This window comes from Marmota monax, unplaced genomic scaffold, assembly GCF_021218885.2.
Source record: "Marmota monax isolate L192 unplaced genomic scaffold, Marmota_monax_Labrador192_F-V1.1 WCK01_AAM20220418_F8-fsc00175, whole genome shotgun sequence".
Lineage (NCBI taxonomy): Eukaryota > Metazoa > Chordata > Mammalia > Rodentia > Sciuridae > Marmota > Marmota monax.
Genome location: NW_026695246.1, coordinates 343,368 through 415,456, shown reverse-complemented (window position 1 = coordinate 415,456; position 72,089 = coordinate 343,368). Strand labels below are relative to the sequence as shown.

The 72,089-nt window shown below is 35.1% G+C and overlaps 1 protein-coding gene across 3 annotated transcripts; it reads right to left on the bottom strand.

Moving 5' to 3' along the window:
- Positions 1-38,801: 38,801 nt before the first annotated feature.
- Positions 38,802-48,168, bottom strand: Slitrk3 (SLIT and NTRK like family member 3). Of its 3 annotated transcripts, none has more exons than XM_046422987.2 (2): positions 47,991-48,168; positions 38,802-42,146 (listed from the first exon to the last, which is right to left on the bottom strand). In XM_046422987.2, the coding sequence occupies exon 2, from the start codon at positions 42,126-42,128 to the stop codon at positions 39,183-39,185; it is 2,946 nt and encodes a 981-aa protein (XP_046278943.1). In that variant the 5' UTR covers positions 42,129-42,146; positions 47,991-48,168; the 3' UTR covers positions 38,802-39,182. The 3 variants fall into 3 exon arrangements, with proteins under 3 accessions (XP_046278943.1, XP_046278942.1, XP_058434261.1); XM_046422986.2 differs by lacking the exon at positions 47,991-48,168 and adding an exon at positions 47,017-47,861; XM_058578278.1 differs by lacking the exon at positions 47,991-48,168 and adding an exon at positions 43,803-43,899.
- Positions 48,169-72,089: the final 23,921 nt, after the last annotated feature.

Genomic DNA, 72,089 nt, shown 5'->3' with positions numbered 1-72,089 from the left:
AGAAACAAACATTCAATTAATCATTGATACAGGTGTCAAGAATACAAAGTAGGGCTGGGGACGTGGCTCAAGCAATGGCGCGCTCCTCACCTGGCATGCGTGCGGCCCAGGTTCGATCCTCAGCACCACATGCAAACAAGGATGTTGTGTCCCCCGAAAAACTAAAAAAATAAATGTTGAAAAAAATTCTCTCTCTCTCTCTTTCTCTCTCTCCCTCTCCTCTTTAAAAAAAAAAAGAATACAAAGTATAAAAAGTAATAGTTCCTTTAATAAATAGCAAATTTATAAAACTGGATATTCATATATTTTTTAAAAAAAGAAGAAAGAAAGAAAGAAAGAAAGAAAGAAAGAAAGAAAGAAAGAAAGAAAGAAAGAAAGAAATTGTATAGATATCTTACACCATAAACAAAATCAAGGCAAGATACATGAAAACATAAGAACTGAAATTGTAAAATTACTAGAGGAAAACATAGGGTACAAATTCCTTCACATTGGTCTTGGCAATGATTTTTTGAATATGATATAAAAAATGCAAACAAAAAACCCAAAAGTAAACAAATCGGGGTTACAGCTAATAAAACTTTCTTCCCAGAAGAGTGAAACAAAAAGGGAAGACTCACAACATTTTAAGAAAAAAAAATGATGACCATATATCCAATAAGAGTTAATACAAAAAAATAGATAGAGAATCCATATAATTCATACAGAAAAGACAAATAACCTATTTAAAATTGAGCAAAATACCCAGTAGAAATTTTTTAAAAGACATAAAAATGACCAAAAGGTATATGAGAAGGTATTTAATATCATTAACTAACGATCAGGGAAATGCAATTAATTGAGTTAACACTCACACTTGTTAGGATGACTATTATCAAAGACTAAAATACAGTAAGGATATGGAGAAAAGGGAACATTTGTGAGTTGTTTTGGGGAATTCAAATTGTACATAGCTATTATGGAAAATAGTGTAGAGATTCCCCCCAAAATTCAAAAAGATCTACCATATAATTCAGTAATTATATTTCTGTGTATAGATTCAAAAGAGAGGAAATCAATGTGCAAAAGAAACACCTGTACTCCCATGTTCACTGAAGTGTTATTAACAACAGTGCTGTTATAACAAACAAACAAACAAAAACTTTACCATTGATGGATAAATGGATAGATAAAATTTAATATTCATACTACAAAGTGGGATATTATTCAGTTTTTACAATGAAGGAAATTGCTATTTGCAACACTGTGGATGATCCAGGAGATTGTTATACCACATGAAATAAGGCTGACATAGAAAGACAAATATTGCAAAATACCACTTATATATGGTATTTAAAAATAAAATTAACTCTTGAAAATGGCAATTAACGTGAGAAACGGGTGAATTTTGGTGATATCATGTTCAATCTATAGATAAAAACATGCAGTATTTTTGCCATTAAATGAACAATTTTCCTTTAATATCAAAAGGATAATGCATCATAGAATCCCTTGTGGATACCAAAGTTCACAGATGTTTAAGTCTCATATAAAATGGCATAGTATTTGTATATATTACACATATCATCCCATATACTTTAAATCATCTATATTACTATAATAACTAGATATGCTATAAATATTGTTGTTATACTGAAATGTATTATCTAAGAAATGATAACAAGAAAAAACATATGTACATGTTAGGAACTGAAGTAACTTTTTTTAATTTGTTCTAATTAGTTACACATGACAGTAGAATGCATTTTGACATGCCATATATAAATGGAGTATAACTTCTCATTCTTCTGATTGTACATGTACTAATCATGTAATCATATATGCATATAGGGTAATAATGTCCAATTCATTATACTATCTTTCCTAACCACTTATTCCCCTCCCCTCCCTTCACTTCTAGGTTTGTTCCATAGTTTAGCTATTATGAATTTTTCTGCTGTAAACATTGATGTGGCTGTGTCACTATAGTATGCTGATTTTAAGTCCTTTGGGTGTAAACCAGGACTGGGATAGCTGGGTCAAATGGTGATTAAATTACAAGTTTTCTGAGGAATCTCCATACTGCTTTCCGTAATGGTTGCACCAATTTGCAGTCCCACCAGCAATGTATGAGAGTACCTTTTTTCCCCCACATCTAACAGAGGCAATTTTTATAAACACTTTGACTCACAAGTAAGACTGTGATGTGTAATCCGTAGACATTGAGGAGGGCTGCCTATAATGTCAGCTGTAGGTCTTATGTAGTTGCTCTTCCAAAGTCTATTCTGATTTTTGTTATGTATGGGCATTGAATTTTCTCAAAATATTTTTTGCACTCATTGATATGAGTTTTGTGTTTCTTCTTGTGCCTATTTTTATAGGGGATTATACTGATTGATCTTCAAATATTGAACCAGCTTTGAATCACTGGAACAAATTTTATTTGATGATGCTATATAGTTTTTTATGCATTTCTGAATTGTACATTCTAATGTATTTTAAACATTCGCGTGCCTTTATTCACAAGAGATGCTATTGTTTTAATTTGTGTGCCACATTTTTCTGATTTTGTATCTAGGAAATGTTACCTTCAAAAAATTAATTGGGAAGTGTTCTTTCCTCTTCACTTTCTAGAAGAGATTATAGTGAACTGGTGTTAATTATTCAAACATTTGGTGAAGTTCTCTGGTGAAACATCTGGGCCTGGATATTTTTTTTAATTTTTCAAATTATGCACACTGTTTCTTTCTTTGTTTTTGTTAATTTTTTAACTTATTGTAATTAGTTATATATGACACTAGAATGCATTTATGCACTTTAATATATCATGCATAGATGGGTATAATTTCTCATTTTTCTGATATTACATGTTGTAGAATCACATTGGTCATGCAGTCATATATGTACATAAGGTAATAATGTCTGTTTCATTCTACTACCCTTGCTATCTTCATATCTCCTCCTTTCCCCTCCATTCACTCTTCTACCTAATCTAAGGTAACACTAGTGGCCCCTGTAATTGTGAATTAGCATCCACATATCAGAGAAAACTTGTTGAGTTATTAAAATTATCTATTTCATATGGGATGTGTTGTAACAGTTTGTTTTTCACAAAAACAAGTTGGTCCCTTATTATTAATAGTTTTTGTGTCTGCAGGGTCTAGAGAAATATTAGCAATTTATGTCTTTTCTAAATTTTAGGTTGCCTTTGTAAAAGTTTTGTCAATTTTATTGATCCTTTCAAATAATCAGTTTATTCTTTCATTGATTTCTCTCTATTTCTCTGTTTTCAATTTAACCTGATTTTGCTCTTTGCTAAGTCCTTCTGCTTGCTTTGGGTTTGCATTGATATTCTTTTTCTTTGTTCTTAAGATGAGAGCTTAGATTATTGATTTGAGACTTTCTTCTTTTCTGATAACATTTGAGACTTTCTTCTTTTCTGATAACATTTAGTGCTATAGAAATCCCTCTTAGCGCTACTTTAGCTGTGTACCAAAAATGTGATAGTTGTAGAATCATTTTCATTCAGTTAATGTGCTTTTAAATTCTCTTGAGCCTTCCTCTTTGACCAGTGAATTATTTATAATTTTGGTTTCTGTGTATTATTTCCTTCTGATCTTTCTGTTATTACTTTCTGGTGTTATTCAATTGTGGTCCAAGAACACAGTTTGAATAATTTTATTTTTTCAGAAATTTACTGAGTTTGTTTCATCATCAAGAGATTATTGTCAGGGTGTATTTTTTGGTATATGTTCTGGGGTACATGAAAAAAAGTATATGTTGTTGTTTTCAGCTTTGTTGGGTGGTGCATACTTGTGATATTATGATATATATCATAATGTGTGCATGTGTGTGTGTATTTGGCCATGATGCTTATAATTCCCTCTCCAAGAAAGATCATAGAAAATCTAATATTCTCCTCCTTTCACCTACCATAAAGAAATTCTCTACTTATCTTGTCTGATACTTGGCAATAAGACCACCCTCATTCCTATACCCTAGAAGGAGGTATTTCTTTGCTGTAAAGTCTATTTTATTTGATATCCATATAACCACTCCTACTTTCATTTGACTGAGGCTTGTATGGCTCTTCCTACATCCTTTTTACATCTAATGTGCCTATAATATTAGACTTACAGTAAGCTTATAGTTAGGTCTTAGTTTATAATCCAATATGCCTACAAGGTTTTTTATGTTATTATATTTAGACTACTCATGCCATTTATGTTTAATACTTTTTTAATTGCTTGATTTTTTAAAATAAATGACAGAGAATGCATTACAATTCTTATTACACATATAGAGCACAATTTTTCATATCTCAGGTTGTATATAAAGTATGTTGACACCAATTTGTGTCTTCATACATGTACTTTTAATAATGATGTCTATCACATTCCAACATCCTTGCAAACCCCCTGCCCCCTTGCTTTCCCTTCTACCCTTGTGCCGTATCTAGAGTTCATCTATTCTTCCCACGCTCCCCCTCCCTACCTCACTATGAGTCAGCCTCCTTATATCAGAGAAAACATTTGGCATTTTTGCGGGGGCGGGGAGGATTGGCTAACTTCACTTAGCATTATCTTCTTGGAAGCCATCCATTTACCTGAAAATGCCATGATTTTATTCTCTTTTATTGCTGAGTAATATTCCATTGTGTATATATGCCACATTTTTTTATCCAATTTTTTACTGAAGGGCATCTAGGTGGTTCCACAGTTTAGCTATTGTAAATTGTGCTACTATAAACATTAATGTCGTTGTGTCCCTGTAATATGCTATTTTTAAGTCCTTTGAGTATAGACAGAGGAGAGAGATAGCTTGGTCAAATGGTGGTTCCATTTCCAGTTTTCCAAGGAATCTCCATACTGTTTTCCATATTGGTTTCATCAATTTGCGGGTCCCACCAGCGATGTATAAGTGTACTTTCTCCCCACATCCTCACCAACTCTTATTGTTGTTTGTATGCATAATAGCTGCCATTCTGACTGGAGTGAGATGATATCTTAGAGTAGTTTTGATTTGCATTTCTCTAATTACTGGAGATGATGAACATTTTTTCATATATTTGTTGATTGATTGAATATCTTCTTCTGAGAAGTGTCTGTTTAGGTCCTTGGCCCATTTATTGATTGGGTTCTCTTTTATTTTGGCATCTAGCTTTTTGAATTCTTTATATACCCTAGAGAGTAGTGTCCTATCTGATGTGTGAGGGGTAAAGATTTGCTCCCAAGATGTAGGCTCTCTATTCATCTCACGGGTAGTTTCTCTTGCTGAGAAGAAACTTTTTAGTTTGAATCCATCCCATTTATTGATTCTTGGTTTTAATTCTTGTGCTACAGGAGTCTTATTAAGGAAGTTTGGCCCTAATCCCACATGATGAAGATTAGGGCCTCCTTTTTCTTCTATTAGACAAAGAGTCTGTCTGCACCTTTTCCTCTTTTTATTCTCTTTCTGTTTTTTTTTTCTTTCTTTCTTTTTCCTCTCTGTGAGTTACATGGACTTTTCTTAGAATTCCATTTTGATTCATCTATAATGTTTTTTGGATATATCTCTTTGTATAGTTTTTGTTTGGCTGTCCCAGGTATTACATTATAAGTACAAATTTATTAATATGACAAATGAATTCTCTTATTTTTTCTTCATCTGAGAATGTTATGATTTCCCCTTTATTCCTAAGTATAGTATTCATTGAACAGAGGCTTATAGGAGATAGTTTCTTCCTGTACTGGTCCAAATCCTTTTGTCCTCTGTAGTTTCTAATAAGAAATCTTCTATCATTTGGTTGGCTTTTTCCTTAGTATACAGTGTTATTTTTTTTCTGACTTCTGTCAAAATATCTTCTTCATCTTAAATTTTCAGTTCAACTTTGATGTGATGATGTGTCCTAATATGAATTTCTTTGTGTTAATTCTGTTTGAGATTCACCCACTTCTTGAATCTGTGGATTCACTTCCCTTGTCATATTTGTGTAGTTTTTAAACTTTCGTCTTTTAAAAATATTTTTTTAAGTTAATCTTCTTTCTCTTCTCCTCCATGGAATATGAGGACACAAATGTTAGATCTTTAATTATAGTGCAAAAGACCCCCAGGTTCTGTTTCCCATTGTATTGGTGATGATGATAGTTGTGGTTTTCCAATGATAATTCATATGTATTTTTGATATTTGTCAAATTTTGTTTTTTCATCTTCCACTTTGATGACTTTTTTTGTTGCCTCAATTCTACAGTCAAGTGAAGCCAATGAAATGTTTATTTCCACTATTTTGTTTTTAAGTTTTAACATTTCCATTTTTGGTTATTTATATCTTCTATTTTTTGCTGAATATTTTATGTACTTTTTGAGCAATTATGTTTTTAAATTTCTTCCAAGAATTTAGAGTGCTGTTGAAGCATTTTTATCATGGCTACTTTAAATCTTTGCCAAATAATTCTACTATCTCTACCATCTTAGTATTAGCATCCAGTGATTGCCTTTTTTAAATTCAGTTGAAAATGATTCTGGTGCTTGGTTGTTGAGTGCTTTTCATGTCTGGAAATTTTTCTGATATTATTTCATTAAATAGATTGTTCATTGCTTTGGTTTGTAACTCTGTGCCTTCCTCTATCCCAATAATTTTTAAATTTGGTCTTTTCATGTTATCCCATACTTCTTGAATGTTCTGCTCATAGTTTCTTACCATCTCCACTGTGCAGCCAACTTTATTTTCAGGATTATATATTTTGTCTTCATTATCTGAGGTGCTGTCTTCCAACTGACCTAATCTGTTGGTGATGCTTTCTATTGAGTTTTTAATTTGGTTTATTCTTTCCTTCATTTCAAGGATTTCTTCTTGGTTTTTTTTTTTCCAGAACCTCTATCTCTTTATTGAAGTAATCTTTTGCTTTCTGTATTTGCTTTATGTAGCTCTTAATTGAAATCATCTTTCGCTGCCTGTGTTTGCTCTCTTATATCATCCTTTAATTCATAGAACATTTTAATTATGTACATCCTGAACACCTTCTCTGTCATTTCTTCTGCTGTGCAGGCCATGGATTCTAATAATGTGATATCTTGGTTTGTTTGGGGAACTTTCTTCCCTTGTTTATTCATATTGTTCGTGTGTCTTCTCTTCCAGCACTGTGGATCCAACGTGTTACAGTTTTTACCCTAAGGCTTATGGTGTCCCTGCAGGGTTCCAGTACCTCTCCTTTTAGGGGGAGAACAATATTAACAGATGCCAATACGAACAATATACAGCCTTAAACCAAACAGCTGCTATTAAGATGTTTGTGGTTTTGTCATAATATATAGAAATGTTGAGTTCAATTATTATCTACAATATAAACAGTAGGTTTGAAAAAGAGTCTCCAGTTTCTGATTGTGGACAAAGGGAGAACCAGGGGTGGTGTGTGGAATGAGATGTTAAGAAGGTAGGAGGTGAGGATATAGAGTTATTAGATTTTAGGAAGCTTGAAAGAGGACTTTAAAGAAGTTGGCTAGTAGCAGGAGGAAAGAGAGAAGGAAGTGATTTTGGTGAGACAAGTAAGTGGGAAGACAATAGTGTACAAAAAACAAATAAACATAAAAATTAAGAAAAATAAAAAATGTAAAAATAGGAGATAAAGGAATATGCAACACAACTGTTATATACTATTCAGACATCTCAGTCCTCAGTAGCCTAATTCATGAAAAGTCCTTGGTTTCACAAATGTTGGGGATAAGAGGGCAGGAGAAGAGAGAGAAAAAAAAAATCTTGAAAGAAAATACAAGGATTTTGTTGGAGTTCAGTTTCTTTTCTGCTTTCATTCTTATCCAATAGGGGGGTTGTCTGTTGTTGGCTGGAATGTCTACCTTCAGGGTGGTGAAGGTTAGTGGGAGGGTTGATCTTGGGGTTGGAGCTCCTGGAGGTGGGGTATAGTACTTGCTGGTCCCCAATGGGAGACTGCACCCCAAGGATGTTCATTGGGGCCCACTTCTGTGATATGAGCAGGTTTTATCTCCTTATATCACCTGTATACTTCACAATCCCTGGTCTCTAAGATAGTCTCTAAACTGTGTCTCACTCACCTTCTCCTTTTTACTTGCCAATAAGAAACCTTTCTCTCTGGGGGCTGTGGACCTGCCATGGAGAGCTGTTTTTTATTGGGCAGTTCAGGGCCAGGTTTGGGGAGCTACACACAGGCTGTGTAGCTGCAAGCACTGTGCCAGGTTAGTGGCTGCAGTGGATAGGGGGAAGTTGGAGACTAAAGGTACCTTAATACTACTTCTAGGCCCCAGAAGGTGTCCCAAGTTGGGAGTTGCCCCAAATAAATATGGCGACAAAGGCATCCCAAGATGGAAGTGGCTACTTTCAGAGATGGATGTCAGGTTGGATGGGGCCAGGCCCTGTCATAGGGCAGTGTGCTCAGAGATGCAACACTGTGGTGTACAGTGTTGTGTTGGCAGCTGTTTCCAGACCCTGTTCTGTGTCCCCATGTGCAAGCTACCATGTATGGGGGAATATGGCAGTGGTTGTTGTGTCCCAATATAGAGGCGAACAGGGGAGCCACACATTGGTAGATGGGGGTCCATGTGGGAGTGGTCACCAGGATTCCTGCATGAGTAGGTAGTCAGGGATCCTGCTCACCAGGTGGCCAGTGGTTCTGCATGGGCAAGCTTCTGGGTGTCCTGTGCAGGAGCAGCTATTGGGGTCCTCTAATAACTCTCAGAAAAACAGTATTCCCACTACTAGAATCCCAGGTCATGGAGTGACACGGAATGCAGCCTCCTTCTAGTCCACCATCTTGGATCCCTTGTTGAATGCTTTTCAATTAAGACCCAAACTTTGTTATTGTTATTGTTGTTTTACATATATCGTTACTATATATATATGTATAACTATATATATATATATATATATATATATATATATATATATAGTTACTAACATATATATATATATATTGTTACTAATATATATATATATATTAGTTGTCCTTGGACCTTTATTTTATTTATTTATATGTGGTGCTGAGAATTGAACCCAATGTCTCACACATGCTAGGCAAGTGCTTTACCCCTGAGATACAACCCCATACCAAGACCTGAACATTTTTATATCATATCATATCATATCATATCATATCCTTGTATTTTAATTTAATTTTTTGTTTCACTTGTTTTTTCTGGACACTGCTTGACTCATCAGGAAAGGACAGGGTATTCTTACTATAACCAGGTAGAAATAGAAGTCCAGGTTCTTTGGGAGGCCTCCACTGACACATGAAAGACAAGGTTCTTATTTCACTGGATGGGAGTGAGATTCTGACATCTGTGTGGACTCTACAGACTCTGTGCTCAGGTGACTTCATTTCTGCTTGGTGATGGTGAAAGTGCTGACTCTAGTGAGACTTTTTTGACACCATGTCATGGAGAAAAAGCAAGCCATATAGATACCACCCAGTGAGAGTTCAGTCCAGTGTCCTGTGGCCTCTACTGACACCATCCCAGTTGGTAATGTAGAGTCACATAATTACAAAATGTGGTGGTGGTGTGTGTACATGTTGTACACTTGGTGTTCACTAATGTAAGTGGCATGGAACCAGAGATCTTTTCTGTGATATATGATCATAGTACCAAGGTTATTGTATAAAATCTTTCTCTGTTTCTTTTAAAAGATGCTTTCTGTCAACCAAAATTAAGTTTTCCAGGTCCATGTACTATGAAGGCACTGAATATCTTATGTAAATTTAAGATGAATGGAATCTTACTTTATTGAGAAAAAGAGTATGTGCACTAAACTGAATTTTAGTGGAACTTAAAACAGAAACTTCATTAATCCATAGCTCTTGTCACAAAGTACTCAGATTCCTAAGATAGGAAGACCATAAAAAAATGACAAGAGAATTAAGAAACCTTGGAAATCAAGTCATGTAGCAGATATTTGTGGGTAAAAAAAAAAAAATCCCTTAAGCTCTCTAAGCCTTATTTTTTTTTTTTTATTTAAAGAATGATGGGATAGGATGAGTTAATCCCACGGATCTTGCAACATAATTTTATAATGTCATTATGTAATTGTACACATAAGAAGAAATTAACAGTCACTTCCCATTGAGCTCAGTGAAATGAAAATATATTAATATTTAGTTGGGTAAAATAATGTGATTTAAAAATGATTTAACACTAACTAGTGAAAATCTTTGAGGATATATATGTTCACTGAACTTGAGTTATATTTAAAATACAAATTTTGAAAAGTGATGTGATCTTTTGAAACTAATCAAAACTTACTTGCTCAACATAATTCTATCTTTCCAACTGTTTATTATTAACTAGTGAACCATTGTGGATCCAGTGAATAATGGTGAATGAAGAATTAAAATAAGACTCTGTTGGTAGGACAAATTCCAAAGATAATCTTCACGTGAAGGAAAAAACCCTCCAGTATCAATAAGATAAGGTCCATCTTAAATTACATGAAACTAGGTATTAGGTTACTTAGTTGGACTTAATTTTGTCACTCACTTCTAGTGTGACCTCAGATAATTTGCATTTCCTCCATTTTTCAGTAGTAAAATGAGTCATTTCAACAAGTCTATCTCAAATACTCATTCCAGTTTTAAAGCTTTACAATTTTATGATTCAGGTCTACTTATTGTGATTTAGTTATTTGTGTTAAAATACCAAGGGTCAAAATTTATCACTGAAAGAATCTGTTACTCCCATTTATCTCTGACATTCCCAGTTGGGATACCATGCAACTTTACCTTGATGCCCTTTATTGCACCTACACATGAAATGCCAAGCATTCACAAATCACATGCACAATCACCTCTTTGCCTTACTATCTGTTAAATCTGCTCATTTTCTGAGACATGAAATTCAGAATATTGATCTTTAACACTCATGGTCTCATCTTTCCTTCTCCCCCAGTTCCACTGACTTCACATTTCCCCTCTTTATGATATCAAGTTCTAAGAATTCAAAGTACTACAGAAAGTCACCAAATGGTTGAGTGAATCTCCCAAAAAGTAAAGTCACAATCTTAGAGAAACTCTAAACTCTACCAATGAGTTCCTTTATTTATCTTAGTCAAATGTCCATTCACTACTAGATCTATAAATGTGATCCCATTTTTAATAATTAATTTTTAAAAAATCATTCTTCCCAATCAGGTTGCACTTAAATTTCCATACTACCAAATTGCTTGAGCATATTTTATTGCATTTAGTGCTTTAATGCTTCAGTTTCTTATATGTTGGCATTAAGTCATTGCATTGAATTTCTGTTCCTGTCCCTTCCCTGAAATTGAAATCTGAAAGGTCAGACACAATTTCTCATATATGCCAAATTGAATATTCACTTTCCCTGTCCTGACAAACCATTAACAACCACTAGGTACTTCTCATTTTCAGAATTTCCACCCAACCATTAAGTTGAGGTCTCCAGAATTCTATAAATTCCTTTCCTTTTTAATTTTTCTTATTGTTCTTAAATTAACTGAGATATGTAATTAAATAAGAAACTTGAATACCTGTCTTTGTCACTGCTAAATTCTTAATTCTAACCAGTTTTCTCAGAAATGTTTATTTCAGTTGCTTACTTGACTTCTCAACCAGATGTCCAATAGTCTCTTAAAATTCAAGGTATGCAAGCTGAGCCTCTCTTTCAAATCAGCTTCTTCCATAATAACTTTTGCTATAGTAGTCATCCACCTAGTTATTCTTTACTTTTCTCTCTATTCGCCACACAGGATTCTCAAAAAATCCCTTTGAATACATTATCTTAATATTTCAAATGCTACTATATAATTACTATTGTCATGTATAACAAAAAGCACACACACAAAAAATAAATGTAAATGGCAAACAGTACCCTAAAAGGATGTGACCTTAGAGATAACAACAATAGTCATAATGGACCTAGTAAGACAAATGAGGTTAAAGGAGGTACTGTTAAAAACTCAGTGCTGGGGCTGGGGTTGTGGCTCAGCGGTAGAGCACTTGTCTAGCACATGTGAGGTCCTGGGTTTGATCTTCAGCACTACATAAAAATAAATAAAAATAAAGGTATTGTGTCCAACTACAACTAAAAAATAAATATATATAAAAAACATTGCTGCAGAGGGAAAAGGTGAATTAAGTACAATACATTTTATGCCACTTTTCAGAATTAGTTTATCAGTTGCATTTAGAAAAAAATGGTAAAGATAATGAATATTGACTTTTCTCCTTAAGGCATCTTGCTACACATCACAAGTTGAGGAAGCAAGTAGAAAGACATGGAATTAACATGTCCTTAAACAGATGAATCAAGGTGCCCTTAAACAAACAAACAAACAAAAATGTGGTATATATACACAATGGAATATTACTCAGCCTTAAAGAAGAATAAAATTATGGCATTTGCTGCTAAATAGATGGAACTAGAGAATATTATGCTGAGTGAAATAAGGCAATCCTAAAGATCCAAATGCCCAATGTTTTCTCTGATATGCAGATGCTAATTCAGTGAGTGAAAGGAGGGGAGGGGTTTAGGGATAGGAAGGACAGTAGAATAAATCAGTCATTATTACCCTATGTGCATACATGATTACATGAGTGGTATGACTCTACATCATGTACAACCAGAAGAACAAGAAGTCATACTCCATTTATGTATGATGTGTCAAAATGCATTCTATTGTCATGTATAACTAATTAGAACAAACTTTTTATAAAAAAATACACATATGATACAATTGATGCCAAAATGTAAGAGAAATTTTCAACCCAGGTAAGTTAAAAAGTGGTATATAGAAAGATCGTAGAATCCTGACTGTGATGGAATGATATTTACAGGTAATCTTGAAGTGGAAAATAATTTTTATAAAATAATGATTTCTAAATCTTATTTTGTTTATATATGTGGAAAGCTTTCCATTTTATTTTATTTGTTCTTTTTAGTTTACATGACTGTAGAACCTATTTTGACATATTATAGAAACATGGAATATATCTTATTCTAATTAAGATCCCAGTCCTGTGGATGTACATGAAGTTGAGATTCACTGTGGTGTATTCATATATGTAATAGGAAAATTATAGAAGATTCATTGTACTGTTTTTCCTATTCCTGTCCCTCCTCCCTTTCCTTCATTCCTCTTTGTCTAAACCACTGAACAACCCTCCCTTTCCTCCTTGTTGAGTGGTAACATCCACCTATCAGAGAAAACATTTGACCTTTGGTTTTTGAGTATTGGCTTATTTTATTTAGCATGATAGTCTCCAGATCCATCCCTTTGCTAGCAAATGTCTTAAAGTCATTCTTCTTTATTGACTGAGTAATACTCCATTGAGCATATAAACCACATTGTCTTTACCTATTCATCTCTTGAAGGGCACCTAAGTTTGTTCCCTAGTTTAGCTATTGTGAATTATGCTACTATAAACATTGATGTGGCTGTGTCACTGTAGTATGCCGATTTTAAGTCCTTTGGGTATAAACCAAGGAATGGGATAGCTGGGTCAAATGGTAGTTCCATTCCAAGTTTTCTGAGGTATTTCCTTCCATTCTGCTCACCAGAGTGGATGCACCAATTTGCAGTCTCACCAGCAAAGTATGAGTGTCCCCTTTTCCCCTAATATTCACCAACATTTATTGTTACATGTATTCTTGATAACTGCCATTTTGACTGGACTAGGGTGAAATCTCTGCAGTTTTAATTTAGAGGTTATATCTTAAATATAATTTATCTCACACAGAACATTTTTAGGATACTGAAAAATATTTGAAATTAACATTTGTGGTGATCAGGACTAAGATGAGGCAAATGAGGCAAATGAGTAAATGGTGCAAAATTCAAGGAAATGCTCACATTCAGGCTTACACAACTCCAGGGTCATCATTGGCAGTAGACAGTGAATATCTCTTTAAATCATGTGCCTCAGACACCATGCTTGGCTCATCCTAATCCTGGTCTACTGTTTGCAAAATCTATTAATATTCTGTAAAAACCTTAACACAGGTAATACAACCTAGCAATTGTAAACTTCTGCCAAGGCCAAACAGTGTTATATGTTCATAGATTCTAAGACCATGCTATTTTCTCATCAAATTGTATACAATAAAAATTTAAATTTAATTTAAAATATTAGCTAGCCGACCACATGTGGTGGTGTACAACAGAAATCCTAGTGACTCAGGAGGGTGAGGCAGAAGGTTCGCAAGTTCAAAGAGAGTGTCAGCAAGTTAGCAAGGCCCTAAGCAATTTAGTGAGTTCCTGTCTCAAAAATGAAAAATAAAAAAGAGCTGGGGATGTGGCCAAGTGGTTAAGCAACCCTGGGCTCAATCCTTGGTACAAAAGAAAAAAATAGAGACATTAGAGAGTCAGTATGGTCTGTACATACTCATTTGCTCCAAAAGTGTATATGATGGGAAGGAGGAAGAAAGAATAACTTTACAGTAGACAAACTTGACAAACACAACATCAGCCAGAAGGGATCAATGTCAACATCAACAATCATGAATCAAGTTATGGCATGCACACTTGATATCTGAGATAAATAAGACATGTTCTCTTCTGTGATCTTCTTCCCAAAAAATCCATTTGAAAACTACATTCAACCTTGCGGGTATAGACAAATTCTACTATTTCTCTAATTAATTAAAATAATAACACTGATTGTTGAAATATATACAAGACTTAATGACTATAGTGGTTCCAGTACTATTGTAACACATTACACATATCTCCTAATGTGATTAAATTGATTCGTTTAATATTCACAAATTGCCTATGAGGTTGGTTTTACCATGATCTCTGTTACAATTCCCTGCCCAGTGTACCACAGAAGATGTTGGAACAGGTTTGCAACTCAGAGCATACAACTTCAGAGACTTTGTGCCTTAAAACTATGCCAAACTGTTTGGCAGACCAGTTGAATTTTATGAGCTTACAGTAAAAATGACAATGTTACATTTATGTATATATGCTTTTTCATGTGAAAAGATATATATTGTATGTAAATGAGAATTATAGACTGAACTAATACAGTATGGACTGCAAGGTGAAATGTAATTTTTTACTCTTCTGCTCAGTACTTTTTATACAATTCTCAGTCAGATTTCCAAAAAGGATATGTACCTTCTCTGTTTTATGGCATACAATATTATTCCATAGAAGATAGTTACTGTGGGTGTGAATTGTACTTTCACTGATAATAGGTCAGAGTTAAGGAACATGTTACCTTGAGGCTAGGTGCCAATTTTTATATTACAAATGCTTCCTTCTTATTTAATACACTTGAATTTCTTTTTTTTACGTACCAGAAAACAAGCATCTATTATGCTATCAAAGTTAATTTTTCTATTTCTTTTTTTAATCTCAGCAGATGCCACTAGAAAGCAAGAGAGTCACTATGGTACTATTTGTGAACTTAAATGGCTTTTAATTAATTTTAATGCTAATTTTTTAATGAATTGACATTTTATGACTACTTGACACTAAAAGTTATGTTTATTTCTATTCCCTGAAACTGAAACAAGTGCATTAAAATCAGGTAATATTTTCAAGGAGAGTGGATTTATTCTATCTCATTCAACACAGATGAATCTGGGATGGTAGGACACGAATTTACAAATCATTAATCTTCCATCAACTTAGATTTAAAATCTTGTAACTTAAGACATATAGAAAACACAGTATAGTTCAGCTTGAAGATTTTGTTTTATTTGCTCTGAAGTCTTTTTTTTTTTTTAGGAAAGACCTGGATGTGTTAAGAATAGCACAATACAAGCAGTAATGAAAGGGAATATTTTCTTTAAAAAAAAAATGGATAACTGTTATTGTTTGGATCTGGAATCTCCTCCAAAGACATTCATGCAGGTTGTACTATTGGGAAATGGTGGTGGAAACTTTAGAAGGTGAACCTAGGTGAAAAAGGTTGATTACTGGGAATCTGCCTTTGAAGGGGTTTTTTTGTCCCTTGTCCTCTCCTCTCCTCCGCTCTCCTCTCTCTTCTCCCTCCCCCCACTTTCCCAGCAGTGATGAGGGGAGCAGTTCCACTTCATCACACCTTTCCAAGTAATATTCTGCCTCACCACAGGTCCATAGCGATGGAGCCAGCCAACCCTGCACAGAAACCTCTGAAATTAAGGACCGAACCCCCCTCTCCAAAAATTTTTCCTCTTTAAAGTTGATTTTCACAGGTATTTTGTTCAACTGATAAAAAGCTGACTAATACCCAATTCTAAAGTCCTATCTCATCTTAACTGCCGCTTTTGACACTATCAGTCATACCACCTTATCCAGACCAAATTGTAAGCACCTTTCTGTTTTCTACTTTCAATCTGTTCCAATTTCCCTTCAATCACCTGTGGAAAACTGCTTTTCCTGCTGTAGCAAAGCTCAATTGTCCTACTCATGTATTGTTCTAACTCTTAGCTCAGTATAAGTCTGTGGAATCTTATCCAGCTGAAACAAAATATGTTAGCTCCCCAGAAAATTCAGAAAAAAAAAATTCTATTGCAGTCCCCTCTAAAGCCTTTGCCCTTGCTCTTTTGCCCAGAACCATTTCTTCACTCTTTTGTTGTAGTTGACATTCTTGGCAAAAGTACTCACTAGGTGGATGTATGGATCATAATATTGAGACAGAGGCAGCCCACTTATTACAATATCAGAATCAACTGAAGCAACAGGGAAAAAAATAAGTCAAGCTTTTACTATGGGAGAACCCCCATTTATCCTTCTGTGGCCTAGAATGGCCTGCATGAACTGACAAAATTTATTAAAAACCTTAGCGCTAACTCCTGTTTTAAAAGCCAGCCACTCTAGATATTTACATAAAATTATATGGTTAATGCTATGTGCATTCTTTATGGATCCTTCATTTAGGGATCATTGCAACACTAAAATTTCTTCCAAATTATTTATAAATTTTCTCAAGTTTACATCTTCTAAATGAAGCTCCAAAGGAAACATCTTGAGGTGAAAGTTACTTGTTCCATCTTTCATGTGACCTGACAGAATACTGATTTTATGATCATATAGGCTCATATTCTTTGTGGTAGTAAAATTAACAATACATAGGTTTTATAGTCAATGGAGGTAAATAATCTTATCATAATGTAAATTATACTATATGCTCTTTTGCAGTATTCCTACCTCTGTGGGCCCTGAAAGTTCTGAACACATGTTGATAAAAATGTGATAGAGACAGGAAGACAGAAATTTGGCAGATTGTTTTCTTTTAGGAAACTCTTTGGTTTTCTAAGACTGGTACATACAAGCCTACATAGTCTTAAAATCTTTTCTATCTCATTTTTTGAACTTTCTTCTCAATTCTGACCCCTTGTTCAAGCATAAATCATTAAGCTATTGTTTAATGAACTATGAAATGTGTATGTTCCATGGCAATACATAGCCTAGACTTCCAAAAAATGAGGCCAAGTGATCCAGGTGATATATTCATAGGTTTAACATACCAGCTCAATCAAAATAAATAAAATTTATACTTTCACAGATGAACTGTCCTCCTAAAGAATACAAATTCAGGAAAAATCACTTTTATAAATCTTCCACTCTTTATCTATGCTAGACAGTAGTGGTAAGTGATAAAGCACAACTTAAGGTATTTTCCCACCAGCATTTCTGCCCTTAAAATATATATATATATATATGTATATATATATATATATATATATATATATGCACATATATATGAGACATATATAATAGCAAATATATAATACTTATAAAATTATAATATATACTTTTTTCTCATCAACTGAGAGGAGAAATTCATCCAGTATGTTAGATTTTGAAAGTTATTCATAATTTCATCTCACCCTCTCTGTCTCATAGCATATTTCATAAATGGCTATAGTTTGTTAAGAAAAGAAAGTGCTTTAAGAAGACAAACATTGAAACTCTGTTCTTCTAAGCTAAACAATTTATTGAAAAGTCCTTATAAATCTTGATTTTAAGGATTGTGGGTTTTGCCCATTGCTAAAGTACTTACTAGGCATATGGTATTCTATTTTAGCCAAGTTACTATTATGAAGATTAATAGTATACATAGGTTTTAGTCAGAACAAAATTGTGGGTTTTTTCCCTTAAATAGAGCATTAGTAGGTATAAATATTAAGAAGCATATTTTTGCTTTACCATATACCTTTGAAAAACCTTTTAAGTAATAGGAATAGAATTTGTGAGACCAAAGTCTGAATGTGACCTTCCTTCTGAACAAAATATCAAAAATATTTTTTATAAAGAAGACAAGAACGTTTATTATTTGTTGCTATCATTCTGAAATGAGAGAAGGGGCATCAGCGTGTTTTCATGAGGATGCATAATATCTGTTCCTTCTAATTATGCCAGAGATTTTCCTATGAAATAATAATTCATTCTTGCTTAGGATTTGTTTGTGGATAAATGGATTGGCCTTTTATGATCTTGTCTTTAAACATTCATTGTCTTTAAACATTAAAAACAAGGCCAGATTTTGCAAAAGTTTCAATGTAACCTAGAATATCAAATTTAACCAATTTAAATTTAAAATGTGATCATTTGATATTGAAAAAGCTTTTAGAATACAAATGTCTACACTAAGGTTAGAAGGTATAATCTAGATCATAAGAAGTATGCAAAGCAGTTTCTCTTCACACTAGTTGCTAATTTATCTGAGACTTGTGAGACAACATTCACACACAAGTTGTAAGGAGTGCATTTGTTCCTTATGAAGAGCAATTAGATAGAGCAGAAGCCTTGGATTCATGAAAGCTGAATCCCAGGAAAGCCACCTAGACCCTCTAAGGTCAAGAAAGATGCCCCAGGTTGATTATGTTTTATCTGTGCATGCCTTACTTATATAGCATCTGAAAAACCAAGGAATACAGCCCATCATGGGATTTATAACATGATTCACTGAGCTAAGTGTTGAGGGACATTTTGTTTCTAAGTGTGAACTGGAATAGAGCTAAAGTGTTCTGGTTAGTGCTTCAGTATCTCAGGATGCAGTCCCAGAACATTCTAATTATCCTTGAACACTATACAAGTGAGTAAGAGGAAAAATTTGGATCAGTCCAAGGCCTCCTGGAAGAATAGTCTTGCAAGGTAACATAATGATCAACAAATGTAAAATTATTAATCAAAATATATGATTTTAACAAAAAAAGTACTAATGCAAACCTTGAGAAAACTTAGGATATTTTCTATGAGAAATTGGTATTTTACAGTTCTTTATATGGTAGCTATATTTTTTCTCAAACCCATGTTAGTACCCATTTGTGGAATGTATTTCATTATTACCATAACTATTGTTCAGAATTTAGAAGATCATTATATATTAAGTGAATGAAGAGCTAATTCCAGCTTCAATTAAGATAAAGACAGGCTGTTTTGAGTATTTGCTTTCTCCAGATCTCTGTATATTAGTCTGAGACCTGTGCTGTATCTTCATTACATTTTTGGGTGTGGTGCTGGGGACTGAATCTAGGGCCTTGTGCATGTGAGGCAAGCATTCTACCAATTGCACTATATCCCCAGCCCTTCATAACACCTTAATCAAGCACACCTTAATAGTTGGTAACTCTTAGATGTATTGATGTTGGGTTGACATTTCTTTAATCAGTAGATTTGTCTCTTGGTCTGTTGAAATACACCCTCTGACCTGAATCTTCACAAAATGAAACCCCTCATTCATTATTTGTAGCGGTTTCAGAGAGTGAGACATTATCACACTTTCAAGGTCACTTTATGTGGTCAATTGATGTTCTCAAAATCATCTTTTATTTTTGTTGTCATTTGTTTGTTTTTATTCAATTGTATTTTCAGCCTTTTGTTTTCTGTCAAATATATTAACTTCAGCCGGGAGCAGAGGCACATGCCTATAATCCCAGTGCCTCGGGAGGCTGAGGCAGGAGGATCTTGAGTTCAAAGCAAGCCTCAGCAAAGGCAAGGCACTAAGCAACTCAGTGAGACCCTGTCTCTAAATAAAATACATAATAGGGCTGGGGATGTGGCTCAGTGGTAGAGTGCCTTGAGTTCAATCCCAGGTACCCCACCACCAAAAATATATATATATATAATATATATATATATATATAACTTGCAAAGTTTATATATATATATATAGCTTGCAAAGTTTATATATAAATAAACTTTGCAAGCACACACACATACACACACACACCCCCCCCAAATCTCCAGGTATAATGTTTGTAGTTCACTCATTCTTTTAAATGATGTTTTAATCAGTTCATCAGTATAGGTTAAACCAATTAAACTCAAAACTGATATTTGTCTTAGGTATGTGACTGTTCTGAAAACTGACTTAAAACTTGTTCCCATGAGTTAATGATAACACTTGATATTCCATAGTGCTGAAGATGGCATCTTGCCACCTACTAAGAATCTTGTATATTACTAAAAAATATTCAGTATTTCAAAAGTTACTACTATAATTCACTGCAAATGCCAATCACTTACTGCATTAGTCAGCTTTTTATTGCTGTGACAAATACCTGAGAAACACAACTCAAAAGAGTAAAGATTTATTTTGGCTCATGGTTTCCGAGCTTTTAGTTTATGGTTGGCTGGCTCCATTTCTTTGTTCCTGAGGTGAGGCAGAATATCATGGCAGAAATATGGCAGAGGAAGACTTATCAGCTCATGGCAGCCAGGAAGTAGAGAAATAGAAGAAGGAAAGATTCTAAATAGGAAATAGTCCCCAGGGACATGCCTCCAAGAACCTATTTCCTTTAAGCAGATCCCACACCCAGTCTTCATCATTTTCCAGTAGCCTATAGAGCTAGCAATGGATTAGTCCACTAATAAATAAGGTTAGACCCTTCATGATTCAACCCCTCCCAAAGACACACCTCTCCACTTTGGAAATTAAATCTTTAACACATGAATCTTTGAATGACCCTCTGAATCTAAGCCATAATAACGCTTGCCTAGAATATATGTGCAAGAAGGTATGAGAACTGAACTCTCTTTTTATTTCTATCACAATGCTTCTTCTCTGTCCTCTTGAGCAGTTTCTCTTTCTGAAACCTTAAACTTTTCATATATATATATATATATATATATATATATGTGTGTGTGTGTGTGTGTGTGTGTGTGTGCACGCACATGTGTGTGTATACGTGTGTGTGTATATCCCATAATTACTGCTCAGAAACTAGAAACTTTTGAAGTAGCTAAGCATCATTACTCAATTACACACACTAGTAAATCCACACCCACAAACCAGTTTCTTTTGGTGAGAGAGACTTTGATCAAGACTTCACATTGATATGAAATAATATGCTTAGACAAAAATTTTACTAAGGATATTTACTGTTCATATTCCTAAATCACTTTCTAATTGTCTTTACCAAGTTTTATAAATTGAATTTTACCAAAATAAGTTTTCAAAAGGCTAAATAAATTGCCCAGTTTCAAACAAATTAATTTCATCCTTTCTGTATTCTAAATCTTATTTGCTAACAGAATTTCTCATCTGAAAACAGTAACAGTATAGGTTCTTTTTGTTATTGTTGTTTTTAATCAGGAAATCTCCCTTGTTATAATAATAAATGCATCTGGGCAGGGTGGCACACACTAATAATTCCAGCTACTTAGGAGGTTAGGGCAGGAGGATCATAAGTTTGAGGCCAGTTTGGGCAATTTCGAAAACCTGTCCCAAAATTAAAAAAAAAAAAAAAAAAAAAAGTAATGGGTTGGTAGAGCATGTGGGAGGCCTAGACTTAATTCTAAGTACTTGTTTAGAAAAGCCTGCCTGAGATTATGCTAAGTGAAGCTAGCCAATCCCTAAAAAACAAATGCCAAATGTCTTCTTTGATATAAGGAGAGTAACTAAGAACAGAGTAGGGAGGAAGAGCATGAGAAGAAAAGTAACATTAAACAGGGATGAGAGGTGGGAGGGAAAGGGAGAGAGAAAGGAAATTGCATGGAAATGGAAGGAGACCCTCAGGGTTATACAAAATTACATACAAGAGGAAGTGAGGGGAAAGGGAAAAATAATACAAGGGAGAGAAATGAATGACAGTAGAGGGGGTAGAGAGAGAAGAGGGGAGGGGAGGGGAGGGGAGGAGGGATAGTAGAGGATAGGAAAGGCAGCAGAATACAACAGACACTAGTATGGCAATATGTAAATCAATGGATGTGTAACTGATGTGATTCTGCAATCTGTATACAGGGTAAAAATGGGAGTTCATAACCCACTTGAATCAAAGTGTGAAATATGATATATCAAGAACTATGTAATGTTTTGAACAACCAACAATAAAAAAAAAAAAAAGAAAAGCCTGCCTGACACAATTTCAGTCTTGTTCATGTCAGATTTCACTTGCTTCGTACTCCCCTTACCTCTTCTTTAGGACATTGTTATTACAGTTGCCAGGTATTATTTTGTGTCATGAGCTGAAGTAAACACTGCGTATGTGTAAATTTCCATTTAATTCTCATAAGTCCGTGTCATTATTACCATTGTTTTACAGAAAAGAAAACTAATGGTTAAGTATGTTTAGTCACTTGCCCAAGTTGCACAGCTAGTAAGAACAGTGCTGGGATTCATCTCTTAATCAACACACTACATACTGTCCTGCCTCCCTAGAGAGGTCAAACAGTTTTTAAGTTGGCCATCTTGTCTGGACTTAGAGGAGATGCCAAAGGTCTCCCTGCATCCCCCTTTCTTAAAAGGCTTGCTCCACAGGGTGTTTACTGGGAGGTTGTGGAACCTGTAGGAGGTAGGGCCTAGTGGGATATCCTTAGGACTCTGATCACATGTCCTAGAAGAGAACTCTAGGACCCTGGCCACTCCTCAATCTCTTTTTTCCTTCCTATTAATGAAGTGAGCAGTTCTGCTCTACTGTAGGCTCCTGTTATGATGCGCTAGCTATCTCACCAGAAACCCAAAGCAATTGGACCAAAAAAGCATGGATTAAAATCTGCAAAACTGTGAGTTAAAAGAACTCTTTCCTCTTTATAAATGAGGTGTTTTTTATAGTGTTGGAAAACTGATAAACACAGTAATATTTGAGATTTGCTATGATGTGATATTTATGTCAAAATCTTGGTATCTCTAATATATGCTGTGCTTTAGTTTCAGGCTCAACAACCACGGTGTATAACGGCTGGTACCCACTCCCATGAATGACAGTGAATATGGAAGACAATTTTCTCAGACTCCTCTTGAGTTTTACAGAACCTCTTCCTCTCATTTTAATTGCTTTGTCTATTGAATTTACTGGAATATAAATTCCTACTTATGTCAGACTGTGCTCATGCCTTTTATTTTAAAGGTATAATTCATCCTTGAGTGGTTGCCTTGATAAATGATTTGCAGGAGTTACTTGGGTGGTGGCTATCATACAGGTTGTTTCTGTCTATATTACAGATTTTGGAATTTCTAAAAAGGACCATGAGGAGTCTTGAATGGTTTTTCGACAGGAAATAAACTTATCAGAATTTCAATTTAAAGGTATCACTTTGGCTTCTGTGGGAAAGGTGTTTATGAGGGTCAGTTCAAGAGTAAATGTGGAGACTGGGGTTGTAGCTCAGTGGTAGAGCACTTGCCTAGCACATGTGAGACACTGGTTTTGATTCCAAGCACCACATAAAAAAATAAAATTAAAATAAGACAAATAAAATGAAGGCATGCTGTCCATCTACAACTAGAAAAAAAAGGGAAAAAAAACAAGGGAGATAATTAAATTACAGCAGATGGGATAAAGAGAGAAGATGGGAGGGGAGGGGAGGAGGGATAGTAGAGGATAGGAAAGGTAGAAGAATACAACAGTCACTAATATGGCATTATGTAAAAATGTGGATGTGTAACCGATGTGATTCTGCAATCTGTATATGGGGTAAAAATGAGAGTTCATAACACACTTGAATCTAAAGTATGAAATATGATATGTCAAGAGCTATGTAATGTTTTGAACAACCAATAAAAATAAATAAATAAATAAAAAGAGTAAATGTGGGAATAAATGTGGTTATGATTAACTGTTGTGGTTCAGAAAGAAATTACTGTGATGACTTAAATAATGGATTCTTAGGGATGGAGAAAAACAATTCCAGAAATAGATGTAGGATATAGAATCAATAGGATATCTTTCTCCTGCCATAGATCTCTAACTCTATAACTAAATCACTGTGACCAAATATGGTTATATAAGACACTCCTCAGCAGAAATAACTGAATTGGTTACTCTGAAGATGGCGGACTTTCCAGTATGAAGTGACTGCATTATACCCAAGTTTTACTATAAGAGTTTACATCTTCTCTTTCTACTTTCTAAGCAGTAGCATATGACTAACTTCTACACATTTACTCCAGAGGTGAATAATTATCTTTTGAAATTAACAGAATATGTGCAGAATGCTGAGAGTAGTGCTAGCAATGTAGAAAATTCTGGAAGAACCTGATTCCCTACCATCCAACTACTGTAATCTTAGCCATTCTGTCACAGCAATGTAATCAGGGTCTTTTCTAAGAATCAGAAAGGGATGCATATATATAATAATTATGAACCAACCAAGAGAAAAAAACAATAACAATATGATCAAGCACAAAGAGCTAGAATTTATTTCTATAAAATATGCTATGATGAATATTATAAACCATGATGATATGAGGTACTTTTACCTTGCAAAAGGGGTGCTTAGAACTCAATGAGACCCTGTCTCTAAATAAAACACAAAAAAGGCTGGGGATGTGGCTCAGTGCTCAAGTGCCCCTGAGTTGAATCCCCAGTATCCTTCCAAAAAAAGGAGTGCTTAGTAATTTTAGATGTGGTTTTTGAACATACCAACATCTTTCTAAATCCAGAATTCTTTTAAGAAATTGCAATAGTCTGAATAATTATAATTGTATCACTAAGTGATTCTCCATCTAAGTACTTTTAAGTGCATAATTGTGGTTAATCCTTAAAAAAATTTCCAGACCTTGCTATTCTGCACACTTAGGAGTTGATTTGGGGTTGAGGCACACTGAAATAAAAATGAGCTATGAACCAGGAGCTGAAGCATGAGGTCTGGTATGTTCTTCAGCATTTCAGAAGGTCTTTTCTCAGGGATGATTTTGGTTGTTTCACTAGAAAACAGAAGAGATAAACATGGGGAGAACTACTGGTGCAGAAACAGGACTTGTAGTAAATAAGGGGGAAAATATTGGTGCAGAAATAGGATTTGTATAACTAGGAATCACAGACTGCAATGCTAAACTCATTCAAAATCATGCTTTTAGAATTACTTTGGAACAAGCCTACAGAAGTTTAACCAGAGATTTTCTAAAGATATATTTTAAAAGCACACACATGAAAACACAATGTATCCTATATGCCTGAATCTAATTATAGCTCAGTGTTATGGTCTAGATATTAGGTGTCCCGTAAAAGCTCATGTATGAAACAATGCAGGAAGGTTTAAAGGAGAGATGATTGGGTTATCAGAGCCTTAACCCAATCAGTGAATTAATCTTCTGGTGAGATTAACTGAGGTTAACTGAAGGTGGGTAGGGTGTGACTGGAGGAGGTGGGTAATTGGGGGTGTGCCTTTGGGGTATATATTTTATATTTGTTGAGTGCTCCCTCTGCTATCTGATCTGATGGAGGGAGATGATGTTCTGCCTCACCACAAGGCCCCCAAAATGGAGCCAGCTGTCTATGGACCAAGACATCTGAAACTTTGATCCCCCAAATAAATTTTCCTCCTCTACAATTGTTCTGGGCAAATCTTTTAGTCACAAAAGTGAAAAAGCTGACTTAACAGTCAGTCAAAGGATATTTATAGAATAATTGGTGAAATGTGAATAAATTTATAAGTGATAGTTTTGTATCCAGGTTAACTTCAGGATGTTGATAAACGTCCCATGTTATGTAAAATGCTAATATTGGAGGGACATTGGTAATGAGTGTATCCAAATTCCCTATAGTTCTTGCAACAATTTTTGTAAATCCTTTCCAAATTAAACTTTAACTTATTAAAACATTCATTGTTGGAGTTTTTCCCCTATTTTTATTCTAGCAATATTTAGATTATGAAAAAAAGTAGATTATTCACTCAGCACTAGGTATCTGTGTCTGCACAGGAAAACAGAGTTGAACATTATTTCAGATGACACCAGAAGAACTAAGTAACCCTGTGAATGAGGAAGGAGTGGGGATGTTTTAAATACCCACACTCCTATTCATCACTTACTTCCATTGGCATTCCAATCCCCAAGGGCTGCTGTTACAAGACAACATCTACTAATGTGATTCATGTCTGGATTCTGCTGTGCTATTTCTGAATAAAAATATTCATTTTCTTAATAAAATGCTCTTGTTTATGATTGCCTTGAATTGTAATCATTATTGTTCACTTCTTAGCACATGGACATTTATCAGAGGAATAAAATATAAGCAGATCAAGTAGATTAAAAATATATGTAAGACCCCATAAAAGATATCACATTTAATGTAAGACCATAATCTGAACAGTATATGAAGTTAGTACACACACCAACAATGTATTGAAAACTCTGTGTAATAGGACTTTTGTCTGCAAAATGAAATAATTCTAGATAAGTTATGTCATACCCAATAATGCCAGAACTAGGAAAATATGAACAGGATATGACATTTTTCATAATTTGAAGTAGTGCTTGCTCATTTGTTTGATTTACATCTAATTGACATGCAACCTACCTTCAATGTCACAAATGGCAGAAGGATACAATTTTTAATGTATATAATTACTTCCTGTTTTCACATCAAACTAACATTGAAGTTGCCCTATTTTTACTCTTCAATAGTTAAAGAAGATGATGGATCTGCCATAATACATAACTAGAATAGCTGATCATTGACATAAAGACTAGATACATGCTAACACCTGTAAAATCAGGTAATTGAAGTTTGGGTCATTTGGTTAGTCATAACACTGAGAAAAAAATCCCAGAGAATTATAAATATATGCTGCACCTTCTTATCTTGCAGATGCCCAACATTTTTAGTTGGTCAACCTCTCATTTCTGGTACTTTAGTCTTCTCATTCTGACTTGAAGGGGTGTGTTTTAATGGATCCAAGAAGTAAAACACATCATAATTGAAACATTGCAGCAGCTCTAGGACTTTTTAGAGTAAACATATACTAAAAATATTTCTATCAAAATCAAAAGTGACTCTAAAATTTGTCATTTTTTTCCCTCAAGGTATCACTCTGAAGAACACTATGGTTAGGAATGAACTGCATATTGGAAATCATGTTGCTCAAGAATTCTTGACACTTGAATTTCATTATTATCCTGGGAAATTTTTTCCACAGATAAGGAACTTGATATTACAAAATTTTATAATATTCCCTCTCCTGGGATAATTTTTAAACTCCTTAGCGTATATTTTAGCCCTTTTCATAATGGTCTCAATTAGCCTTACTGTCACATTTTTTTTCTTCCAACTCATATGTCTGCCATTTTCTTAATATTCTATGTTCTTTTATATGCCTGTATCTTACCCAAGTTGTATAGAGCCCTCTCAGCTGGGCATCTTAATCTGAAGCCCATTGTATTATAATGTAGCTACATAGAACCCAAACTCAGGATAGAGAAGAATGAGAATGTGATAAGCATATCCTTCTAGACTCCAAACAAGGCCTGGCATCTCCAGCCTGCCCTTCTCTTGAATACATCTCTGAAACAATTCCACTGAGAAAAAGCATGGAACCAAACAAGAATGCCTGTCTGGGATCCTCTTTGCAACCTGGAACAATATTGAAATTACTTCCTGATGGTAATGATAGTGGTATTAATGATAAACACCATCTCATAACACCTATCATTTATTGAATACTTAGAGGATGGCAGACATTGACCTATATGCCTCATAAAATTGTACATTCAAAAGGGAATGACATCAGAACTGTTTTTGGCAGAAGAGTTCCCACTTTCTGAATGTGGAACTTCATTATCTGCTTTCCAAACCAGCAATAACTGGGTTATAAACACATCCTTCTGAAATTTAGTCTTATTCTATTTTCTAGAGTATAGTACAGTACAATATAGTATAGTATAGTATAGTATAGTGTAGAACTGGAACCATTAAAAACCTTTTGAGGATTTCAAGCTATAGTATCATAGACTACTAATTTTAGTATTATGAAAAGGCCGGGAGTTCAGCTCAGTCAGTCATAGAGCACTTGCCTATCATATCTAAGACTCTGCATTCAATCCCTAGTACTGGAAAAAAAAGAAAAAACTATTAGGACAAAAAAAAAGCTCCAATATCATCAATCCCATTTTCACAAGGGATTAATGATATTAATGATATTAAAGAGTTTAGGAGTGAGACATATTATCTGTGGTTTTCTATAGGATTCTCTTTAGACATAGATATTTCATGAAGCCATAGTCACTTTAGTACAGAAGCATGGACAAAAGGATGAATTTACAGGGTATAGGAACTATCTTCTTCCGGTTAGCCATCACTTCCCCTGGGAATAACAGAAAGGATAAGAAATCTAAATCCATATTGTAATCTCTTAAAAAATTCATAGTTTCGTTTTGTTTCTTATATTATTCATTTGTTTTTGGCACTGTGGTCTTTTAAGATGAGTATACTCTGTATGAAATAATATTTACCCAGAACAGAATCTGCATCCTCCAGTGATACCTCCAGTATTTCAAACAATGCTGATCATGTTGCAATTTCAGAACTATAATAATCAAAAACATTGTAATATTTTAGTATGCAGTGCAAACACGTTATATTTCTTAGATATCAGCTTTCTATAATGTGCCAAAACTTACTGTTTGTGAGCATTTTTAAGGCATGGAAAAGCTTTTCCTGGAACCTATTAATCATCATCATTTCTGCACTCTATATTTTTTATTTTTATAAAAAATACCATGTTTCATAAAAAGATTATTTAGAAAAATTTAAGTTGATATGTTTACTCACTTTTACAGTAGATTACGATATAAAACTTACTTCATGTCTTATGTTCTTAGCCTTTGTAAGTTATATATTAACCTTTTTACACTTTGTCGTATTGTTTTTATTAGTGGAAATAGTAAGAAAAAATGTGGGATATTGTTACACATTATCTACGTGTATAAATATTTTAATCTTAAATCCCAATATATTAAATTGTTACAAAGACTATATTTTTAGATTTTAATTTTATATAACCCTACTTTTTAAATGAATAATTTATTATCTATACATCCCTTAGACTTAGCTTTTTTCAATAGAATACTGGATTCTATTGATTAGCAAGGTACACCTTATCGTATTTTTTCTTTAACTGGACTACATACCATTTATTTGCTTTGACAATAGTTTGGAATTTTGCAATCCATTTTACACAAGTTCTAAAATAATCAAATTATATTATGAATGTATTTAAAGATATAAATATATAGTGTAGGATCATTTTTCCTAATAGGATTTGGACTTAAGCACATGTATATGTCAAGGACAATGTAAAATGCCAACAACAATTTTAACACAAAGTTGAACACCTCAGACAACTAAAGTGTAGGACTACAGTTCCAAGCTTCCAGAAATGAAAATTGCACTCTATAGTTTCATATAGATGTCTACTGAAAATATCTGAAGTTTATGTTTTTAAAAGTATGTCTTTGTTCTCATATCTTCCTTAAATATTTTTTGGGCAAAATTTGTCATTAGTTAAATTCTGGTTTATTATATTCTTTAAAAAAACAGAAAAAAAATATGATCATAATAGCATTTCAAGATTGAAACTTAAATAAGAACACAGATAAGTTTTCTCCTCTTTTTAAGGTCTCACATTACTTAAGTGAAAATGTGATTAAATGTGTGTTAAAGTTTAGATCTTTCAAGTGAGAAATATATTTCATATATCGATTCATATAATCATTTATGTAGTTCTGTTATAACCATTTGTACTTCACCTTTGCCCACAATAGGGTCAGAAACTGAAATACAGAGTTAGTCATGGGCTGGGGTAGTGGCTCAGTGGTAGAGTGCTCGCCTGCTATGTGCAAGACACTGGGTTCAATCCTCAGCACCACATAAAAATAAATAAAATAAAGGTTAAAAAAAAGTGTGTTTTTTTTTTAAAAAGAGTTAGTCGTGCCTTATCTTTACAAGTGTGAATTCTTATACATTATGGATGATATAGAATAGGATAAAAATGTACTTAAATTGCTCATCTCTCTAAAGGAAGCTGATATATATGCCCCTTTTTGTTTTAATACTGTTGGTTGCATTAGCATTCTAGAAGAATTTTCAGTGAAGTGGTAAATCTGTTAAGCAATTATAACAAAGCAGACATCAATAGACCCTACTAAATTATTGCCCTTATTTGTAAACATTTCTGCAATGGAAGAAAATCGTCACTTGCACCACATCTGCATATGGCTGGCTCTGTTCCTTTCTAGCTTTGTTTGGTAATGAATTTTATAGCTCCTCTTTTTCTTTCATTTTTCTTTTTCTTTTTTCCCTGGATTCTCCCCCAGAGACATTCTAATAGTATACAATTGTCTCCATCTTACATACTTTAGGTCAGTATATATATTATTAATATTGGAAATTAAAGAAAAGTAAAAGCAGTTACTACATTTCCCATATTGTTTTACTTCTTACCACATCTCTTGTAAATCAGATTTCATCCCTTTTAATCACTGATCTGACTTACATACCAAAGGATGGTCAACTATTTTAAGAACCTTTAGGCCATGTGCGTTTTAAAGCTCTGTTCCTTTATTTATTTCATTTATTCCACAAGAGTTTATCTAGTGCCTGTAGTTACCAAGGCTCTGTGTTAGAAGTAATGGAAAGAAAGGTAATAATATGTCTATTGTAGGATCCATGAAACTAAGAAGTTTGATCAGAAATGTATTGTCTGTCCATAGCTGTGCATATAGCCCAAGACACTGAGCTACAATATGTGCTCTTAAGTACTTACAGTATAATTGAAAACCAGAACTCTTGGCACCGATAGGCAAGAGAATGAAAATACACTTAGGATAAATATGCCAACTTACATTAATACTGGACAGAATATTTAGACTTTAGTTTCTGTATCAAAAAAGTTGTTTTGGTTGAAGGGAATTTGAAACTGAATTTTGATGTTCATCAGAGATGTATATTTCCAGAAAACAAAATAACAACTACAGCAATTTTTAAAAGCATGGACATGAAGAAACTGTATGTCCTGAAAGATAAACTACTTAGTTGCTGCCACAGATACTTACTAAGAACCATAGTTCTCAAAAGCAGCAATTTATGAATGGGCACATCAGTATTCAACAACTAATTAAATATTATTTTCCGTCTCTTCATTTTCTGTTTGCAGCCTTTCTTTCCACTGTTTTGTGATACTCCTTTCAGTAGAAATAAGGATGAAGCTGTGCATGTTGCCCTTAGGTTGGGCAGAGTGTGGATCGCAGAAAATTTTCCCAGAATCAAGGCCTCTACTCTTCTTTTTCTGAGTTAGGATAAAATGATTTCTATATATACTAATTTACAATTTTTAATGACCTAGGAACAATCAATGGAAAATCTCAGAACTGTATACCCAATTAACATGAGAGATGATTAACTGTCAAATTTGAACCTTGATCATTTAACAAATACCCCATTAGCAGCAGTACTTCATATACTGTTCGGCATTCCACACTACATTTTATAACATTTCAACCCTAAATTTAAAGCTTTTAAAATTTTTACCTATGCAATAAGGCATTAATGATGTATTATTCAAACTCACTGATAAAAATATATTAGTAAATAAATACATATATAAAGTATATAATATATATATATATATCCAGAATTCATCTGACTAATGTTCAGTTATTCACATTTATGCATTGACCAAGAGATAGTAACTATAATATGATCCAAAGTAAAGTTTAATTTTAATTGATATTGGATAAAATTAATATGATCCAAATTAATATTGTTTATACTATTAAAATTCTAATCATGAACACAAATCAATGTATTAAAACCGATAAAAATATTTTTAACCTCTATATATTTGGCTCTGGAATAATTACAATTCTAGAATATACTATATGATAAATTATAGTCCTTTTAAATAAATACTTTTTCCTAATAAATATTTATAATTGACTTGTGTACCTTAAACGAATTCTGGTATAGGGCTCATGACAAAGTAATGTTAAAATGATTCAAAAATTAAATAAGGAGTTCTTTTTTGTATATAAAAAACTAACTTGAAAGTGTAAAAGAACACTTCATGATTGTAGTTAATTTTACACATTTATGCCAGCAACTAAAGTAAATATTTTAATATACATTGCTTATCCAATTGAGTGTTTTTGTTGTTGTTGTTGTTGTTGTTATTGGTACATTTTCTTTTAATAATAGTTGGTTTAGTTGCTGTTAAGGTTGATTTCACATCCAGTGAATATGCTGTTTATTTAGAATCATATTCAAAAATACAGTGAACCTACTGTTGAATTTAAACTCTTCCAAATATAAAACACCAAAAGGTTAATATGAACACCTAATCAAACTTTCTCCATTATATTTTTTCAAATGATCTTCAGAAAGGGAGGACACTTTCATTTTTTCGGCTTATCTTTTCATTGCCCTTCTTTTTTGGAAGAAAGTTTCCTGAAGAAAAAGGCAAAGATTTATGGGCCTGGTTATTCCACTGAGCAAAAGCATATGCCTGAAATTCTAATTTTTCTATATTCACCTGATTTTTATTATCTTCTAGAAAAGTAAAACAACAAAGGAGCTGTCAACAAGCAATAGAGGAATAATTTCCATTTGGAATCCAATACTGATGAAAAAGAGCACAGGTAAGAAAAAAATCCCAACTCTATTTGTTAGCCTTAAATGTTCAATTTGGATAGAACAGAAGAAACTCTCCCCCTCACACATACCCCATTAGAGACTATGGTTATTAGTTCATGTATTCAATAGACTTGTTTTATTATAAAATTATTTATCAGAGACAAAAAAAAAGCTTTTTAAAATAAATTATTTCATCAGAATTCTGTGGAAAAAATATCTTAAAATTCCAAGTGGATATAACATCAGAATAGTTGAAAAGTTTACACTTTAAATAAGAGAAAAATGTGGAAAATGTGCAAGTTTTGATGAAAGGAAGTGGTTTAAATACGAATATTTTCCATTGATGTTTTAGTTTTAATTCAACTGATATTTTAGATGCCATGACAAAGATAAAAGGCGTTTCAGAGGAGGAAAAGCAAGGCTGTGTGATTTCAAAATTGAGTTCCTTATTTTTAAAACATTTGCTAATTCTTTTTGATTTCCAGAAGTGTTTCTATTTTTATTATGGGTCCTTATTGTTTTTCATCAGACTTATAAATGATTTTACAATGAGGGAAAATATGCTGAATTTTTTTTTCAGCTTAGGTACCAAGTTAGTGGATTGGGTACTTTGTCATTGAACATGAGGATTCTCATCAATCCCTGATCTTTCCTTGGTGCTGACTTTGAGCTCAGTGAACACACCCTTAGTCACAAGAATACCTTGGCAGGGAGTCAAAAGTAGAAGTAGAAGCAGGGCTGCCAGGAGCAGTAAAAGGGATAGACCTGGAGGGAGAAGAGAACTTCTCCCATTCCCTCCCAACATCTTTGTTTCAACATCTTTTTCAGAGTTGACTTTTTCACCCCCAGGTTAGGGACATTTTGTTCTTGTGGCAAAGCTACTGAAAATCATTATATAGTTGTTTCTTCATTTGAATCAACTCCAACAATTAAATTTCTTAGTGAAACATGTCAGAAGAGCAAAAGCTGCCTTAGCAAAAAGTACAATATAATACAAGTAACGTGGTTCCTTTCATGGTCAAGAGAACATTACAATTTAATTGAAACAAAGCATTCAAGTTTGTTTTTAGCTTGTCATTAGCACATTCTTTTTGATGGAATTTGTTAGGTTTTGATACAATATACTGGAAACTGTGATTTCATTCTTCTCATAACAATGTATTTCTAAAAAATCAAATTTGGCATACTGGACCTTTCTGTTACTGAGAGGTAATGAAGAAAGCCTTTTTAAGTAATGTTTATCATGTTTCAACTCTTCAAAGATGTTAGAAAGGTTGGGTCAAACCATAAATTTATTATAATCCCTATGTGGCTATATATCTTTAAGTATGTATGTATTATTTTCTATTAAAATTTTTAAATCATATAACAAACCACATATATAAGTATATTAGAATGGAAATAATACATTTTATCAAAGATATGTATATTATTCTCAGAAGCAGATGTTTTCAGAATTAAAGAAACAGGCCGAAACATTGTCTTTATAACTAACAATCCTGATATATGCCTGCTTTCTTGATATGAAAAACATCTTCCTTTTCAATTTAGATTCCATATGAGCATACTAAAAGTAGTCATTTCTACTATTATTAATGTTGAAACAAAACTATGATGATGAATGTCTTAAACTGGTTCTTTACCTCTGACATTTCACCTTCAAATTCCAGTTTTTCTATATATCTTGATAAATTACAAAGGTCTTGTCTAATTGATAAAACTACTAAAATTGTTTCCACCTGTAAGGTTTATTCTAGAAATAGAAAAATGAAGAAAGAAGCACTTGTTTTTGATTTGACATGTTGCATACTTATGAGAAATGAGTTTCTTTTACTGTGAAGATTTAAAATCTAATCACAATATGACTGAGATTTGTCCCCTATGAATTAAATAACAAAATGAAACAAAGTGGAAGATGAAAGAACTTTTAAATTCAGAAATATTAATTACAGTTTTACTTTTTACATGTGAAGATTTCCAAAGTGAGGCTTATAACATCACCAAGCTTCACTTGGATGGTGGCTAGACAGAAGCAAGAAAAATAAATGCATAAAACTAGTGTTAAACATGTAAGAAAAATGCATATTTTACATATAAGTATAATCCAGCATATATAAACTATATACATGTATATACAATGTATATACATATATAATAGTACTATGTGTATATATGAATATACACATGATTGCCCAATTGCACATGTGTTATTGCTCCTATTACTTTAAAGGCCTATAATTGAGTCAGTAGAACACTTAAATGGTGAATTTAGTGATATTTATGTTCTGTTTACCTGAATTTTCATAGTTGATGATATTGAGCTAAGTATAAGCTATAAATGTCTAAGTTTAGGGTAAACTAGCTCAAGTCATTTAAGATGGCCTGACCTTTTATTATCATTTCCTCTCACAGTATCTTGACTTATCATTGTAAATATAGGCCTCACATTTTGTGAGGCATTTTATTAATGTTCCCTTTGTCATTGCCATTTCACAAAAAGTGCTACATTTTTCAGCTTAGACCACACAATTTCAAAAAGTCAGGGCTGTACAAATAATAGATCTACATTAAATGAATCAAAATGATATTTTAGATGGCTAAAAAGGTCTTCTGCTTCATAATTGTAATATGGGTTTTCATAATCCAAAATACAAATACTGCTTTGTTCAGATATCAAAGTTTAAAACTAAAATTCCCAGGTAAGAAAATAAAATTTCAAACTCAGTCATTAAAACTTTTCCTTGTGATTCTCTCTCTGAACTTTTATTAAAAATATGGTATTCATCATACTTATTTTTAAAGTATTTTGCAATTAGATGAAATAATATGTCTTTCTAAATAAAAATATAAAAGCATCCACACAAATAATACCACAAAATTATATATAACATATTAAAGCTATTGCTGAATTAAACTAATAGTTCATTTGCAATTATTTTTCACTAAACATGTTGAAGGGACATTACAATATATTTGTTACTTCCAAATATTATTACTAGAATTAGTAATAAAAATAGCAATGAATAATGGCAAATATCTGTCCACTCTGGATCTGTTTCATTAGCAGAACATTGCTAGAAAGTGAATTAGTTATCTATTTTTTTCTTAAAAATAAATATTTTACTGCAGCAGAAGCATAAAGCAGATGCTAATCTGTACCTATATTAATATCCATGGTACTTTATAGAATCATATCTGGTATTATAATTTAAAGCCAACTTAATTGATATTAATACAAAATTAAAACAAGTGACCTATCCAGGGGGTAGAAAAGTCCATGGAAGAAAAAAAAATTCTCTCAAATACAAAATTCCGTTCTCATATAAATTTATTTCCACTAAATAAATAAATGTATTTTTATTCAAGGGTGAAATTACTACCTATATTTAAGACAAGACAGTCTCACTTTCTGTATTTGATAAATAAAATATAAACATTATAATTAGCAAGTTATATCATAATTTAATATAGTTTATGGAGCCTCATTTTTCAAATGTTGAAAGCACCAGGGTCTCTAGGAATTATACTTTCACCTGGTTTGTATAATATGCCTGTTATGGATATGAGCATGTTTATTAAGTAAATACCAGAAGCATCTAGCTTTCCACTCTTATGTATGCTTTTCTCCTATTCAAAATATTTGATTGGATGAAATGGGGATATGATGAAACACTAATTTACAGGGACTCCATAAATTGAGTTTTAAAACACTTTTAAGGAATAGCACTGGCTCCCGTGAAGAAGAAAGAGAAGGATAAGAAGAAGAGGAGGAGGAGGACGAGGAGGAAGAAGAAATAAGCAAGGTGAGTTAACTAGAAAAAGATAACCTATAGGAAAGTTAAAACAAAAAAGAAGAAGAAGAAGAAAAAGAAATGACCTATTTAATAGTGGTCCTGACTCTATTGAATAATAATTTTGTTTCTCTTGTATAAGAATTTTGTTTCAATATTGTGCATGAATAAATAATCATTTATGTTCAAGGGCTTTTTGTTCATTTCTAAACTAAGTCCAAAACGTACTTCCAATAACAGAGGGCAAAAGTTGTAGACACAACATATCAAATGCAAGGTAGTCCTGAAAGTTTCACTTATAATTGAAATACTTGTGATTTGTCTTTGTATGCATATGTATATTAGAAGCTATATGTAATTAATCAAGAGTTATATCAGTAAGTTCTAGAAATTTGTAGGACGTTTAAAAAAAAAAATACAATGCCCTCCTATTGTTTCTTCCACACAGCTTTAGAAGCTGTTGTTATCACTCATTTTTGTGAGAAAAAAAAAATATGATGTAAGGCATCAGTGACTTATGACGAATTACATTCAACACATAATGATAATTTTTACCAAGGGCAGGTTGAGGAAACTAGGTGAAAACATTGGCCTCACTGCACAATTCTGTGCCTACAGAATCTGTGGATCTTTGAAGCTCTGCTGCCCTCTACTGGCCTTATGGGATAAGTGCCAGCTTCAAAGCGCTCCGGTTGCATTTTAGCAAGACTGGCATCTTAAAAATCCAATTTTCTTTGGTTTCACTCACATGTAAATGGATCATAACTTGAACTATTGTCAAGTTAATTTTTCAACATCATTTTAATGTCATACAGAAAGGAAAATTCATTCAGCATCTTCTGTCTTACTTCAAGCCATCCTGGGGCCATTTGCTGAAAGTGGTTGGGAAAAACAATGGTCAAACAAAACAGTGACAACTTTCACAAATAATACTATTTTGACAGTCCACTCAGCTTCAAGGCCTTTGATTTTGATTTAGTTGTGTATATGTGTAAATAGGAATGGGTGGGTGAAGGTGTATGTGTAATTTTAGTGCATATTTTATAAAGAATAGCAATTTCACTTTCCTTTTTCCTTGTGTCATTTAGTATCTTAAGATGCTTGGATCCTTGATTACTTGTCCTGAGTAATCCTGTATTTCTTCACAATCTAGCTGCTTTATTTTCTCCCAATTGCATCCTGACTAAGAGACAGTGCCTCATCAGGTTAATAAGTTTGAAATTCACCGTCAAAGAAAAAGAAGTGAACTATAAATCAGATTTTGATAAGTACCAATTGTATCCTGGGTTGGGATAGGGGTGATGGATTTTAAAATTTGTCAACATCACAGTGCATCAAACTTGTTAATAAATTAGCGTTCAGTATAACATGTAAAAGAAATAATTATTTTTAAATGGGAGCACAAAAGGCATGGCATAGCTGAAATTTAAGGTTCAAGCTTTGTATCTTCTATATATAATGTATTATGTTTTTCAAAAACTTTTTATTAGGAAAGCTATACCAGACGCATAATCACTATACAATGATTAAACATTACCTTTACAATTTATAATCACTGAAATTACAGAATAAATATATGCACATTTCTTTTGAATCTTTGTGTGTGAGAGAGAAAACATTAAAAGTGCTTCCTACAAAGCTGTTAGTGATATATACCCAGTTGCTTTTTATTTTTTAATATTATTTATATATGTATATATATATATATATATAAGAAAGTGCAGATGTTCTCCAAAAAATCTTGGCATCAGGATGAAATGTCACAAAGAGGGTGCTCAACCCTAGGTGTGTATCTCCAGCTGTTAAACCACCAGGCCTTTACTTCAGTAGGATCCAGCTTCGAATGTGACTTTCCCCAGGGTGGTAGGAGAGATGCTGTGAGCTGTACACTACAAGTGAAGGGCAGGTAGAGCTATGGAGAGGAGAGAAATGGATCAAACCTGAACTAAGCGGATTGGTTTGTGTGTGACTGTGTTTGTGTGTGTGTGTGTGTGTGTGTGTGTGTGTATGTGTGTATACCTGCACCAAATGCAGGTTTAGGGACCTAACCATATGCAGGGATTTGTGGTTTGCGAATGGGTATGAGAGACAAGAGAGTGAGTGAGAACATTCGAGCAAGACCCGCCCCCTCCCTCCCCGTCTTGCAGTTTTCAGGCATGCAGCAAACTGCATTGTTAATACATGTACAGAATCTGTGCCATGATGAGAAGAGGAAAGAAAGCCACAAATGTCAACCCCCCTCCCTTTCAAATGAAGCTACAATAAAAGGGAAAAAAAAGTTACTGAAAATAAAAAGACACATTGAATTTTACTTAATTAGGATCAATACAACGATCCCCAATATACCTTATACATGGCACAGTCAAAGTCTCAAGTTTCAGTATAAAAAAATAATGATAACATTTGCTGGCAAAAGTCTGCGAAGGCACTTCATTGATTAATGATCTGAGTATGGCCCTTCCTCCAAATCACATCTGAGAGGGGAGAGCATACATCTGTATTCTCTAGTTATCATGCGGTTTCAGTTCTCTTCAGGGCGGGGAAGATTGTGAGGATGGAGTTATTGGGACAAGTGTAAAAGGAGAAAGGGACATATTTCTTTTATTTTCCTTTTTTCTTTTGTGGAAAGAAAAAAAAAAGCACTAATTTATTTTCTTCTTTCTGTTAGAACCTGTAGGTTGTTTTCTCCAGGACTTCGAGGTAATCTGGCTTGGTTTGAAGTTTGGCCCTTAACTCGAGGTAATCACTTTTTTGGGTTTGGTGGTCTGTGAAGCCCTTTCCGGCTGAGAAGAGAAGGGTTTCTTTAAGCCTGGCGTCCTGCTGTAAGTCTGGGTATTGCATGCCAGGGGGGTGGACGTGTAGTTCCTTTAATTTGGGCACTGTGCCGTACAGACAGTCCACAAATCCCACTGTGCAGGGGGCGGGCTGTGGCCTCTCACGGTCAAGCAGCATACTGCCACCGCCACAGCCTCCCCCAGGAGGAAAGAGCACCACCCCGCCGTTCTTCTCATGGTGGCGGAACCCAGCCAAGTCTCCCCCAGTTCCCCCAACCACCCCTGAGACCCCACCAGCTGCTGAGTGGTGAGGGTGAGGGTGATGGTGATTCACCGTCACTATGGTGTTGAGCTGGGAGCTGGAAACTGCTAGGGCCCATTCCTTCTCTTTTTCCAGCAAGGTCCGGTAGTTGCTGTGGTTCTCCTTGGGTGTTTCAGCAAACTGCTCACTTCCTAGGAGAACCTCACCCATTCCTGGAGGTTGTGTCCCCCCAGGACCTCCACGTTCTGCACCCCCTGTCTCCTGGACAGCTGAAACAGCCACTTCCTCCTCCTCTCGAGGCTTGTAGATGGGGTTGTTGCACATCTGGGTCACTGGGTGGGGGATGTACTCATACACATGGCCCACAGGAGGAGCCTTCTCTGGGGAGGAAAGGGTGGGCCGGCCTCCACTCCCACTTCCACCACCACCACCTCCACCATCCTCAAACAGCCGGTGGCATTGCATCTGGATGCCAGTAAGGTCCACACCTTCTTGTCGCTTGCTCCTAAAGGGCAGCTTCTTGCGACGCCTTCGGAGCACGTAGGCAAAGAGGCCTGCAGCAACGAAGACTGCTGAAAAAAACAGAACTAGCAGACTAAGAATCAACACAGAAAGTGGCACAGGACCCCCAGGGGGAGAGAACTCATAAGGTGATTCGCTTGTTGGTCCCCCAACAAAGTGAGAATCTCCAGGCTGGGCTGGGGATGCTCCATCTGGTGCAATATGCAGCATCTCTGGGCACAGGACTTCCAGCTCAATAGTACGCACATCACGGTGTGTGAGGTTTTCGGGGCTTCTACAAAGCACATCACCTACCACACTGACTGAGCTGATGGTTTCAATCCACTGTTTAAAGGGGACCAGATCACAAGTGCAGTCCCAAGGATTCTCATTGAGGTCTATCTGGACAATAGCATTCAAGTGTTCCAGGACACCAGCCACAGGAAGGTAGAGGAAGTAGTTCTTCCTCAAGTTGAGCCGAGCCAGGGATGTGCCTGCAAAGGCATCTGTTGGCAAGGTCCTCAGCAAGTTATTGTTGAGGAACAGCAGCTTCAAGTTGGGCATGAGGCTAAAGGCTGCAGGCTGGATTTCCCGGATAACATTGAACTCAAAGTACAAGTAGTGCAAACTTTGTAGCCCGCGGAACATGCCCGGTGTCAGCTTCTCTATATCGTTGCCATTGAGAAAGAGGCTCTTTAGGTTGGGCAGGTTGATGAAGGCCCCATCCTGGACATAAGAAATACGATTGTTCCCCAGATGCAGGAGATCCAAAGAAGAAAAATTCCAGAAATCAGAACGGTATATTTTCTGAATCAGATTGCTACTCAGGTACAGTTTCTTGGCATTCAGTGGCCTTGGAAGAAGTTCAGAAATGTTATTAAATCCTCTCTCTTTGCAGTTGACAGTCAAGCCAAGGTCATTGATATGCAAATTACAGGTACACCCAGTAGGGCATATAATGGGAATTGGTGGTCTGGTCTGATAAGGAGCAATAGGAGGTTGGTTTGGACCAGGGTATAAAGCCTGGGATGTAGAGGGTGGTCTTGGTGTCCGGGGCTGCTTGGTGGGCTTAGGCTGTTTGTTTGAAGACTTGTATTCAACAGAAGAAGCAGTAAAATGGACAGAGGACAACATTGAGGAAGGTTTAGTTGGCCATGCATTCTCCTTGCTTGATGACAAGTGAGGAATCCCCAAACTAGCCTCCACCTCAGAGTCAGACAACAAAGGACAGAGTTCTGTCTTCCTGATTTCTCGAAGGTCCTTTCCATGGAAATGGAATGGTGTCTCACAGGTGATGTCTCCCACCAGGGCAGTGTAAGGAATGCGTTCCAGCCAACTCTTCAATTGTACAATCTCACATGTACAGTTCCATGGATTTTCTTCTAGCTGGAGCTCCATCAGGCTCCTGCCAATGTGATCTAGCATTCCTCGGTAAAAAAGAACTTTTAACCTGTTTCCACGCAGGTCCAGGTGGGTTAAAGAGACAGCCTTAAATAAATTGGTTGGAAGCATGGGGATGAGATTATCATTTAAAATCAGAACCCTTAATTTGCTTAGGTTCCGAAAGGCCCCACTCTCAATGCGCTTAATAACATTGTAATCTGCCTGCAGATATTCCAAACTTTCCAGGCCAAGGAAGGTGTCGTTTCTGAAGACATCTAGTTTGTTCTCGTGTAGATACAGCCTCTTTAAAATCTTAAGACCATTGAAAGCTCCCATTTGAATGTCCTGCAAAGCATTGTTCCCAAGGTTAATGGACACAGCATTATTCAGATGAAGAAAACTGTTGGTGTATAATTTCCTCATCGAATTCCTCTGCAGATACAGTTTAAAAGGTCTTGACCAGTACTCAGTAATCTGACTAATATTTGTAAATCCTTTACTGTCACAATGTATATGAAAAAGGCTTTCTTTAACTTCACAGTAACATGGATCAAAACAGGGCTCATCTATTTCCTCTGAGTCCTCTATCAGGGGAATCGGGGTAGTCCATCCTAGAGCAATTGTGCTTAGAAGAATTATCCACAGCATCCTCCCTCTGTGAAGCATCTCAGCTATGGAACGTTTCATCATTCGTAGTTGATTACAAAACTGCAACAGAAATAAAGATGCAGATTTTTAGCTTTTAGTCATATGCACTATTTTAATTGACTCCTACATGTGGGGCTATTTAAAAGCGATATAAAAACTTTAGCAGTTATTGAACTGACAATCAAAATGATCCAGAAACATGCTTAACGTTAGAATGTGCCCTATATTTTAAGCTTGGGAAACTTTGATATATTGAAACACGCAGTGACATTTTCCTGAACTAAGCCATACTTGGTAAATGGCATGTCACATGAACAAAAGCAGCTTGCATTGCCTCTCATGGAACACAACAGAACTGGAATACTGTGCGGCCTTTTTAGACATGGGCAGATTCAGCAATAATGGCAATAATTTACCCATTAAACTTGTTTTCCTGCTAAAACTCATTGACATCAAAAATATCCATTATAAATTAGATTACAACTCTGATGGAAAAATGTGTTCTTTAATTATATGTTTCTATTACAAAAACATGACTTATCCTAAAGTTATTAAAGAGAATGATAAAGCATGAGCCGGTTGTCCAGAATCAGATGTTGAGATGTATAAGATGATTGGTATCGCAGGAAAACTTAAGATTTTTTTTTAAGAAGCTATCAAAACATGTTTAACTACAGTATGTGGTCAGTAACATATACTTCCCACGCCCCCTTTTGCCCAAGCATAAATTATTGGCATCTCCTTCCATTGAATATGCAACTTCTATAGACTTTATCCTTTGTCTGTTTAAAGTGTTGAGCAGTGATTAGTCCTTCTAAAGAACATACCCATGCAATTGTCAGAGCTAAAGATAGTGACATCTAAAGGTTGCTAACCCTGGGAGTGTCTGAATTAAAACATTTGCAGAGCTTAGTTTGGAATGTGTGTATGTGCCTTCAAGATCAACTGAGGAACCCTAAAAAGCTGGAAGGGCTGATGATGGGATAGAGAAGAGGTGGGTAGTTAAAGGCCAGAGAGGGTGGAAACGTCAATTCTTACCTGCTCATAAATGATTGACCACATGAAATACATTTCAAAAAAAAAAAAAAGACATCATTCTTTTCCAATCACAAGAAACATATGCAGTGCACTATTCTAAAAACATACAGAGCCTTCATCCATGGCTTCTTTGCCTAATATTATCACTATATGAAAGTGTATACATAAATAAATTATAATAATGCAGTTTTATTAGATTGTCCTTCCTGTTTCACTGAAATATCAATCAAAATTGAATAACTGATTTTAATCAATAAAAATAAATCAGAGTTTCAAGCATGTATTTTATCCCCACGCATAGATACATACATCAAGGAAATATTTTAACTTGAAACACAGTGATATAATTGATAGGGAGAGTGAAAAAAATTTATCTTCGCATTCAGCTTGCATATAATGTACACAGCTGTAAGGAAAAGAAAAACTGTGAGAAATCAAAGAGAAATCTGCCTCAGGCATGCAATACTCAATTTTTAGAAACAATTAAATGAAAAAGAGAAGGCAGATGAGGCTACATTGCAGTACCAGTTAGTCTTCCCTGTCTCTCTTATAAAATATTAAAATCTATTTAAGTTCTTTTGTCTTCACCATTCTTTTCTTAAATGTTTTTTTTTTTTTTTCTTGTTTTTCACAACCCTGAGGTTTAGGAAGCACAAGCTCCAGATGTCTTTGACTTACCTATTTTGCAGGAGATTTTTTTTTTTTTAAGCAATGAATATTTAAAAGAAAAAAAAAAGCAAAACCTTGACTTTAAGGATTCTTTCTCGTTCCTTCACCCTCCCTTCCTCTTGCTGAAGCTGAAGCAAAAGGGGATGGGGGGGTGGGGGTGGGGGGCTGAAGGGGGAAAAAAAGCGGAAAAAAAAAGCAAGCTTGAGACGTGCTGAGAATGCAATGGGCTCTTCAATGGGCTCCTTTAGGATGCAGAACTGCCTCTTGGCACACTCAGTAGAGGAGGGAGGAGAAGGGGCTGCAGCAGGCTTCCAGCTCCGTGGCCGCTGCTATTGCCTTTGCTGCTGCCGCTGCTGCCGCCGCGGTGGCTGCTATCCCTGGGTACCGGCAGCACATCATTGGGCACTGGGAGGAAGGGCGGGAGGAAGGCAGAGAGGAAGGAAGGCTCAATCACAGTGCAGAATCTCGGACTTCTCTCGCGCTGTCTTTTTTTTTTTTTTTTTTTTTTTTAAATATGTGCTGTAACCCTGGATCCGGCTTTCCACGTCATGAAAACGAGCTCCAAGAAAGGGAACGCGCTTAGCATGGGGTCGGGAGCGAGCACTAGGAAGCCCTGACTGTACCGTCTCTCTCTCTCTCTCTCTCTCTCTCTCTCTCTCTCTCTCTCTCTCTCTGTGTGTGTGTGTGTGTGTGTGTGTAAAGGAGTAGAGGAAACAGAATGACAAATTGGTAAAATAAGGAACAATAACAGAAAAAGGGGAAGAGACCAGCCTAATGGGAAACATTCCTTTGGTGGGGAAGGAGATGGGGTGGGGGGAGGCAGGGGAAGCATTCTCCCCTCCTCTCTCTCCCTCTCCCTCTCCCTCTTCCTCTCCTTCTCTCCTTCTCTCTCTCTCTCTCTCTCTCTCTCTCTCTCTCTCTCTCTCTCTCTCTCTCTCTCTCTCTCTCTCTGAAATGGTTTGCTCATCTAGTTTTCAAACCTCCTCTCTGTAGTGCAGACGCTTTGGAAAGTGAAACTATCCTTCGGAACTGTCCTTTCACAGCACAGACGTTGGAAAACTAGGATGAGGAATAAATCCAGGTCCCAAAGTAGAAAATCTGAATTTGGCTGATTCTGTCTAGGTGTCCCAAATAAGAGCTTGAATAACTTGGACAGAGTTTCTCCTGCATTTTGTTTCGATCCTTTTGCACCAGAAATCCTTTTGTTGTGCTATAGCTCAAAGTCTTCGATTTTCCTTGGATTCTACCACCATGTGCTTTCTTCCACTTTTTTCTTTTTTTAAACAGATACAAGCCAGTCCTCTGGAAGTAAATGAAGACCACTTGAATAGCATTGGTAAATTTCACATTCTTCCACCAGGAAATACCTGCAGGTATAGGGGATGGAATTTCAGGATTTGGACTTTTTCTTCTTCTTTATTTTCCTTCCTCCTTTCTTTCGTTTTCTTTTCTTCTTTCCTCCCTTCTTTCTTAATATTTTTCCAAGATTTTTTTAGGAAGGGGATAGCTAATAAGGAGCAGTGGGATTATGGGTGATTGAAGGGAGATGTTTCAATGTAGTGAGGCCACTGGATCATAGTTCACAAAAACCCTCTAGAAGGAGTTTTTAAAGGCTCAAGTGGCAGTTCTACCTGCTGGGAGGAAATGCAGCTTAGTGGAGAAACTGGGGAGACCCAAGCGTGCAGCAGAGGATTCTAGTTAGCAAGAAATGGTGTATCTGTGGATGCATCCATCGCCCCCCCCCCAACACACACACACACACACACACACACACACACACACACACACCAATCCTGTCATGGACTCACAGGTTGGGGGAAGAGAGAGAGTTTTGGTCTGAAGAACTAACCTTAATTGCCCAAGGGCTCAAAGTTAGTAGGTAGAGATGGCTTTCCCTTAAAATACTCTTTACAGAGCCAAGTACAAAGAAAAGTATAGTTTATGTATAAATGTCTTTCCACTCTAAAATTTAAAAAAAAATCTAACTCAACAAAAGTCAGTCATAAAAATATACATGATATTTTGCATTTAAAATGATTGCACATGTTTCCTGTGCCCCACAGTAGTTAAGATTGGAAACAACAATCAGAAACTAAGCAAGCAGGCTGGCAGAATTCTCTAACATTCTACACCCTTAATATTCCGGACCCACCCTGTTCTCGGTTAGGTCTCAGTGGAGGAGAAGCAAACCAACACGGACTGCCTGAGTTCGGAATCAGAGCAATTCAGTCTCGCTCCCCAGCTGCCAGTTCCCCCCTCCCCCAGCACCTAAGGTGCCCAATGTGCAGAGGCGGTGACTGTTTCTCAGATCTTATCGGAACCCAAGATTTGATGGAATGAATGGGTAACCAGGAGGTGCCCTGAGCTTCCCGGTGATGGTAAAGGTTCTTTCCTTTTTGCAATCAAGTCTCCGTCCTCCCTTGAACTACAACCCTGCAAATTCTGGACATTGATCATGCCCTAAGGCTATTTCACTGTTTTCCTTTCTTTTATATCAGGATAACGTGTCTAAAAGATAGGGAGGGCTCCAAAAGTTAGGGAATGTGGACTCTTGAGGCCCCGTTTTCTTCTGCGTCCTGCTGCGAGCGCCCGCACCATTTGTTTGTCCAGAGGGAGGACAAGAAGCCCTTTCTCCCCAGTGTGCCCCTTTCCTACCTCCCCCTCCTCATTGCCGGATCTTCGAGCTCACTAATCTCTCCAGATCTAATGCTAAATATTCCAATATGGAAGCAAAACGATCCCCCTAGAACATATAATTAAAATGCTGCATCATTCATTTTCTGAAAAGCTTTGAGCCTTCTGTAGATTCTTTTCTATTCTGCTGTCGCCAGGCGAAGAACACAATGGGTCTGTTTAGATATGAAATAAAATAAAATAAAATAAAAGCTCAAACCTTGTCCCTTCTATCTCTTAGGATAGATACAACAGAGCGATTCACGGGGGGAGGGGTCCTTTGATCAGCCACCTGGCCTATTTGGAGCAGAGTTACAATTTCCTCCCCCCACCCCCCGAGGGATCCAAGGGAACCTTAGGCTCCAGTACCCCTTCTTTCATCATCCACCATAAACCTAACTGATCCCGTTTTAGAATGCAACAAATTCCTAGCACCTGTGAACGTATAGAACACACTACTGCCAAAGTCTATGTTTTCTACCGTGCACATCCTACACACAAGACATAATGATTTCATTTAGGCAAAGTAGGAAAGGATGGCAGAGAGTACCTATAGGTGCAGAGCGCTCAGGATCTCCGAGGTTTGCTCCGAGGGGCTTCCCAGCGGGAGGGGCAAACTCTCTGGGAGGTTCAATTGTATCCTTCATACTGTAGCCTTGTATTTTCTCCTCTTCCGGCCACCAACTTTCAGAAAGGCTACCAAGTCACAATCGAAATCCTTTTAAATATTTCCACCTCTGAGACTTGCAAGGAAATGGTCGCTGCATACCAATGGGAGAGCGGGGCGCACACCTAGCGTGGCGATGCCAGTGACCTGGAGCCCACAAACACAGCTCCGTACGCCCTCGATGGCAAGCAGGATACGTGAGTGTCCCAGGACTGGAGTCCTTTGATTTTAAATCTCGGTGCTCTTGATTCAATGGTGAGCTTCGCTGTTCCAGAGAACCCGGGTTTGTTCTCTGGATTTCTGTCTTCCTGAAAGATTGTCACTCACAGCGCAATTCCTGCCCAAGGCCTCCTTCAATTCGAGAAGATGAAACTAGCCCTTTTCTTTCCCGAGTGTCTTTGCTCTTTGCCCTTTGGATGGGTGGGAGTGGGGGTGGGTGGTGTGTAGATGAGAGAAGAAAGGGGTGGGGAAAGGCGGAAAGGAGGCAGGAAGGGGGCGACTAGATCTCGGATCCCAGCATTGGTCAGACACTGAAGGGGGGTTGGGGGGAGATACAAATACAACAGTATGGCTGTACACACCAAATCCGATTTGGATTTGGGAAATCTCAGGCAAAGCACGAAGGCGAAGCGATCCCGTTGGCACAGTGTGTCCCCTGACAGCTCACCATTCAAGAACCCTTACTTCTCCAGCAGGAGAAGGAAGCGCGGTGGGCAGAGGAGGGGACCGCCGAACGTTTCAGGCCAAGGAGACACTCACAGCGGCAGCGGCGACGGCATCTTTTCAGACTGACCTGCTTTAAAAGTGCCACTTTAATGGCCTAGGAAATAACTAAATTCGGATTACACGTTACTTACCAACGTCTGCTCCTAAACTGGGAGCGCCTGGTCGGGTATTGGGAGGCAATATAGGGAACGCAGGGCTGGAACACAAATGCAAATCCATCAGCCGCCCCCAAATCGCGCACCGAGGGAGCGGCGCTCCGGAGCCCCCAGATCAGCCCATCGCCTGAGCCTCCGCCAGCTTGTTCCCCCCGCACCCCCGGCCCCTCCTCCGCGCCAACTGTGTAAATCAGCCGCCGCAGTCCTCTCGCCGCGCATCGCAGGCAAATCCCTGCTTAGGAAGCAAGGAAGCAAGTGATATTTCTCTCTCTCTCTCTCTCTCTCTCTCTCTCTCTCTCTCTCTCTCTCTCTCTCTCTCTCTCTCTCTCTCTCTCTCTCTCTCTCTCTCCCTCTTCCTCTCTACCTCTCCCTCTCCCTCCTCTCTACCTCCTCTTTCTCTCTCCCCCTCCCCCTTTGTCCCCTGTTTATCGGTCGCAATCTGGCAGCTCTACAAAGAGAAACCCTGTCAGAAAGTCTGCATTCTGTAACCGTGGATTGATTTTAACTTTTGCAAACGAGAGATGGCTGTTTGGAAAATTACAGCCCAAACTGGAAAGGGCGGGTGGGGTGGGGGGGGGTGCTGTGATCAAATTAAGAACATCTGAGCTGTATGGGTGGGCGGTATCGCTGAACGCCTCCGAGGAGCCATTCTAAGTGATTTGCAGTAATGCCCAACCTTCATGAAACATAGGTGACAATTTCAAAGTACATATTTCCTCATCTGTTTACACTTGCTGGGGGAGAGGGGAGCGGTGGAGATAAAACTGTAGGGTGAGGGGAGATGCGTGTGTGGGGCATTTGTTGGAGAGATGTAGATATCATTTCGTGACAAATTAGGAAAAGGACATTGGAACAATGATTGCACCTATGTTAAAGTACTACTATGTTACAAAGGCGATCATTACCCCCACTGCAGTCATACTAATGCAGTCATTTAATGCTCCATTCAATCTGCAGTGTAAACCAACGCAGTTCTTTTTAATAGATCCCTTTCATCAGCAACTGTGTTGGAGAAAGGGCGGCATTCCACTAACTCCCAAGCTGAACAGGAGGTATTCTGGGGGAATCATCTCTGTGTCTCTTGCCATTCCTTCCTGAAGTGAATACAGTACATTGCCCAAGAGAGATGAAATTGCGTATCTATTATAACTGTAGACCTAAAGTGAGCTTGACCCTATTTTTAAAAGCTTTCAAAGGAATAGCTAAACTCTAGCTCACCCCTCTTAAAAAAAAAAAAAAAAAGTACTCTTAATGTATATATGGCAGCCTTTGAGGGACAATCCTGGAGACATGATTTTATCCTTTACTTTGTGACTTTTCTATGTAATTTATACCAATGCTAGTCTTTATTATAGTCATATAATATCACAATTGATCGTCCCAACAGATGGTCCACAGTCTATTTTATATCCATACAAATTCATCTATGGTAACTGTCTGTGTTGGTTATTCCTGAAGAGTGAGTTTAGATTGACACAGTTACATTGTTTCAGTTTGCTCTTCAAAATGCTCAGAATTCTTTAAATTTATTAAGATTAGTAAAGTATCTAGAGAGACCAGACACTGATGGAAGCATCATGATATCAAAATCTACTTTTTTAAATATAGCATTTCAAATCTACTGGCATGAATTCCAAATCTTCCTTCAATGTTTTCTAGGACAATATCTTCAGTGTGAATTTTGCATATGTGAAGACATGGAAGTGGAAAGAATGTTTGTCATAGGTGTTTTACTTACTATATCTCCAAACTGGATTTTAAAGAAGTCTATCCAGGAAAGGTTGCCAAAGAACTTTATCCCTACAACAGATTGGTCCGATTTATTATATTTCAGTAGGCTGATGAATCACGGAGATGTTTCTGGCCTTTTCAGGTGGTTGCTCAATTTGAGGCAAATCGCTCTTGGGTACAGTATATTCTATGTAGGCAAGTGTGAAATCTCTCTCTCTCACACACACACACACACACACACACACACACACACACACCTTTAGCCTCAAGGCTGGGGGACATTAGAGAAACCCTAGAGGGAATCAGGCAACATCCTTCCTAAAATAGTTGAATCTCTTTAACTTTTTGGAGTCATTTTCATTTCAATTTTCAAGATTATTTGTTGATGAGAAAACCCTGAATATATTACTACATTTATTCTGAGCAGATGATGGTATAACCTGAAGGAACTAGAGAACTACAGAAAATTATATACCTTTCTAGCTGGTTTGTTCACATTAAAAATGAGCTCTTTCAACACAAACATTCAGGCCAGATAGAAAAGGTAGGGGTAAGTGATTGTGATGGATCTTTGAAACTGTGTTGTGACTTTTAAGTATTTTCTGTAAAGATATTTGTCAATATGACCATAGTTTATTTAATAAAAGATCACATACATTATGGAAAGGAATAACTTTCATTTAAAAACTTTTTTATTGATAATCCATTAACAGGCAAAAGAAAAACATAAAGTATCACAAAGGATGCAATCTTCAGTCCAACAAAAAAATGTTTATATTGCTGATTGGCACATATTTTGAAGTTATAAAGACATTATAATATTTCAAATAGATTTCTTTTGGCTATTCTATCATTTTCCAGAAGGGAAAAATAGTATTAAAATTACTTCATTTGGCAATTTTTAAATCTAAAGTACTGCACTCACTCTGATGTTTTAAATAAAACCAATTAATAAATATTTTTAAAAATTTAACAGTACTTGAAGTTCTACTAGAGAACTGTTGGTTGTGTGATAGAGTATTCACACAAGAAAGTTTCAAACAATAAATGCATTCACCCATGGTTATGTGCAGCTTACCTAGATCTTCTACATATTGTACTCATCTCTTTTGAAATATTCTACACATATTCATGAAGCCTACTATTCTTTATCCTTTTGAAATATTTTTAGACCAACAAACTACATGTTTGACATTCAGAAAAAAAGCTAACTTTGTCCTTATTTGATTAACTTTTGATATACCATCACTGAACTAAATGAAAGTACAGTTAAGCCCAGTTTTGTGTTAATATAACTTATGAAATTTCAGCAGGCAAAAATATGGTAAAACAGAAATTAGTGTTTTTTGTTTTGTTTGGGAAGAGTTAACATTAATAAAATAATTCAAAGACTTAAACAATTCAGACTGAGGACTATGTAACTTACAGAAATGTTTGCATAGATTTTCCTATAGTTCCATGGTTAAAACAATTTTGAAATATTTTATGCAATAAAAATTGCAAAGCAATGGATAACTTTTTTCTTTAAAGAAAAAAATTAGTAAAAATTTAGTGACTCAGCATAGATTTGGAGCTATAGGTGTTCTATTATTTTAATTAACAAGTTAAAAATATGAATATGGAATTGTAAGACATTCAATTAGATGTTCATCTTTTATATCTTTTCACTCAGCATTTCAGAATACTTTATAGGTATCCACTAAATGAAATCTCAGCTTATTTTCACAGTAAACAAGAGATTGATTGATTTTTGCAGTAGTGGGAACTCAGGAATGCTTTACTCCTTACCTATATCCCCAGTTATTTTTATTTTAAATCTTGAGACAGTGTCTCACTAAGTTGTTGAGGGTGGCCTCGAATTTATATCCTTATGCCTTAGCTTCCCAAGTCTCTGGCATTACAGGTATCTGTCAATGTGCCCAGATAAATGAGAGTTTTTTTTTTTTTTCTTTAAACTCTAAGTTTAATTGAACTAATTTAGGATACTAGAATGAACAAAGCCTTTAAAATTTTTATTTGTAGCCTGGATTAAGCATAGAAAGTTATCATATTATTTTAAAAGGAAGTTTTCAAAATTATTTTCCTTTAGTAAGTTGTAGATGCCAAAGTGTATATCTGTACAATCAAAGTCACCTTATAGGTGGAAATTCAGAAGTAGTCTTCAAAAGATGAGTTAGGAATAGAGAAGTGAATTAAATTCACATGAAAACTGAAGTCATGAAACTCTGAAATTTATGATATTAGAGTGACAAAAATGTTACAGAACATTATAGTTTTTGTTCATTTTTTTTTTAATGTGGTGCTGGGGATTGAACCCAGTGCCTCATGCTTGCTAGGCAAGTGCTCTACCACTGAGCCATGACTGCAGCCCCAGAATACCAAGTATTTGAAGTGTTTTAGCTTTCATGGAAATTCTGAACACATTTAAACTTCTCTATGTGTAATTTTAACCTACTAATTTAAAGCCAACTATACATCATAAAGGAATAGTACTTGTATCAGCAAAAGAGGTTTGAGAATCTGAACCACACAAATAGATGAGTATTAAGTAAACAACAAAAAAAAAATCCCTTGACTCTTGAGTTTTTATTATTTAAAACTTTATCCATTAAAATTCTGAGAATGTGTAAAATGAATATTTTTAAATGAGACTTATTTTAATATCAAATATAAAATCTAACAGCGCACAATGGCGCAGGCCTGTAATCCCAGCGGCCCAGGAGGCTAAGATAGGAGGATTGTGAGTTCAAAGCCAGCCTCAGCAAAAGCAAGGTGCTAAGCAACTCAGTGAGACCCTTTCTCTAAATAAAATACAAAATAGGGCTGGAGATGTGGCTGGGTGGTTCAGTGCCCCTGAGTTCAATTCCTGGTACCCCTCTCCCCCAAAAAAATCTGATGAAAAATTCTTTCTCCATCACTATGGGACAAGATAAAGGGTCTTAATATAACAAGTGTTAAAATTCACATATAATTGGAAATCTCACGGACAACATTGAATTTTGAGTATAGAATAAGAAGGTGGTTAAATACAGAATACATTTTTTAATGTCATCAATTTAAAAAAAATAGTTTACTTGAATTTTAGTTACACATAATAGTGGGATTTTTAGTCCATATTAATGCACATACACAATATAATTTGATTAATCTCATTCCCCAGTCTTCAAATTTAAGATAACTATTTTATATCCAAAAAAATTAAATTCCTTACATTTGTTATGACAGAAGCTTTTGTAAATAACTTCTTTTAGTTTCTATAGTCTATTTAAATCTCCCTTCAGATTTCAAAGTTCTTGAATACATCTCTCTTTTCGAACTTGAAATTGATGTTTTTTGTTTGTTTGTTTTATTTTTTTTTAATCTATGGGCATTCAATTGTAAATATATGATTCCACATGGGTGCCAAAATTTTTCCATCATTATCCATTAAAATACTGTTCTTTTGCAGATAAATGCTCTGAATATTATTTTATCAGATGGTAGAGTTTTAAAAATGTTGGTGAGTGTGAAAAAATATTTATCAAAAATATTGTAATTATTACATTTTTTAAAACTATTAACAGGAAGAAAAAGTTTATAAACATATGTGACATGACTAAGTATATACTTTTTTTAATGAGATAATGTGGAATTTACTTAACCATAAATTTCTATCCCCCCCCACCAAATTAGAAAACATTTTCTAGAGTCACCAAAAACAGAAGATAAAGAGTATATGTATATTTAAGCTTATATTTTCATATTCTACCCTTGATATTTTCCAAAAATAATCTAAAATAAAAATTGTTTTTTTCTTTGTTTTAGTTGGATATTTTTATTTAAGGGGTAGTGGGGAAAAGTCCAATGTGCTTAAGACAGTGACAATGTTTGAAAAAAATAAAAATTTTATAGTTGATTTTGTAATATTCTGTTTGACATGCCATGAAAATGGCCAAAACATACCTACAAATATACTTACTTATTTTGTATTTATTATTGTTTCTGTATGTGCATGCATTGGGAAGATCCAAAATTCAAATGTAATAAACTACTATAAATTATTTATTTTAATTGTTATTGCTCTAAAATTAGAAGTCAAACTTAGTTTTAAAAATTATGTTGTATGAAACAAAACAGCTATCTATAAAATGTTAACTTTGAACTATATGCCTTAAATATACTTTTCTTGATATTGGATGATAATATTTATGAGTTAGAAAGATAGTCTTGAAACACTTGAGTCACAAAGGATCAGATAACCTTTAGAAACTGAATTTTTGCTATGAGCTTGAACAAATAGCCCAGAAGGATAACTTTGTTCAACAATGTAATAGGAGACATTGTCTCTCCAGGTACATTACATTCTATCATTTATTAAAGATAATGTTTTTAAAAATTCTACCTTTTATCTCTTACACTAAAATACGTAAGAATCCAAAATATCCATTTGTTGAGTACTTCTTACATTCCTTGGCATTTTTGGTAAGTATCAATGCATACAGGGTCCTATTACATATAACTCAGCCTGACTGAAGAAACCAACCTAATGCATACCCATTGCTCATGAAACTGAACTAGATTCTTCCAACCTTATAGAACTTTTAGTTTCACTTTATAAGGAATGGAGACCTAAGCAATCCAGTTTAAGAAAAGGAGAGTTTTGCAGTTGTTGTTGTTTGTTTGTTTAAGGATTTAATGTGTCTTCTCATGAAAATCAAAGACATTTTAAATAAGTACAGCTAGACCTGGTGGGAAACATAACTGGAGTCATTCTTAAAAATACATCTGATGTAATCTTCTAGTAATTCCCTAGTAGTTTCCTTTCTCTATAGGTAAAACCTAGTATCCTCAAATAGGTTCATAAGCCCTGAATTGTCTTGTTGCTCATCCATATCTGACCATATACACTATATTATTTGCTTTCTTGCTCCCAATATACCCCCCATATTTCTCACTTTTCTGTTCCTTTGACTTACAAAGAACACATATATCTCAGGATCTTTGCTTTCCATAAATACCAGGATGGCTGACACTTTTCACTGTATTCAGGTTTCTTTTCAAAGGAAACATAATTGAATAGGCATCCCTGACCAGGTTATTTTAAGTTGCAATTCTCCCATTACTCTTAAGCTTTTATAACTTGCTTTATTTTTATTCCTGTAGTTTTCATATCTAGTATTTAATAATTCATTTATTTATTATTTCCCACTTTAAGAAAAAGTTTCTTGATATCAGGAACTTTGTCACTTTATAATTTTATCCCTGGCACCTAGAACGATGCCTGTTACATGATAGGAAATCCATACAAGTATATTAAAGAAATTAAATATATGAATGTTATCTCTATTATCTATAGCCTTTTGAGTTTGCACCATTTCCACTGCGGCTACTCAGCTTTCTTTGCATCAGCTATCGAATTAGGCTTAGCCAACTGAGAACATGGCTGATCAGGTGTAAAGGCTTTAGAAAGGTAGTTAGATGACACAAATATGCTATACAGAAAATCATTGCAGCTACTTGTGCACCAGTGCCCTTCATTGCCCCAAGTCCTGACCATGAACCAAACATCACTGCTCAGTTCAGCATCTACCTAGTGCATCTTTGTCCTTTCCTGATTAAATGACTTCTCTTTTAATGTCTTCACCACAGTTGTAACTATGCATCTACACTACTTCTATGATTTATATAGAACCACATTTCTGCTTTGATCTTAAAGCAAATAAATGTCCATATATTCATCCATCTCCTAGACTGCTCCACTTAGTTTTTGATTGGTAAAGAAGAAATTTCTTGTGTTTTTGTAGATTTTTTTTGTTGTTGATCCACGCTAAATGGACCCCCAGTGAATTGTGCCCTTGCATTATCTCCTCTCTTTTGTTTGAGTGGAAACTACTATTTGTTTCTATCTGATAGAATATGGTAAAGCGTAAAGGGGTTTTACAGTCTCAATTCTTTGATTTTGAGTGAAAGGGAGATTATTCTGAGTGGGACTGGTCCTCTTCCTAAAATGAAGAAACATTTTCCTGGTTTCCTTGAGGACATCATCATGAATTTCACAGCCCTAAGGAAATGAATCTTGCAATGATTTGATTTAACTTAGAAATAGACCCTTCCTCAGTTAAGCCTCTAGATAAGAACACAGTCCAAATATCACTTTGCAGCCTTAAGTGATCCTGAGGAGAGGACTCCTCTGAACCATGTATAGATTGCTGGCCTACAGGAACTGAGAGATAGTACAACAAATGCTTCATTTTAACTCATTAAGTGTTTGGTAATTTCTTATATAGCAATATAAATCTAATACAGATCCTTATCTTAATTCATTTTAATATAGACACTTAGGAGTCCCCATGCTTCTTTAGTTCTTTAGGCTTCAGTGTGATCTAGATTTGGTTGGACCTTACTTCGTTCTTTGAGTTTTACATGCTAAATGATGGAAATAGAAATGGCTTTTTCCTCTTGCTAAACATCTATTTGGGGATTTACTCTTTCACTGTATTTTCCCTGGTCTCAATGTCTCAAAACTAAATTTACACCTTCTCTCAGATGATAGCACAGGACCACAGTACTTTTCTTCCTCCATTCGCCATATAATCATCTCTTCTGCAGGTAATATCAACTCCTATCGCTTTCAGCTTCTGGTTCTCATAAACATAAGACACAATGTCTTTGGCAATGAGATTCATATGTCTAGTCCTCTCATTAACATATCATATTTTTTTGTCTATGCATGTGATATTGAACTTACTTTATTTTTAATTTTCTTAATCATGAGGAGTATTTATTTAAATAGTGATTATGTAAGATCAGAACATTAATATGTGAAAGTTTATTCCTTAATTTTCTGCATGTTATATTTAAATGTTCATGTGATTATTTTTGTAACTGTTGGACATATCTGTGTTTGATCACTATTTACTTTTTTTTTATTATTTACAGTTTCTCAAATGCTATTTATTCTGCTTACAAACTTAAGCTATATATTTGAATATCTTGGCATTCTAAGAAGTACTATATAACACTAACCATCATTCAGCATATGTCATGTAATCTAGGAGTCCATTAGTTAACTAATGTGTTTTTATTTTCCATAGTATTAGGAGCTGAGCATATAGAGACATAATGAGCTTATATTTCTTTTAATTTTACCATAACATATATTTTTCAGAGCTTTTAAGAACTCACAAAATTATGATTTAAATACTTGGTACATGCTGTATTTAAAAGACAAGTTACTTTCCTTTAGAATATGTTTCATAGTATGTGTTTGATAAAAAATATGTATTTATCATACACTTTGAAATAAACAATTTAGGTGACATATTGTTGAGAGCAATTTTTCTCTATTTATCCTAATAGAAATTCTCGCATACTGATTTGAAATTGAAGTTATTAAGAATTTCAATCTTTTAAAAGAGACCTAAAAAGTATATAATCAAACTCTGATCCACATTTTTTGGAAGAATACACAACCATTGTAGTTGAGTCATTGAATAAATAGTTTCAAAACCAAATTATAATTTTAAGGGAAAGGGGAAATTCAAAATTCTGATGCATAATAGAAGGGGGTGGGATGGAAGAAGGGCACAAAAATGCCTTTTCAAGCTGATCCTGAGGGAATAAAGAACTATCCATGTGCAGATTACAGTAGATAAGCCTCATAATGTTCTATTCACTCAATTAATCTGGACTCTTATTCAGGTATACAAATTATCTCTTTTGAGGAAAAAAGTGTAGAGAGATATTTAGAGGGAAATCAAATCAAGTAGCTTTTGTTGCAGTGTTAAAATCACATAAACATTGGATCATAATAAACTGTAACTGAAACTACTTTTCCACGTTACTATATAATGCATTGATGAGAAACTTATACCAGTATAATGCATTGATGAGAAACTTACTGACCTTTTCTGGGGGTGAGTTTTGTTATTCATTTTTTTTTAAAGTACCAGAGCACATTTAACATGCTTGCATTGTGTCAGTACAAAGGTATAGATAGATTCCTCTTTTGGAAAGCTGCATTTGAGTTAAATACCAAGATCCTGGAAACTTCTGTTAGTAGTTGGTGTTAATTAGTTTCCTTTGAGATGAATCACCAAGAAGTAGGAAATTAATTTGCAATCTCATGGTGTTTGCACATACATGAGATCACACTTTTTATTTTACTGCAAAATATGAAAGGAATAGAAAATTCATAAGCAACAGAATGGAAAGTCTTGATGGTGGTTTTACTTTTCCTTTTCTTTTTTTTTCCCTTAGTTTTCTTTCAATATACGCAGGAATGTGTAAATAAAACCGGCCGGCGTGCTTATTTAACAAAGAATTTGCTGACACTCTTGTCCAACCCACAGTTGTTCTAAATTTGCTGCAACTTCCTCGGACCGCCTCCAGATGGCGGCCTAGTGCCCATTTGCTCATCCCAGAGAGCGGCCAATTGCCAGCTGCTGGGGAGAAAGAGCTTGGAGCGGCAGGGCTTAACCCGGTACAGCTCAGAAGTGGGTTTCTGAAGGACTCGGGGAGACAGCTGCAACAAGGTATCACTCACTGTACAAGTATTTTCATTTCCGAGAGCAAAAAGAAGAACTTAAACGAGCGGCACTTGGAGTGTAAATTTCTTTGTAGTATTTAAAAGCAGCATGGATCATTGGCAGCCGAGCTGGTATGTGCGATAGAAACTACTCAATGGAAAATGTGCTGGGTAGGGACCGGTCTGATCATCCTTTGTGTACCAAATGTTCTATGTCCTGGATTGTGCATATATGTTACACTCATTTCATTTTCACCAGCATCATGGGGACTTGGGGGTCAAAAGCTTTCGTTTTTTCCAATGTGATAAAATGAAAGCTTTACAGGACATTGTTTATTGCTAGAAATGTGAAATGAGTCAATGTCTAAAGAAACACATGATAATGATACAAAAATACTTTTATATATCTTTGTTAGAGATAAAGAAAGAATTAAAGTCTTCATATATGGTTTTACTTGATAAGACTTTCAAAAGATGTGGCAAAAAAATATGTTAACTAGTTATCAAAACACTTATGCCTGTAGGAGTAGACTTAAACACACCTGTAAAACATAAACATTTCACATCTGTGTTCCAGAATGAACACTGTGTAGCTATGAAAACAGTAATTATGAGAACTCCATATCATATGTATGTATATTTGTATAGACTAATATGTGCTGTGTTTGTATACATAATAACATGTATGTGTGACCTAGATACAGAATTATCATTGAATAGTTACATAAATATATATAACATATATACATAATATATATAATATATATACATTATATATATACTTTATATATATATATATATATATATATATATATATATATATATATGTGTGTGTGTGTGTGTGTGTGTGCTTGACATGGATGGATTTTTATACTTTCACACATAATATTTCCATCTAGATAACTTAGTATATAGATCATATGTTGACAAAAATTAAATGTAAATTTAAAGAAAGTACTTGTTTCACTGTTATATTTTAAATTTCATGAGTTTCATTCAGCTGTGCCCTTAATTTTCTATGATTTTAAATTTCGGAGAAGACCTATTTTTTAATATTTTGAACATAAAGCATTGCTGAGGTGACTATATGGGATTAGAATGCATAGACATTTTATAAATGCAGAATCTTTGCACTTAGGATTATATGTGGAGTTCTCAAGAGTTCTGAAAACCTGAGAGCTCTGACTGGGGTTTATGTTCAAAAAACAGCCAGAAAACTGAAAGATTCAAAGATTCAGAACAAAATGAAAGTAACTCATGTTAAGGTTTTAAGTAGTATTTTTGCTCTAACACCATTGTTAGACTAAGCTTATACTGATTCCCTTGGTAACAGATGTTGCACATGAAAAAGCAAATGACTTTCATATTCTGCCATTTTGCAGAAATACACACAAACATAAGAAATTTGAATTTAACATAAGAAATTTGAATTGATAACTAAGTAGGATAGTATGTTAAGTAAAGCATAAGATACCATGAAAAGTTGAAAACTTTAGAGTCCCTGCCCTTGGAGTTGCCAATCAAATGACTAAGTTCGGCATGTTCCTGCATATAAGTACATGGTAAAATACAAACCAAATTAAATGCCTAGAGAGAAAGTCATGTATAGGACCTGTAGCATTTAAAAGGGGGAAGAGATCTATTTAGGAGAATCAGTAAGAGCTTCAGATAGGAAGGTCCTTTTTCAAGGAATAGGGTGAAGATTCATTTTGGTAAGTGGGATAATCTCCAAGTCTTATTCTGGTCAGACATTTAGATTGTATTGGGTACTTCTCATTGGTCTCAAAGGTGAGCAGTAAGAAATAATAATATGTAAACAATGGGGAAGTATTGGAGAAGGCCTTGAACAACAGGCTGACAATTCTGAGTTTCATCATTCTTTTCCAGGGTCACCAACAATGCAGGTATCTCATATTCTTAGAAACACCAAAATAGTGCATAACCAGAGTAAGCATCAAGTTTCTAGATAATTTTATATCTTACCTATTGTCTATCCACCATATCAAAATGTATGCTAAAAGAAGTGATACTCTTTTAATCTTATGTCCTCAGGCCTAGAAATTGCTTGAAAAAATATTTCTCAACTGAATGAATGAATAAATAGTAAAATGGAGAGAACGTTAGGATTCTGTGTCATTTGTTTATAATTTTCCTGATATTGTATGCATGCTAAACATCCTCAGAATTTACCAAGTCTGTGAAGTTATTGTTCCAGCTGATTTCATTTATGGCTCAGGTAATGCCAAGTAAGTTCCTGGAATCACTACTACTGATGTTTAATCTTACTCTATTTTTAACTTCTTAAGTGAATAGCTTGCCTTTGCATTTTTAAAAAGGTTATCAAGATAATTACAAACTGTGATTATTCAGGCAGAATTCACCAGTTCATCTTCATATTAACACAAAAGACATACTGTGTTTATAACACCTGTTAAAGAAATAAATTCAGGGGAAGAGTTGAAGAGTTGGAGGAAGACTTCACGCTTTATAACATACTTTAATCTCCTTAAAAGAACACTTGAAATATTTGGTTGTCTATAACTTCATTTAGGTCAAACTCTCTAAAGCCTTTTTATAATTAGGGAGATGCAAAGTGGTCATTTGAGAGAACCTAACCTGTATGCTTTCATAGTATTTAGAGATATTAAAATAACTTTCTTGGGGTCATGCCCTCATAAACAGTGGTGATCCTCTTCCTGCTCCTTATGTAATAATATTTATACCTTTTATCAACAGGCATATGTGAACAAACTAGTGAAGAAAAATATTTTTGTCATTTGAAACGATGATACTAAATGGAAAGAAGCAGGCATTTTAAAGGAATTACAACTATGAATCACTCACCTAAATTATAAATGAAAGTGTAGAATTTAACAAATAGAAAGGCCAAATAAATAATGCCACTGAACCAACAACTTTAAAAACTGAACACCTGAAGTTTCCCCTGTTGCATGAGAGACCTTTCATCTGGGATGATGATTTATAGATCTTAATTTACTTTCACATGACTCATCTGAAAATACACTAGGGTGGAATTTTTGCAGTTTGAAATTAAATGTTGATGGGATTTATATGTGTCAGTTAAACTGAGAATGCAGAATTTCAGTCTCATTTTGAGCTAATCTGCACAGAGTCAGGCTTTTTCTATCATCAGTTTCAATATGACAAATTTCCACACCGGCCTGGGTCTCCATCCTGCTGGATCTGCTGTTAATGCTTTATTTTTAGCTCTTTAAAAGGAGGTAGTCAGGGGGCTGGGGTAGTGCACGTGTCTGGTATGTGTGAAGCACTGGGTTCGATCCTTAGCACCACATAAAAATAAGTAAATAAATAAATAAAATAAAATAAAATGAAGGTATTCTATCCATTCACAAATAAAAAATATATTTTTTTTTTAAAAAAAGGAGGTAGTAAGACATGGTAGCTGCCCTAAGACTTCACCCTATTCTAAGCCCTAGGGCAAGGGTTGGCCTGGAAACTAATGGATTAGAGAAGGATACACTGTTCAAATAGTGCTGGCTGTTCAGTTTTGGAGGAATATACTGCAGTATATGCTGCAGGGTTTTCCCCCTAGTGGTTGACTTAAAGCTATTGTGTTTCTTAAAACAATAGAAGTAGACTTTTCTTTGTATAACAGAGCTGCTTAGTCAGAATTCCCCTTAGTTTTTAAAGACATTTATAAGCTTCAATGGTTTTATTTAAATTGTCATTTGAAAGATATGAATATAATACCCTGAAAACATAGTGATGACTTACTTCCCTTTAGTGTTTGAAAGGCTATATATTAAAAAATACACAAAGTATACACAAATAGTGGAAGTTTTTCTGTTACTGGAGATCACACATTATACTTCTCTTTATGTAAAGAAAAATTTTCTTCCTCTGTGTATCCCAATGTCAAATTTTGTATAGTCAGTGTCACTGAATCAGTTTAACATGATTTTTCCGTAGCCTCTCCAACCATACTATAAACTCCTTAAAGGCAGGAAGCAAATCCCAGGTTTCCTTTGAGTCTCAGTATCTCCCTTTTATACTGGACACATTGTTTTGGTTTTTTGACAACTGAATAAAGACTAAATTCCATTTTTTCACACAAATTAAAATAATAGATGTAGTCATGTAGCAGGGGCATCTAAGGGGCAGAACGAAAGTCTTTCTAGTATTCAAGATGTCAGGCATGTTACACCTGACACACGACAGAAGAAAGAGAAATTTCCCTGTTCTTAGTTGTTTTAAATGGAACTTCCTTTAAAATAACATATGACATGTAGACATATGTATGAAGGCATAAAACTTGTATTGACATGGTAAAGTTACTTACATTTGGAATAGGTACCTTCTAGCACACCTGTGTTCTTGGAATATTGTATATCTGCAGGTAGGAGAGTCCAAAGTCAGAAATGGTAAAAGACAAATGAGCAAAGTTCTCACAGTAAGAATCCACCTTAAGGAAACTGAAACATTCATGTGCTTCAGAAGTTCCTGAAAAAAAAAATCATGTGTTTTTATAATGAACTTATTTATGAGCATACCACAAGTTGTATAAAAATAAGTTTATAGCAGCAAATTTCTGTTTCTGCAAGTGCTAAAGGAAAATAACAAAGGATCTATGGCTGTATTGTTAACAGGAGTGTGGGAGCTTTTCTGATATCTCTAGACTAAAGGCTAACAGAGGCACTTTTGGTTACTAAGTTGAATTTTTTTTCCCCCGGGTCTCAGGCTCATTAATGATGGAAGTAGGAGGGAGAGCATATAAAGTGGTAGCTGCAGCTGTGGGCACTCAGATCATTTGTCACCTGGCATGAAGTTAGTGTTGGCAGCTCCCAAGTTCCAGCACAGAACACCAGGGAGCGAATGCCAACTGATTGTTGTTACTCACCAGCTTGCTGGCTCAGTCCCTTTCATTCTTCAGATCTCTCCTGAAGTGTTGCTGTCTCCAGGTAGCTTTGCCTCACCTCTCTAAAGGCACTTAGCACCCTTCTCTCCACTGTTGTGGCCTCATATTCTCACCACTTAAAGACCCACCTTCCCTCCGCAGTAAACTAAGGACAGGGGCTGAATCTTGTCCAACATGACTTCATATTTTTGTCTTGCATAAAATAGATTTACAAATATTTATGATTATCATATGTTGCATGATGGTTTTATGACTATAGATTTTGATTTTAGTAAAGATGGCATTTGAATCTTAGTGCTATATCAAAGTATTATTTTGGTAATTCTAGGAGGATTTACTCGTGGGATTTCTATGTATTACTGTATTAATCCTCAAAAACAAAACAAAACAAAAAACTAATCAAGTTGGTGGCATTGTCATTCTGCTTTATATTAGAAATTAAATTATGGGCACACTAAGTCACCTGGCCAAGGGCACAGAGCAAAGAATAATGAAAGTAGAAGATTCTGAACAGTACTCGGGACAGAGTCAACATGTGCTAACTGCAGGAATGGGGGTTATTGCAATTTTATTTGTAGAAGACTGATTCCCATGTAAATGGGAAATTGCCCCCACACAGTTAAGAACAGTTTGTTCCTGACTTCAGAGCCTTATGTTGCAGAAATGTTATTTGTAGAATTTCCATGGAAGCCAAATGTGGTCAAGGAAAGAAACGACTAATATGCACAATCTGAGAGGATCCTTATTTTTCATTTAATATTTAGAATGTTGAACATGTTAGAAATTCTTATAAGAAATATGCTCTTCTTATGGACCTCAGGATTTTAAAAAAAAGCAAATTATAGCTTGGGCTAACTTAATAGTTTGCAGCATCCTTTATTTTGCTTTATTTATACATTTTATTTGCTTTGTACAATGTTTACTTTTTTCTCATTATCAAATGCCTTGTGTAGAAAATATGTAAAATTCAAATGAACTGAAAGAAAGGGAAAAATCATCCATAATTACTTGAACAAGATATAACTATTATGAATCCTGTAGCATTTTTCCTTTTTTAACAAAACTGCACATATATGCATTTGTAAACACATACATTTTAATATGAAATTGTTATAGATAGGATTTTATTTCCTATTGTACCTGTTATTTTAAAGTGTTCTTTAAAAATTATCTTAATACCTGCATAATATTATACAATGTGGATATATTATCCTTTTATTTAGTAATTTTCCTTTTTTAATATTCCTCTAATTTTGGAAATACTTTAGTTTCTAAGTTTAGCCTCTTTGAACAGGCTTAATATGGTGCTTTACATAACAGATGTACCTTTTAAATAATCATTTTAGGTTACTAATTAACATGTAATAAGTTTGCTAAAGGTGACACTACATTTCTGCCCAGATATAAACAGGACATCTTTTTTTTTTTTTAAATGTGGATTCTGTGGTTAAAGAAATAACAAGGTAAAAATAGAATTGCAGATTGGAATGAACTAATATTTCTCAAGTGACCATGGTATGCTATGACCTACAAGATCAGCACTGTAATCACCATTTTACTGTGATTAACTGGAGCTCAAAGAGGATGAATGACAAAATCAGGCCGCTTTGGTGACACTGCTAGAATTCAAATATAAGTCTCACTGCTGGACATTTTATCTTTTTCATTTCACCTGCACAGCACACTGCCAGTGCCCATAGCTCAGCATCATACTTAATTTCTTTAAGCCTCAGTTTCCTCATGTGTAAAATCAAAACAGTAATGTTCACTGCAAAGGATTTTGGTGACAATTGATTTGAATAATATATGGAGATTGAGATCCAGAGGAATTTATCCTAGGGCTCAAATGGTAGCATTCAGGTCGAAAACTTTCTCATGAAGTCCTTTGCCAAACTAATAGAGTTTGAAAATCTCCTGGGATTTGAGGGACTGGCAGGAGGCTTGTTAGTAATCGGAACCCCAGATGTGAATCTAGAAGAGTTCCATTCAGAATGCGAGGTGGATGACTGTGTTTGTTTTTAACTAGTTCTCTTGGTGATTCCGATGATGTGTTAAATGGCAACCACAGGCAAAGGCAACTAGAAAAATGAGGCTGAAGGGAGGGTAAGAAGTTTAAGGAGAGATGAAAATTCGGCAATCATCAGATATTGGTTGAAAGTAGAGCTACCCTTGGGAGACTATGGCTGAAAATTGTCAGCATCTAGAAACTATGCAGGCCTTGAAGGATTCATTGTCCTCAGGTCATTTGAAATCAAAAGTAAATAGAATACTAAGACGACTGAACAGAAATGACAGTAGAAAGTTTTCCCAAGGTAGTAGAAGGTATGTTAAAATGAGTTGATTATGAAAGTATATTCTGGGTACTTGATGTTTGATGTTTGTGTATTAAATCACATGTATATTACCTAAACTAAATTGTCTTTTTTTTTTTTTTTTTTTTTTTTGCCAATGTGGAGCCGAACACAGAGCTTTGTGTCTACTAGGCAATTGTTCTACCTCTGAGCTACATCCCCAAATCCCCACTCTTTTTTACAATACAGGATATTTTAAAATTAGATCCTTTTCTATGGGTGTCCATAGGAACTTTCCAATATTTTATATGCCATGGCAGTTGAAATTAACCTTGACTGCTCACAAGGAGCTCTTTGAGAGGGTTCTTGCCTCATTCAAGGATGATGCTGAATGTACAGTTGCACTGAGTTACTTCCCAGACCACATTTCTTTCTTTCTTTCTTTTTTTTTTTTTTTTAAGTTTTAGGTACAGTCTCACTAAGTTGCTTACAGCCTCTCTAAGTTGCTGGGGTTGAATTAGAACCTTTGATCCTCCTGCCTCAGTCTCCTAAATCACTGGAATTACAGATATAGGCCACATGCCTGGCTCATTATTTTTAATAATTGCCAGAAACATCTTGTAACTTTAAGAAAGTTGTCAATGGAAGCCATCCCCTATCCCTGCTTATATAAAATGATACAAAAAGTTTGAACACTTTGGTTTTGTTTCGCTTTTTAGATTCTGAATGTCTGATGTGACTCTCTAAAAAAGGTAAGGAAGCAAACATTTCTAATATGTAAGACAAATGTTCTCTAAAACTGATTTGATAGGCATTAGTAAGGGGTCTAACGTTAAAATCTTGGTAATTTTTATTGAAGGCCTGAAGTTCCTTGGTATACATGCAGTTAAAAAAAAAAAAAACACTTCAAGTTGGATCAAATAATTTTGTACATTTGTTAATGAATAATAAAATCAGTGGAGCCTAGGTATTTTGACTAATAGGAAAGTGATTCCTGGTTTATAAACAGAGGCATGTTCTGACTAAATATATCATTTTAGTTCTCCATAGTTGCATTTTTTAGTTGGTCCTTAACATATAATCTTAAAATCTTACAGGGCTAAAGATGAGCTTTCAAAGTGATTTTCAGGATGAGATCAGAATCTAAAATTCCAAAGTGTTTTCAAAGAAGCAGTGTCACAACTTCCCTTACTAATCCTTCCCCATGTGCACTTATCTGCATTGTTGTGAAATTCTTGGTTAAACCCTTTTGTAAATACTTTCCTACAGATGTATCAGCCACATCTCCAAGCTTGACCTCTGTGTTGACTGAGAAAAGCTGCTCATCCTGGTTTTAATGTATGCCATATAGATATCAGGGGCTTATTAATGAAATCTTCCTCCACAAGTACTGCAGACAAGTCACATGTGTAGTCTGGCTCTCCTTATGATTTTCTTCTACAAGGCAGGGCGCCCCAAGCTTCACCTGCAGGTGGCTACAAGAGGGGCTTTTTCAGGTCTTCTTGCCATCTTCTTTCTCACTTTTCAGTTTTGTCTGGTTTTGTGATATTTCTAAGGTAGTTATTTTTTAAACTCTCTTCTTAACTTTCTGCATTCTTCTTTTCACCTTCCACCTTTGACCAGCTGCACTTGGAAACAAAACAAAACAAAGCAAAGAAAAAAAAAATGTGGTTGAATGCTAAAGAAGCACTTTTGCTGTATGGTTTTGATTATACATGATGTTGTATATATACTTCAATATTATTGCTATTTAGACATGTACTATTCCAATGCAGTTTTCTACCAAACATTAATAAAGTTACAGAAGAGTAAAAACTGTGCCCTTGAGGAATGCCTAACCTGTATGTAACAGTAACAATAACATTGCCACCAACTTACTGCATGTTGAATCCTGATAAAAATGCTGATGTTGGTAATAATATAAAAACACTGGAATTTAAAAATAAAAGATTGTCTGACTTGATAATCATGCTGATTACTTCACCTGATTCCTGATAATGACTTTTTGTCAAAGTAAGGTCCTCTTCTACCCTTGGGTTAAGAAATTTAACTTGATGTCCTGCTCTTTTCTGTCACCTTTAATAATTTCACCATAGTTTTGTACTACTCAGTTCATTACCAGCATTCCCATGTTTTTTTCTCCCTTCTTATTTTGTAAGTCACCTTCTATTCTGGCACATTTATGGATTTTTCGGGTGGGAAGATTTCTTGAATCTCATTGATTGCCACTTTGTACACAGAATCTTCTAGCCAATGTCAAAGGGAGCTTATTATACAGATAGCTCACATTCAGGAAATTAGATTCAGTATAGACTGATTATATTGAATTCACTTTATTATATTAGATTCACTATATACTTTCAGGAACTTTTACAATCTCTACCAATTTATTAAAATTGAGTACAATTCATTGTGATAAATTATTCAGAAGTACAATTATGATTATATGTGCTAATTTCAGAGACACTGTTCATATTTACCATAACATTTGAAATGCATGTTCCTCAGTTTTGTAGGTGTATTTTTCAAATTGTTTCATTGTTCTATGTGCACATGTTTGAAAAAATAAAAGTAGAGAGTCACCATGGCTTTTGTTGTCTATACTGCAAGACTGAGCAAATTACAAATGGACAAAAACTATATATTGAATTATGAGACAGCGAAACTTTATTCATAAGAAAAGGATGCTATCTGCCTGGTTTGATGACCCACATAAAATTAGGAAGAATAAGAAAAATCTAGGTTTGTATAATAATTATGCTAGATATCAGAAAATGATGATGTGCAAATTAGTCTGCTATATTTTTAACTTTCATTTGGTGCTGATAAATCAGCATACTGCAGAGCTTGAGAAATTGCTTTGTTTAATTTTGCCTAAAACACTACTTAAACAGATCAATTACTGATTTGGATTTCATTATAAAAAGAATTGTTAAGGAGGAAATTTCCTGTATGGCAGGGAAGAAATGAAATGTTCCAAAATTATTGTTATACAATGGTTTCGTAGCATCTGATAAGAAATCAAATTATATTAAATCAATTTATTACAAATATAAATGTGAAATGCAGAATGTTGATAGAAATAAAACAATTTCAGCCAGTAAAAGTTCAGATTTTTATAATATAGAGATGACACAGATATCTTAATTGATATCTGAGTTTCATTTGATTATTTACTTGCTACACACAATGATGGCAGTGGATCTATGAAGACTAATTTTCATATTAAATCTGAATAGAATATATCAAAGAAATATTGCTAAAGGCAAGAATAAGATCTTAATAAATAGCAGAAGGTCATTTACTTTTCCCTTTCCTCAATTTTCATCCTGTTATTTTTATTTCTATCAATGTCCTCATCTATATTCTCTATTTTCTCACTCCATCCACATGGAGATTAGGTTGGATCAAAGAGATGCCTGAGTAAAGAATTCTAGTAATTTTGGAACACTGTAAATAAGGTGATGGTGGTAGGATATGGGAAGCAGCTGAAAGGGTTTATTTGTATTCCAAAATACATGAATCTGCACCTGCAAGAAGATTTTTGCCATCACAGTCAACTCTTTATTATTTAGAGAATTCAAAATAATGTGGAAATTTGGCTGTCACCCCAGACTTGCTTCCCTGGAACACCTCACTTTGTTCTTGTCTGCAGACATCATGGTTTCCTTAGGAAGAATTCAGCATAGATGCAGAGGAATGAGAGTTGTGTGTGTGACTGAGTGTAAATCATTCCAAATTCCAAAGGCAAATTATGAAGGGCTTGGGTGCACTGTCTTGTACACATGCCTCTTTTTCTGCCCTACTAAAAGCAATTGGGAGATTTGTATACTTTAGTATGTTTCTGCACAGTATGTATTCAAATACGTTTCATGCGGTCTTCCTTCAATTCATACTAAACTTCTGTATGTCCAGTCATTTTTCCCAGGCTACAAGAATTAGGTGGGTCAAATATTAGTTTTCCTTTCAGTGTTACTCTCAAAGGACTATTCTATTTTATGTTTTAACACTTCATAAGAAGAAAATTTAACGTGCAAAAATATCTCTCACTCCTCCACTGGGAGAATATAACATGTACTGGCATTTTGGATTCCTAATTTTTGAACACACTTATTTGTAAAACTTAGTATTTAAAAGATATCACAAAGTATGCTGGATATGATGATGTACACACACACACACACACACACACACACACATAACAAAACCACAACAATAACAAAGCAAAACGTCAAGTAGCTGCTAAGCTGTTAGCATCATCTGTCTTTCAGTTAATGAACATAATATATATTTTTTAAAAAATTACATTCCATACAGTAAGGAAGAAGACTTTTTAAATTCCCTGCTCTTGATATGTTCTCTCAAGGAATTCCTGTTCAAAATTAAGGATAATAATAAACAAGATAATAGACATTAATATAGAGACAGTAATACAAGGGAACCTGTTTAATGTGAAAACCTCTCTCTCTTTCATGCACAATTGAGACACTAGAGCTGTAAAACCTGAGTATTTGAAAGAAAATTTCAAGCATTAAATCCAGTTTCTAAGAGGAAGAGATTGTGGTAGGGGATGAGATGGCAGAGAAAACTTGGGTTCAACTTGGTTACACATTCTAGTCAATTAGATGTTTGAAATTTTATTCACTGAACAGTGAAATTCTGCCTGTGGTTTCTTCCTGGGATAATGGGACAATTGCTTTTGTGTTTTAGAAAGATAACCCTGGCAACAATGATATGGATAAACTATAAAAAAAAATCTTGTTGGACAATGTGGACCTGAATTGAAAGTAGGGGGAAAATTCTACAAGGCATTTTAGAAGATCAGTATAATTTTCATATAAATATAGGATGAGGGAAAGTTGACTCTGAGATGTTTAACTGATGTCATTGGATAGTTCATGATGGCATCCATCAGAAAAGGGAATGGTAATTAGCCTTCTTGAAGGGATATTTGGGATTTTAAGGGGGAACAAGATAGGGCAGTGGAGATGAAGAGCTTGGAAGAGGTCATGCTGAGTTTGCTACCTGTTGGAGACAACATGATTTCTCAAACTTGGTCCTATTGTCTCTTTGGGCAGAATAATTCTTTTTGGTAGGGTTGTCTTGAAGATTTTAGGATATTGAACTACATCCTTAGTCACTACCCATGAGATGCCAGTAGCATGTATCCCATTTGCACTTACCAAAGATGTCTCCTGCCTTCTCTAAGGGTTCCCTTAGAGAGTGACAAAATTGCCCCAAATGGAGAAACACTGATATAGAAAGAACAAAGTGGATGACACAATTTAGAAGACGGGTGAGGCTTAAAGTCAATCTTTAAAATAAGTTATAGCAATGTGAGTATATGAGATTGTGTAAGAGGAGCATGTAGATGGTGAGACCACTGTCTGACTTTTGTTTGAACAGCCCCTGAGACTGAAAGTTCCTAAATTTGTGAGATATAGATCAAGGCAACCTATTCCATATTTGACTTATTTCAAGTGTTTTATTATTATTATTATTCATGGTTACAAATTGAATCAAATTCCTTGTATTATTGCAAAATTGATGTTTCTACAACTATAATTCTTTGTTCTCAGGACATGTATCAAGTCTAGTAAGACCAGTCAAATTATTCTTTCTGTATCCCTCCATAGATTTCAATGAAGCTATCAAATTACTTCTGCAATTCAGTAATGTTTTCTCATGGCTAAATGTATTTAATATTTTTAATTTCATTTTTAGGTTACAAAAAATTAGCCTTCATCTTCCAGACATTGGCCATAGTATTTTTATTAAAACCTTTCAAAATTGCATTAGTTTTTTTTTTTTGCCTGCCACACATATATCATTTTCTCTTGTTTATATTTTATATTTTTTTATTTACTATTTTTATTTTGCATAAAGTCATTATGTTAATCAGCATTTCATTGCTGTATCCAAAATATCTGACAAGAACCACTTTAGAAGAGAAAAAGGTTATTCTGGTTTACAGTTTCAGAGTTTTGGTTCATGGTTGGGCATTTCATTGCTCTGGGCCCAAGATGAAGCAGAACGTCTTGGTGGAAGGGCACGGTAGAAGAAAGCAGCTCATTTCCTGGCAGCCAAGAAAGAGAAAGAAAGAGAATGGGACCATAGGAAAGATGAACCTTTTCAGGGCACAGCCCTAGTGACCCACCCCTCCAGCCATATCCCAGCTGCCTACAGTTACCACCCACTCCATTCAAACTAAGAGGGACTGATTAGGTTACAGCTATCACAGAACAATCATTTCACCTTTGAACATTACTGCATTAACACAGGCATATTTGGGGAAAACCTCATATCCAAACCATAACAATTATTCCATATCATATATTATGATTTTTTAACCCAAATGTGGAAATTTATATTCATTTTTTAAAAACAATCTTTTTAGCCCATCATTTCAACCTGACTGATCCTTCTGAATTATGATTTCATCATCCAATATGTTTGTTATTTCTATCAGTTTCTTGCCATCTGCAGAGTTGATCAGCATACCCACAGACACATTCATCCAAGTAATTAAGAAAAACACCGAGCCAGGTAGGTTCAGAATTAATGGGATTACATAGTGTTATGGTTCTCTTTAGTGATTTTCCAGTCTTTTTTTTTTTCTTACTTAGAGGTCTTTTTATTTTCACAGAGTT

Excerpts from the sequence above, each read along its gene's own strand:
- Slitrk3 (XM_046422987.2), bottom strand. The coding sequence starts at position 42,128 with ATGATGAAACGTTCCATAGCTGAGATGCTTCACAGAGGGAGGATGCTG.